Here is a 72,089-nt window from a genome sequence, read left to right as displayed (position 1 = left end):
TTCTAAATCTTCAAACTTCAATTGTGGCTACCAATATTCCCGAGTTCTTAGAATCTGCATCTGCTACTCTTGGTTCATCCGCTGTTGTGTCTAGTTCATAAATTCCTACTGAGCCTCCTTTTATTCCCACCATTCCCATGTAGCCCACCATATCTGATCAGAGATCTGCAGTCTCTTCTCCCCCATCAACCCCTTCAACACCTCAAACATCAAATATTTCTTCATCCCCTTCGACACCTCATACACCCATCACATCGACTGCTATCATTGTTCCTCTCCTCCTACATCCCCAAGGCCAATTTTAAATCCACCTCGAACAATGGCTGCCAGATATGCACCTCTCATTTTTCCACAGAACTTGGATGCTATGCCTGTTGATTACCAAAGTAAAATCCCATTGTTTGATGCTACCCAAGGTATCACAGCACAACAACATGTTGATAGGATGAGTGATTTATTTTATCTCCACGAGATAGATGAAGAGAATGTGACTATGAGATTATTTGTGCAAACTTTTGGAGGCGAAGTGCGAAAGTGGTTCAGAGCATTGCCTACTGGAACTATCAATAAATTGGCGGTTCTTCAAAGACAATTTCTAGATCGTTGGGAGGTAAAGAAAAACCCACTCCAAATCCTTTCCGATTATGAAAACATAAAGAGGAATGTTGGTGAAAGTGTCCAAGATTACTGTGTTAGATTCAATACAGTTTATAATGCTATTCTAGCTAATATCAAGCCACCAATGGGGCTGGCTTTGATAAAATTTCCTGATGGCTTTGATCCCGACATGGCATATCAATTGAGAGAAAGAGACCCTGATACATTGGAGGACATGCAGAAAATCGTAGTGAGTGTGAAGGTGAATCTGCTAGCTAAGAGAGTTAGGACAACGACCGAGAAGAAGGTGACCATAAAGGAAGAAGCTTCTTCCTTAGATCATTTGCTTCGTAAGCTTGAGAAGATGTTCGATAGATTAACCATTGCAGATAAGCCTGAGACTCAAGTCAGAAATCCAAATTTCCGTGGTCAACAGCAACCACAGTTCAGAATTAAGCAACGAGAGCAAAGAGCTCAAGATCCATCAACTCAACAGCAGGTCAAAACACCATTACAACAGAACTATGTCCATGGCACTGAATCAGAGGATGATGAGACTCCAATAGGAGAGGAGAATCACTTTTTTACACTAGATGGTTTGCCAATTTATATCACTGAAGATGAAGAGTATTCAGAAAGCCCAACTGTACAAAAAGATGAAGATTTTATATTGGCAAATGAAATAGTCCTAGAAGAGGAATCAGATGAATATCAGAGGGGATATATGAATGCATTGACAGCGCAACAAAGACAATATTCACTTAGGAGTAGGGATGTATCGATCAATCCAATTCAGAAGCGGAAGGAAGCAACACCACCAAAGAATGATTCTCCAAATGTTCAGAAAAAGGGAAAAGAGTCAACAGATCCTACTTCTAGCAAAGTACAATTAGAAAATGAAAAGTCAAATCAACCAAGTGCAACAAAGGAGAAGACTGAAAAGAAAGATGCTCCAGTAAAAGAGGTAGAGAAAACTATAGCCTCTAGCTTAGAGAATGAGATTGCTAAGTTAAAAGTGTCAATACCTTTGACTGAATTAATGTAAAATAACAGTTATAAAGGTCAAGTGTCAAAGATTTTGAATATAGATCCCCTGTATGATATGGTTAATGTGGAAGATGACTAACCCGAGCTTATCTTTGGTCCGACATTAGAAGGCCAATCTGAGGATAGTGATGTAGCCCCTTTTTACATCAGCCTTAGATTGCATGATTATGTTTTGCACAATGCCATGTTTGATTCAGGAGCATCTCACAACCTGATGCCAAAGGAAATTATGGAAAAATTGGGTTTGGACATCACTCGCAAGTATCATGATCTTTATTCCTTTGATTCTGGTAGGGTCAGATGTATTGGTCTCATTAAATATTTGGTTGTGACTTTAGATCAGATTCCAGCAAAGAATGTTCTTATGGATGTAGTTGTGGCTGACATTCCCCCTAGATTTGGCATGCTTTTATCTAGGTCGTGGGGTGAAAAACTCAAAGGGACATTGCAATTAGATTTCTCCTATGCCACTATTCCCATCTTTGGTCAGTTAAGGAAATTATATAGGGAGAAAAAGATGAAATACATGATCACGAGCAAGGAGAAACCTTTGAATCATCCAATTAATTATGTACATATAGATTTAGAATATTTTGTTCTTTATTCTGACAGTGGTTTCAATGATGTAAATAGTCAATTAGTTGAAGTTGAAGATATACCAGAGATAACAAAAAATTTCAGAGCAGTACTTGATCAAGAGAGACAAAGGCTTGAAAGTACTGTTGAACAGTCAACATTCCGCCAGCAGCAGAAAATTGATGGACAACAGCCAAAGGTAGAAGAGCAGGCAGAATTCCAGCACTTGGAGGAAGAAGTCGGTTTGTGGAGTATGGACTTTGATGGAGCAGTAGGTAAGGATGGTGCCGGAATTGGTATTTGGATACGCAACCCTATTTTCCTACCGAATAAAGTCTTGAGTAATGTAAGAGTTTGTTCATATAAATTGGCTTTTGATTGTTCCAATAATGAAGCCGAATATGAGGCACTAATTGCAGGCTTGAAAATCCTCAAGAAGTTGAATGCAAAGAGAATTTTAGTTTATGGAGACTCTGAATTAGTATTCAGACAAGTCAAGGGTGAATACCAAGCCAAACATCCTCGAATGAGGGCTTACCATAATGCGGTTTTAGATATTTTGAGGTTGTTTCCAGATTATACTTTGACATGTGTCCCTCGTGTACAAAATGTTATTGCAGATTCCCTTGCTACAGCTGCAAGTAACTTAAAGATCCCGATGAATTCAAACAATAAGTTTGAAATTCATGTGAAGCATTGCCTAACTGTCCCTAATAATCTAAGATATTGGCAGGTGTTTCAGGATGACAAAGAGATTGAAGAATTTCTGCAAAATGAAGGCAAATATAAAGACACTTCTATAGATGGTGAGCAAGATGATGGTGAACCAGACATAGAGGTAAATTAGATGGAAGTTTTGCAGCTGAAGGACAATGTCATCCCTAAAGGCCTTATACCTTTAGAGGAATTATTTGACCAAGATGATGTAGCCCGGAAGCCAAGCTTAGTGCCGACCAAAAAGGGAGTTGAAGATGTGAATATCGAAATAGCAGAAAATCCAAAGATGGTGAAGTTGTCAAAGGCATTACCTCCCCAGGTAAAGGCAAAATACATTAGTTTATTGTCTTCATTTACTGATGTATTTGCATGGGACTATACAGATTTGAAGGAGTACAATAAAAGTATAATTCAACACATCATTCCAATCAAGCCAAACCAGAAGCCATTTCACCAGAAGTTGAGAAGGATAAATCCGAAGTTGCTTCCATCAATAGAGAAAGAGGTGAATCGATTGTAAAATGTTGGTATAATCCTTCCAATAAGATTTTCATATTGGATCTCCAATTTGGTGCTCGTGTGGAAGAAGACAGGTGAGATTAGATTGTGCATTGATTTCAGAAATTTGAATAAGGTGTCTTTGAAAGATAATTATCCGTTGCCAAAAATGGACCACATACTCCAAAGAGTAGTTGGGGCATCTCGTATGTCGCTGCTCAATGGGTATTCTGGCTACAATCAAATTTTGGTCCATGAGGATGACAGGGACAAAACAACATTCACCACTCTGTGGGGAACATTCCATTATGCCAAGATGCCATTCGGTTTAAAGAATGCTGGTGCAACATTTCAGCGGGCTATGGACATCACCTTTGCAAATGAAAAAGATGTATTTTTAGTAGTGTATCTTGATGATTTGACTGTCTTTTCCAATTCAGATGAGGAGCATCTTTACCATCTGAAAATTGTTTTTCAGCGTTGTAGAAAATATGGCATATCACTCAATCCCAAAAAGAGCTTGTTTGCCATGGATGAGGGGAAGCTTCTCGGTCACATAATATCCAAGGAGGGCATCCGCATCGATCCTGCTTGAGTGGAAGCCATTCAGAAAATTGATTTTCCTCGTAGTAAAAAGGAGATCCAAGCATTTAATGGTAAGATGAACTTCTTACGTCGTTTTGTGCCAAATCTAGCTGAACACTTGAGGGAAATTACAAATATGTTGAAGAAAGATAGTGTGGTAAAGTGGACCGAAGAAGCCATCAAGTCTTTCAACCTGGTAAAGTTGGCTCTTTCTTCAGCTCCAATTTTAATCAGCCCAGATTATTCCCAAGATTTCATATTATTTTCATTCGCTTCTGAGCATACTATGGCAGCAGTTCTAATGTAGAAAAGAGACCAGCTTGAAAAGCCAATTGCCTTTTTCAGCAGGACAATAAGAGATGCAGCCTTAAAATATAAAATTATTGAGAAGCAAGCCCTTGCCTTGGTGAAAGCTTTGAAAGATTCTGGGTATATATTCTACACTCGCATATTCTTGCTTATGTCCCTAACACAACTGTTAAATATGTTTTGGTACAAACAGATCCGGAAGGGAGGCGAGGCAAATGGATCGCAACTTTGTTACAATATGACTTGGAGATAAAGCCAACAAAGCTCATCAAGGGGCAAGGACTAGAAAAACTGATGGCGGAGTCTAATTTGCATGCCTTGGACATAAACCTGATTGCTGCTATGTTCGAAGAAGATGAAGATAGTTCACTCATTCAGGTATCTGAAATTTTTCTCCATTCTCCTTGGTATTCAGATATTGTATATGTGCTCCAGCACCTTTCACCGCCATTGGGGATGGCTAAAAATAAAAGTAGAACTCTGAAACTAAAGGCTGCTAAATTTTGTATTATGAATAATGCACTTTATTGGAAAGATCCCGGAGGTATTTTGCTGAATTGTTTGGTTGAGGAGGAAGCAAAACAGGTCATGGATGATTTTCACAAGGGAGACTGTGGAGGTCACCTATTTTGGAAGATGACGGAAAATAAAATTTTGAGAGCAGGGTACTATTGGCCTACCCTCTTTGCTGATGTTTATAAAATTGTTACAAGTTGTCATGAATGCCAGATTTTTTAGGGAAGGAGAAAATTGCAGCCTCTACCTCTCAAGCCAGTTGAAGTAAGTGCTTCATTTCAGTAGTGGGGCCTAGATTTTATTGGAGAGATTCATCCTACATATTCAGCTCAACACAAGTGGATCTTAACAGCGACGGATTATTTTACAAAATGGATTGAGGCGATCCCCACTCGGCAGGCCACAGATGTGGTAATAATTCAGTTTCTTGAAAATAATATTTTGTCACATTTTGGTTGTCCTAACAAGCTGATTACAGATAACGCAGTAGCTTTCAAGTCCAAAAATATGATTGATTTTTGTAGCAAATATCAAATTACCTTGGGGCATTCTACCACATACTATTCGCAAGGTAACAGATTGGCTGAATCTTCAAACAAATCATTGGTCAAAATCATAAAGTATCTACTGGAAACAAACAAAAAGAGCTTGTTATAGACATTTTTGTGCCTCACAGCATGGAGCATGAAATGTCAATAATCTGAGGGATCCAAAGTCCCCAAACATGTTGTTCTTACCCTTAGAGGAACAAGGTCAGCAAACCACAGCTCTGCAAATCAGTCTTCCACTGAAAAAACACTCAAAATAGGTCAATTTTGGATCAAAGCAGCTGCTCCAAAGGGTACCTGCGTTGCATAGCAGGTGCAACAAAGGCTACCTGCGTTGCAAAGCAGGTAGGACAAAGGATACCTGCGTTGGGCGTAACTGGACATGTGGAGGAATCTTTTTCTCAAAGTGCCAGTGCTCAGGAAGCTTCTAGAAAGGCATGTGATCAAAAGATTCGCCTAATAATGAGTTAAGAGCTTCTAGAACTCCAAGTGGAAGGTAGAAACTCCAAGTGAAGGACTGAAGAACAACTGGAGTTGAAGAGCACAGCAAGTCACACATCAACATGACTTGCCTTCACTCCAAAACTCTATATAAGGATCTCATCCCATGGGATCTGAGAGGGCGGAATTCAGTGCAAAGAATCGCTGTTGGTTTGCAGTTGAGAGTATTGGGTGATTGCTTGAGGGAGGTGAAGAAGAGATTTCTCTCCGTCGGGAAGGTGATGCTGGATTGGACCTCGCATGGTTGTATCACCGCCTGAACCTTACTTCCATATATTAATAAAGCATTTGAGGTTCTTCTATTCGCATGTATTTCAATGATGTATTGTCTTACTTGCGTTTTTGATTTATGCTAATCCTTGAATCATTTATGCATGCATGCTTCTTGTAGTTTCCTTTTCTTGTCTTATTTGCAGGATCTCGTGTAGCTGGGCCCGTAGAAAGACTTGGAGCTGGGAGCAAGCGGCAAACAAAGGAGATAGGATCGACCATTTGCGCAAGACATCGGTAAGTGGATCTATCCCTTTTATCTCTTGCATGTCATAAAGAAGAAACTTTAGATAGCTTTGCTTTCAGCTGTTGCTAAGGAACTGTCACCCTTAGAGTGGGTTAGGGTCATTCCGAGTTGGATACTTTCCCCCCACAACAGACTGGTGACTCCGCTGGGGAAGCGTGTCTTGTTGGTAGCTTGTGTATTCTTGCTATTCATCTCTTGAACAAAGGGAGTACCGAATCGAACTGCATGCGAGTCCTTCGAATGCAAAGTAGAGGGCAGCTACTCTAGCCCAGTGCTGGGCATGTTCGTGATTTGAAGAGCTGATCCACAAGGACTCTTTTTTTCTCTTTGTGATAGTGTTCATCTTCCTTAATCATCCTCTAGAGTATACTTGACTGATAGCCTCTGATTTGGCCAAAAACCGTTGATTTTTGAGCAAACTGTGACCCGGAATCTGGGAAGGACGAGAGTTGTCTCGTTCAGTGCAGCTGCAACAAAGGCTACCTGCACTGCAACGCAGGTCCCGAAGGGGCTACCTGCGCTGCATCCCTGTTTGACAGTGCAGTACCTGCGCTGATCCAGTTTTGCCTTGTGCAACTGGGGTTCCCCACTGTCTGTTGCCCAGTTTTCACTATTGTTTTTGCAGCCTGCTGTCAACCTGTATACCCAGCTGAGACCACTTTTCTTTGCCCTCATTCCGCCTCAGTTGTATGTTGAAACCGTGATTTTTCTTATTGTATTTCTTGCTTTCATTCATAGTTTCTCGTAGCGAAAGTGAGCCAGTCTTGCTGTGACCTCTTAGATCTAGACCTTTGAAAAAGTGTCGTTGTGATCCTAAGAGCTAGTTTATTGCTGTTCATAGCTGCTTGAGCATTTGCTTTCGCTTTCTGGTTCGAATTTCAGTATTTCTTGTGTAGAAAACGAGTAAATCTTAAGGTGTTCTTTTGATTGTTGGACAATACTCGTGTGCTTTCGCTTGAAATTGAATTCGAAATCGTACAACAACTTTCTTTTTGTCATACACAACATTAAGGAAGAAGAAAAGAAATACTTGCATTGTGCATGTGCATTTTGACAGTTTGCATGTCGATTTAGGGAAAGTGCATTAGTGTGTGCCCCATGATCTGTTTGAAAAGATGATGTCTTTCTTTTCCTTCAGTAGTTAAGGTTTTCATAAGTTGAAAGAATTGAAAAAAGCTTGCTTATCATTCTTAGACTGCATTTAGGAGTTGTATATACATCACGTGGTGATCCATAAAGGCAAACTGCTAAACAAGATCAACCTAAAAAGAACTGAATTTATCTAACAACGCTTTGAAACATAACGAAACACAATAGAGGTCTAGGTAGAGACGTGAACCGACGTCGTTAAACATAGTGACTGTCGATCTCTACGAAGGTGGGTGATTCCTCCTGAGGGACGATAGCACTAATACGGACTTGTGCCCCCGCGTACCGTCGCGTATATTGGGGGACCCCTATAGGAACAAAGCCTTTATCCATAGGAAGCCGTGTCGGCCGCCCTACTGATTGCGATGCAGTGAACACAGCATTCACGAAGATCGACCACTCGTACCGTAAAACGTATTCTGTGGTTTCACGAAAGGTTTGGCACACCCTTGCCTAGAACTCCAGAGTAGTTTCTTTTGGACTTTTTCAAACTCTATAACTGAAAAAGTCCATCCGAGCATTTGTCACTTCGGGCTCGTTAATACATCGAAGGAGACTAGAGTCATCTTTAGCTTTTTCTCGACTCTTAAAACATGAAAAAGCAAGTTGTGTCTTAAAAGCGTCTAAAATTAATTCATTTCGAAAACACATTACCCTGTGCATTGTTGGTTGATCAAGTAATCCGCAACTGTGGAAGAAAGTCAATTGATGAACCGTCGTTCGCGGAGGAACACGAGGCAACCGTCTTTGTCCCCGGAATCGAAAACAACCCGGGCAAAGCGACCTCGTTCAACTGGTTCCAAATCACCTGTCAAAGTTAGAACAAGTGTTCCAACGACATCTGAGGTTCCAGTTACTCCAAACATTTCTGGAAACCCTGCCCCTATTGAAGAAGTTCAACAGCCCCAGAAGGACAGTAACACTGATCCTAGTCTGAAAGCAAATACTTGTGTTACTGAATCAGGTCCATCAGTGATCGGTTCAGAGAGTCTTGCTCCTCAGACAACTGTCGCTGTCGAAACAACCCCTTCTTCGGCACCAGAAATCTTCTACGGACCTGACGGTCTTCCTCTTCCACCCAGTCTGATCGCAATAGAAGAGATTGTAGAAGATCCGCAAGCAACTACTCCAACACATTTTGGAGCAGGGATCACTCTACTTCCTACTGCATCAGAAGCTAGCCTATCACCCAGAGAAGTTCCTGAAGAATCACTAGGCAATCTACTGGATATACTCAAAATTTCAGAACAACCGTCAACATCTAGGACTGTGCCAAATGACACAGCGACAGCAGAACTCCCTGCAGTCATTCCAACAATGTTCGCCGGCATACCATCTGTCCCTAACTCTCAACAGATGGAGGGGGTCCCTTCGGGGGCCATGACGACAGTGTGGTCCATTCCTGTTTGTTCTCCCGGGATAATACCCGGTAACTCCTATGTTGGAACTCAACAAATCGATCCTTTCGGGAATCCATTTGGGCAATCCGGTCCTCGAGGTGTAATAAATCCTCTCGGTTCCGGACCACCACCGTATGGGGGGCAATATGCTTTCTCACTACCCCCTCCGGGAGGTTACCCATACGGGAGTTCACAACCATACCCAAGTTATACTGGAATAACTACCAGTGGTTGGATACCTATGCCATCCCAGCAACCAAGAGTTGTGTATTCTATGCAACAACAGATGCCTGTGACGAACATCCCGACGACACCAACAATTGTGACTGTGTTGCAAGTTCAAACGATACCTGTTACATGTCAACCTCAGTTTTCTCAGGTTGTAATGCAACAACCCATTGACCCGGCAACCCAACCATAATCGCCGGCTAGCGAGGCGTCACAAACACAAACGGGTACCCTTACCCCTCATCTTGGCCCAGTGGTAAGCATCGCACAACAACCGATGGTATCACAACCATGGTTGGTGCAGTATCAGCAACCGCAGTTCCAGCAAGTGTACCAAGGTACCGAGCAGCAAATTTTTGCGAACAATGGACAACCATACCTACAATACGGTCAAAACCAACCACTCTATGGTGGAGTAGTCCATCAACCGTATCAATCATATCAGCATCAATTACATTATGCTGGTATGCAAAGACCAACTGCTCAGGCGATTCCATCGTATCCTGGGTACGCTCCACCTAACTTGAGTCAACAGCTACCATTCGTGGCAACTCTGGAGTTACCCGATCTACATCGGTTGACAAATGATCCTATCGCCTACGCCCCTTGGTGGCCCATGATTCCTCACAAACTTCCATCCGACATTCCTAAATTCAATGGAAACCCGGGTGAAGACCCGTCGAATCACGTCATGACCTTTCATCTGTGGTGTTCATCAAACACTCTGAACGATGATTCGATAAGACTTCGCCTCTTCCAGAGGACATTGACAGGTCCGGCGGCTAAATGGTATATAGAATTGCCAAGAGCCTCCTTCGACAATTTCAGCTCCTTAGCCACGACTTTCTTAACACATTTTCAATTACCTATCAGGTATGAAACAGGAACCGAAATACTGACCAACTTCAAACAGACGACAGCTACTCACATATCGGATCATATACATGAGTGGCGTCGTCGACGTAGGATGGTGAAGACATACGTTCCTGATCAGCTATTAGCTGAGTGGTTTATAAAGTCATTACTTCCGGCTATAACGGAAGATGTGGCCAAGGGGGGGGTCGTAACAGAGGAGCAAGTCATCGCTCGTGCTCAATATTTAGACTTAGTATATACTTAGTCTGGCACGCTCTACGACAAAATACCTGATGCCCCGAGACCTGAATTTTCAATTCCTCCCCCTCCTAAATCGAATATTGACTCTCATGCCGGAGATGGCGTGATTGGCACTGCGAGCGCGACGTCGAGAAAGGCTTCACCTCAGAAAGCCCGTAAGACTTCAGATCGAAATGCCCATGACGAGATTCTTGCTTCGGAAGTAAATGCCATATCGACAGATAAAGGCAAAGAAACCAATCAACCAGGAAGCAAGAAGAAACAAAACAAAGGGAAGAAGAAGCAACAGGATGATCCGTCGCCTGAAAAAGCTTCTTCAAGCTCTCCTAGGAAAGGGAAACAGAAAGGGAAGCCACCTCGTCCATGTTTTATATGTGACGAGAATCATTGGACAGAAGATTTTCCGTACAAAGCTGAGCTCAAGAGATTCTTTAAAAGTCCAAAGAACCCAGCTGTGTTGACTGACCCATTTCCCAACCCAGGTAAAAATATGGTTGATAATGGAAATGCTTCCCCGTCGCAAGTGCTGATGTTATCGATCTTTAAGCACCAAAATGATGCTTTGATTTCGACGAGGAGCACAGATTATGGGAATCCGCAACTGTCAAACGAAAAAGGTAAAGATCAACCTAGTAGTTCGACAACAACTTCGACAGAAGTTGTCCCACCCATAATGCCAGAATTAACAATAAAGCCACCTAAGGGTGTAGTACACAAGTTGACTTTTAATCCTCGTGCCAGAGCGGCGCAGCATTACAACATAGTAGAAGATTTGGCTCAATCGCCATCAGCTATGTCGACCCTAGAAGTACTACAAAATTGTCCATCCCAAAGGCAGGCATTGTTATCGGCAATAGGGGGGGTTGATCCTAAGGATTCCAATCTTGTGTCCTTTGATCACAAAGGGTATGACCCTCAGTTACCAGCTCAATTAACTTTCCTTATTCAGGTAAAAACCCTCAACAAGACTGTTCACAGAACAATTATTGACGAGGGGGCATCGACATGTATTATGTCAATGAGCTGCTGGAAAACACTAGGGTCACCAACCTTGTCGAGATCTTCGACAACACTAAAAGCTTTCGACGGTAGGACATATACCCCTTATGGTATCCTAAGTAACTTGAAAGTTGAGCTAGGTGGAAAAACAGTAGAGATTGATGTTGAAGTCATAGATGGAAATCTAGATTACAACATCCTACTAGGAAGACCGTGGATATATGCCATGGCAGCTGTCGTGTCGACTTATTTTAGGAAGATCGCATTCCCGTTTGAAGGAGGGATTACGGTCGTCGACCAACAGAACTTCCTCCTTAATGGTTCGCAAGTTACGGGAAGCATTCCCATGATCCATGAAAGCGACCATTCAATTCAAGATATAGGAGTAGGCCTGTTGAAAGACCCCACGATGATGGGAACTTTCTCGCTACCAAATCATACGTACATAGGAAATGTACCATTGGTAGCTACCTGCAACATGATATCTTCCACGAAGGTCGCAAAAGACAAAGTCATCATGGATCGGGCAATGGTTTTGCACCCAAGCCCGATTGAAATATTGTAGCAATCAATATTTCAGGCATGGGAGGCGAGCCCCAATCAACGCTCGTCAAGCGTTTGGGTAGATAGGTCAGGAGAATGTGGAACCCCTTTGGATCCTTGGTCACGAGTGCATGCAAGTGACGAAGGAATCCTGCAATCCATGATGATTGGGGGGGCACCATGGGATGATAACCACCATCGTTCCCTTCCTCAGGAAGATACTCAAGGCGACCTGTATCACCCTTCAGTATTTGAATTCCTAACAAATACTGTAAATACGGTGGACTCCGAGAGAAACCTATCCAATATAGAAGAGACTATAGCCATAGATATCTCGACAAAAACAGACGTTGTAGAGAATATTTATGTCGGCAAAGGTTGTTCCCCTTCAGAACAAGAAATATATAAAGCTCTTTTCCGCGAATTTAGGGATGTCTTTGCCTGGTCATATGATGAAATGCCAGGCATTGACTCGAGCATCGTTGAACATGAAATTAAGATGTATCCTGATGTCAAACCAGTAAGACAACGGCTTCGACAGGTACACCCCAAGAAAGCCGTTGCTATCAAGGCGGAAGTTGAAAAGCTCCTCCATGCTGGTTTCATCTACCCGGTTCCTCTAACCGATTGGGTATCGAATATTGTCCCTGTTATGAAAAAACAAGGAACAATACGAGTGTGCGTCGATTATAGGGATGTGAATCAAGCTTGTCCAAAGGACAACTACCCTACACCCTTCATCGACCAGATAATTGATGAATGCGCCGGATGTGAAATCTTTTCGTTTATGGACGGATTCTCCGGGTATAATCAAATTAATATCCGCCCACAGGACCAGTCAAAGACTGCATTTATTTGTCCGTGGGGCACATTCGCTTATCGAAAATTACCCTTTGGTTTAAAGAACGCAGGGGCGACGTTTCAGAGAGCAATGAATTATGCTTTCCATGACATCAAGAACATCGTTCAACCTTATCTCGACGATCTTCCGGCTCATTCGCGAAAGCGGACTGATCATCCGCATCATTTAAGAGCGATATTTCTACGTTGCCGACACTACAAGATAAGACTCAATCCACACAAATGTGTGTTTTGCGTCGGTTCTGGTCGTTTACTTGGCTTTATAGTCTCCAAGGATGGGATTCGTCTCGACCCTTGTAAGGTACAGGCAATCATTAATTTGCCTCCACCTTCGAACTTGCTTCAGATTCAGAAACTCCAAGGGAAAGCAAACTTTCTGAGGAGGTTCATTCCAAATTACGCAGAACTTGCTAAAGGTTATACCCGTCTCCTAAAAAAGGATGTACCGTTTGTCTGGGACCAGGTTGCGCAAGCTTCCTTTGATGCTTTGAAAGAAGCGCTAATCAAAGCATCATTAATGTACGCCCCAGACTACCTAAGGGATTTTAACCTGTATCTGGCTGCAGCAGATACGACCATTGCGATGGTTTTAGTTCAAGAAGTCGATGGAAATGAACACCCTATCTATTATTTAAGTAAAAACTTAAATGATACAGAAAGTAGATATTCTCATGTTGAAAAGCTGGCATTGGCAGCTGTTCAAGCGATTCAAAGATTTCGGCACTATGTCCTCTTTAGGAAGACCACTGTATTGTCAGATTGCAACCCCATGACATATATACTGTCGCGACAGTTGCTTGGGGGCAAATATTCAAAGTGGATAGCTATCCTTCAAGAGTTTGATCTGGAATTTGTTAAATCCAAATCAAAGAAAGCTTTAGTTTTCGCAGAATTATTATGCGATCTCCCATCATCGTACAACGATGAAACGTCCAAAGAATCAATCGTGGACGAGAGCTTGTTTCTGATATCAGCAAGTGACGAGTGGTATGGAGATATAATAATTTATCTCCAAACCCAAAAATTTCGGCCAGACACCTCACGCTCAGAACAAAAATGCATTCGATACCAAGCAAAAGACTACATGATCGTCGGTGATACACTTTACCGTCGTGGTGTCGATACGGTCCTGAGAAGGTGTCTAACCCATGAGGAAGCCGAAAAAGCCCTGAATGAATGTCATTCAGGCACCTGTGGGGGGCATCAATCTGGATATGCTACAACACAAAGGATCTTACGAGCAGGATACTTCTGGCCAACCATGTTCAAAGATTGCATAACCGCAGTCAGAAGTTGCCATGCATGTCAGATTTTTGATAGCAAAACCAGAAGACCCCCCGCTCCTTTACAGCCAATAATAGCTGTGGGGCCGTTCGCCAAGTGGGGCATCGATTTCATGCAATGTAACCCCACCTCGACCGAGGGGCATGGGTATATTATAGTCGCAGTTGACTATTTTACCAAATGGGCCGAGGCGATGCCTACATTGGATAACACTGGTGAAACAACAACCCTATTCTTTTTTAATCATGTAGTCGCCAGATTCGGCGTACCACAGGCCATAGTAACAGATCATGGGTCGCATTTTCGCAATCACATGATGGTTGAATTAACTGCCAAACTAGGATTGTCTCACGACAGCTCTACCCCGTACTATCCGCAAGCTAACGGACAAGTTGAAGCAATCAACAAGGTCCTGAAGCGCATGCTGCAAAGGATGGTTGGGGTTCACAAAAGAAGATGGCATTTGATCCTATACTCGGCTTTGTGGGCCTACCGAACGTCGGTAAGGAATGCCACTGGGTTCACACCGTTTCAACTGGTGTATGGCCTAGAAGCAATCCTACCAATCCAGTGTGAAATTTCGTCCCTTAAACTCGCAATTGATCTCCTCCCCGGAACCTCAGAAGAAGAAGCTCGTTTCTTGGAGTTAATCCAGTTGGATGAAACTCGTCGTGATGCCACCTTGGCCAACGAAGCACATAAGAAACGAGTTAAAGCGCAGTTCGACAAGAATGTCAAACCCCGTGTCTTCTCGGAAGGTGATTTGGTCTTGCTTTATGACCAAGAATCCGATAAATTGGGAACTGGGAAATTCAAGTCCTTATGGATGGGCCCTTATATTGTTAAAAGTGTGTTAGCAAAAGGTGCCTACGAGTTGGTAGATTATGACGGAATTCCACTGGCGCAACCCCGCAACGGGTTGTACCTTAAGCGTTACTATGCCTAATAGTAACCTATATGCTTTTGTTACATTTTTGTTTTCGCTAAAGCGTTTGTTCTGGTTTAAGTAATCCGCTTTTCACATTTATTGCAGATGTCAAATCCATTGGAACCGTGGGTTGGATATGCTGACGGAGCAAGTCGTAGTACGAGGAACCTATCCTCAGCAGCATGGGCCATTTTTAACCCAAGCGGCGAGTTAGTGAGTTTCAGGGGGGTATGTATTGGTCAATCAACAAATAATATCGCTGAGTATAGCGCGTTGATAGAACTCCTCTCTGATGCCATCACACGTGGCATACGCCGGCTAGTCGTCAGGCTAGACTCACAGCTCGTGGTACTACAGCTCAATGGTACCTACTCTGTCCGAAATCCAGCTATTTATCGCAAGTTCCTAAGAGTTAAAATCTTGGAAAGACAGTTTGATTTTATCCAATATCAACACATTTCCAGAAACTTAAACACATTAACCGACTCATTAGCAAACTATGTGTTAGATAGACATTTGCAAAATTGATAAAAAGAGAAGCATAATCAATGTTTCATACATGGATCACATAAAAACTGGAATGAACCCCGAAAATCAAAAATATATATAACTGTTTACGGTTTACATGCAATGTTCTGTAACCAAGACAAAATCGGTCAAATGACCCCAAAACTCAAAAATGGCTGGGGGGCACCCTAGCCTAGTGATGCTCATGATAACATGCCACGGCCTGTGCAATCATGCGCAGAAGACGAGACCATCGTCTAGGAACACCAGCAGTATGTCGCTGCAATCGCAGAGGCAGCTCATCGATCGGTACATCCGGAATCCCGAAGGTAAGACCCTCGACCTGTTCCTGCACAGCTGTAAGAGTCTCGGCCAAGTCAAGGTCACGGAGAATAGCTCTCCCAGTAGCCTCCCCTGTAGGGACAGCGGCCGGAACTCTCGGACGAACTGCTGGACGGATGGGACCAACATCTGCATGCACACATGAGTTTGATTAGCGTCTTGATAGAGTAAAGCACAAGAACATTACAAATAAAAATAGTAAAACAGTGATAAGGTCAAGATTTTACCGAGATCACCCCACTGCTCGCCATCCGGTAATAACAAATCCGGATCACCTCGGAAATCCATGCCAATATATGGATACTCGGAAAAAGCCATATCCTGCCGCTCGAACCACCTAAAGAAGGCATCAGTAAAAGTAATCTGAGATTGACCTGCATGTCTAGCCATGTGGTCAACCCACCTCTGCATGCGTGGCTCAGTAGGGGATGGCAAGTCGAGAATGATATATTGAGGTTGCATCAAGGGTATCTTCTCCCAAGCGAAGGCAGTCAAAACTGAACCGAAGCCAAAATTCTTCAGTTTCCCGTCCTTTACTTTGGTCAACTGGTTTTTCATCTGAACCAGTACTGCATCACACCAGTTGAAATTTTTCGGCTGGAGACACTCAAGAGCGTGCTGCACATAAGACCTGTTGGCAACATGAGGGGATGCGCTACCGGCCATCCTACAAATCGTGTACAGAATGGACCTGAGGGACCTGTCAGTGACATCACGGATAGAAACCTTGCCGTCTCTGCTCGGCTGGGATCCCTCCCTGCAATACTGATGGACATAATCTTTCACGGAATCACTCCCTCGGGCCGAACCAGATAAGGAAATGGGGGCACCCCGCCTTGACAACCCAGTCAAGAAGTAAATGTCCACTATGGTCAAAGGGATGGACTTGCCCCTAATCTGGAACACTTGGTTAACAGGATCCCAAGCATCAAGCAGGTACTGCAGTAAACGTATCTGTGCCCTCATGCTAGATATACGAAAGAATTTTAGCAAGCCACAGTTCCGCAACGCACTCACGGTAACAGGATCATGGAGGGCAATCATGTCCTCCTCTTCATGCTCTCGTTCTCGCCACGTAAGAGTCATTCTGCTCCAATAAACTCTGCAAAACAAACAAGAGGAGGAGTAAGATCCCTGACTCAGTGAAGAAAATGGCAAAAATCTCATGAAAAACAATGCAACCAACAAGTTTTCTGCGCCCAACGCAAGTGGAGAAGGGTCTACCAGCGTTGGGGCATAAAATGCCCTTGAAAATGCAGCCCCCAACGCAGGTTTCGATATGGGGCACCTGCGTTGATGGCAGAGCGCCCTAGAGAAACCCCAGGGGCTCATGGGGGCAGGAAAACAAGCATGAAACTGAGAAATAAGACCATGAAATGATAGAGCTAGGGTTTAGCTCCTACCTGGTGGAAACGGCGCTGAAAATCGTCCGCAGAATCTCCCGGAATCAGCTGGTGAAAATCAAGGGTAAAAGGCACCTCCAAAGCTCCAACAAACCAAATGCACATGAAATGGTAAAATGAGAGGTAAAAACATCTTTTAAATTGCTTTTTACATAGTTCAAGATAAAATATTAGTATTTTTACTTCATGGTATCCATTTCTAACAAGTTTGTTGCAGCAATTGATGAAAACAGTACTATCTCTGAAAAGGAAAAGCTAGTCATGGTAAAATATGAATTAGACCTTATCAATCGAGCAGTTTTAGCATAAAGTTCATGCTCGTTAAAAATAAATGCAAGATCCGAGCAGTTTTAGTACATAGTTCATGCTCGTTAAAAAATAAACATAAGATTGAGCAGTGTTTTGGCGCATTCAAGCTCGTTAAAAAATGAACCCATCTCGGTAAATAACCATTAAGTATGTAACCTGATCAACCATAAAAGCCTTGGTCGTGTTTTGCACCTGCCACCTCCACTTTCATTTGGCCGATCGTTCACCTCCATATGATTGTTTACCCATTTTGAGGAACAACTGCGAAGAGTGATTTCACCTAGCCATCCTTGTGACACTGCAGTGATTGGAAAATTCCAACCTGTACCTGGAATCAGCTGCTATCCCTGTTCATCACTCGTTCCTCAAAAGACGAGTCTTCTTTAAGCTCTTTTCAACTGACTCGTAAAAGATGAAAAGATTGCCGAGTTTTGGCCTTCCAGCTCGTTAAACGACCGGAAGAGCTATCCCTCCTCTAGATTTTAATCTTTTTGGACCTGAGGGATTATTGCACAAAAAGATTGAGCGCTTGTCTAGTTCGGCTCGATAAAGATATCGAACATTCATCCCTTCTGTATTGTTTTATACTTTTTCGGACTTAAGGGATTAGATGACGAAAAAGGACCCCTGGAGTCCACTTTATGTACCCTTTTCAGACTCTCTAAAAATGAAAAGGACCGAGCTGTCTTTGTCGCTGGGCTCGTTAAAAGGGGTGAAAAGCGACAAACTTGTCTGTAGACGAGAACGAGTTTCCCTATCGCTAGGCTCATTAAAAACATAGCGATGGGCTTGCCCGAAGGGCAGGTTATAGAACAAGCATATGTTATCCTCCTCAAGCTTGACAAAAACAAAGAGGTACTGGTCAGAAATGACTGGGGAAAAATTGGGAGAACCTCAAAGCTTAATGGTAGCAGGTCGCTCTTGAACATGACACTTTTGCCTCCGTAAATATCGGGTTGGGTTATTATCATTCACCGATCCCTTCACCATGGTCTCGCCATACCATCCATACATGGGGTAATGCTACCGATCCATCACATCAGTGTCGTTATATGTTCAAGAGATGTCATTCAGAAAATGTCAACCGGGTCCCATCCACTACCATACATCATCCTTCATCCTTCCATGACCGCCACCCTGAATCATATTTCACAGATCGTTTTCACCATCATCACTAGCTCCGTTCCGTGTCACTGATGTGGGATTCATTAAGGCCCTCCTTTGACGGATCGCTTCTTGTCGACATCAGCTCACTATCCAAGAAGTTGATCTAGGAACACCCCCTCAGTACTTTGAAGCTTGCATGCCTCAATGGCAAGTTTCTCACTTCCGGCGATAGGTATACATTAATGACCTTCGACCGGGGGACTTTGCGTGGTGTTCGACGTCAGATCCTATATTCACGCCACGTGAATTGTGCTGCAGTACCTTGAGGGTCATCATCATTATCGGTGATTCCTCTCGCGCTTGTTAACAGTTTACATTATTGACTGGTAATCAAGCGATGTCTTTCCATGTTCGACTTCAAGAAATTCTCACATGGATCGACTTGTACTTAGTGTGAAGATCGGAAGTTTGAAGACCCCGGATCTAGTTTCATCCATCCGGGCTGCGATATATATTCAGGAGATAAAAACATGGACATGTGCAGCAGATGATCATCCTACTAAAAGGATGATAATTAAAAAAGCAGAGAATTATCAGTCTACTATTAGACGATCGTCTGTTTATGTACAACAAATGTATTTATAAAGCTGAGCATGGGAAATGCCCGCCTCAGCTAGATCATGAAAAGAAAGTATGAAAAATGATGTATTGTATTGTATTTTATTACAGGTCACCTCCCGACGATTGAATGAACTTCGGATCCTCCTAATAAAGCATTTCACCCGATAAACGACCTCATACTTTAGGGGGCAACTGTTATAGACATTTTTGTGCCTCACAGCATGGAGCATGAAATGTCAATAATCTGAGGGATCCAAAGTCCCCAAACATGTTGTTCTTACCCTTAGAGGAACAAGGTCAACAAACCACAGCTCTGCAAATCAGTCTTCCACTGAAAAAACACTCAAAACAGGTCAATTTTGGATCAAAGTAGCTGCTCCAAAGGGTACCTGCGTTGCATAGCAGGTGCAACAAAGGCTACCTGCGTTGCAAAGTAGGTAGGACAAAGGCTACCTGCGTTGGGCGTAACTGGACATGTGGAGGAATCTTTTTCTCAAAGTGCCAGTGCCCAGGAAGCTTCCAGAAAGGCATGTGATCAAAAGATTCGCCTAATAATGAGTTAAGAGCTTCTAGAACTCCAAGTGGAAGGTAGAAACTCCAAGTGAAGGACTGAAGAACAACTGGAGTTGAAGAGCACAGCAAGTCACACATCAACATGACTTGCCTTCACTCCAAAACTCTATATAAGGATCTCATCCCATGGGATCTGGGAGGGCGAAATTCAGTGCAAAGAATCGCTGTTGGTTTGCAGTTGAGAGTATTGGGTGATTGCTTGAGGGAGGTGAAGAAGAGATTTCTCTCCGTCGGGAAGGTGATGCTGGATTGGACCTCGCATGGTTGTATCACCGCCTGAACCTTACTTCCATATATTAATAAAGCATTTGAGGTTCTTCTATTCGCATGTGTTTCAATGATGTATTGTCTTACTTGCATTTTTGATTTATGCTAATCCTTGAATCATTTATGCATGCATGCTTCTTGTAGTTTCCTTTTCTTGTCTTATTTGCAGGATCTCGTGTAGCTGGGCTCGTAGAAAGACTTGGAGCTGGGAGCAAGCGGCAAACAAAGGAGATAGGATCGACCATTTGCGCAAGACATCGGTAAGTGGATCTATCCCTTTTATCTCTTGCATGTCATAAAGAAGAAACTTTAGATAGCTTTGCTTTCAGCTGTTGCTAAGGAACTGTCACCCTTAGAGTGGGTTAGGGTCATTCCGAGTTGGATACTTTCCCCCCACAACAGAGCTGGCATAAGAAATTGGTTAATGCACTATGGGTGGATAGAGTAAGTCAGAAGAAGTCAATCAGCATGTCTCCGTTCGAAATAGTATATGGTATTGACACGGTGTTCCCGAAATCTCTCGCAATCCCGGTTGTAAAACTTCTGTAGGAAGATGGCAGCGAGGAGGATCATTTTTAGCAAAGAATAAGCCAAATGATCCATTTACAGCAGAAAAGAGAGGAGGTTTTTCAGAATACCTTCAGGTTGTAAGAGAGAACTAAGAAAATCTATGATCGGAAGGCAAAGGCAGATAAGTTTCAGATTGAAGACATAGTGCTAAAGTGGGATGCTAGAAACGAGGACAAAGGCAAGCACGGAAAGTTCAAGAATCTATGGAAGGGACCATATAGAATTTCTACATATCGAGGTCAAAATGATTTTCTCCTCAAAGAAATGAATGGGGAAGATTGTCCAGGAGGGCCGGTCAATGGTCGGCTGCTGAAACAGTATTATCTTTGAGAAGTTTTCTACTGTCATAATTTGTCATTGTACATACCATTTTATTTCCTTCATTGCAAAGTGTGTACTATCGTCATTCATTTAGTTTGGGGCCCGAAGTGAAGGCTATAAAGCTGAAGGTCTGACTTCAGTTTTCAGTTATTTAGTGTGGGTTGTTTGAGTCAATTTTGAGTTAGTTTTCAGTCTTGTAATTGAGTCAGTTTTGAGTCAAGATATTGGTTTTAGTTTGCTGAAGTTATTGACTCCATTTTTCCCAATGGAAAAGGCATTGGTCTACTTTCCAGAGATCTGTAGTTCTTGGCACCTCCCAGGAGCTACCATCCCCATTGGAGCCAATGTTAGTGTCGGTATCTTCATCCCTCCATCAGTGATCAAATTTCTCTTTTTGCATGCATTTTAGGTGTCCCATTCGATCAGCTGCATTCCATTAGGTCATGGATCAACTGATGGTAGTGGTTTATTGTCAATTTCCCTCATGTCATTTACCTGCTGGCCTATTTTCACATGTTCAAGTCATTTACAGTCATTTTTTGTCATTACATTTGCAAAAATCATTTTTAGGGCTTTAGGTCTCATTAGGTCTAGGATTTGCCACCATTGTCATCAGAAACTTAATAGACGGTCAGTAGGCACATGAGGAGGTCTAATAAGTTCACAAAATCAAAATTTCAATGATGATATGCTCAATAAGTGGTTTTTACCTCAAAACTCTGTTTTGAGGTAAAACAAAGTTTTTATTTTCTATGTACAAAATTTAATGTAATTTCAATATTTTCTATATGTAATAAGTTCAAAGCTACTGCCCTTGCTCACCTTACCAACTCTAGCCACTGTAAACAAAAACACAAGCATCAATGCGTCAGTTTACCAAATGATTAAGAAAAGTAAATTTCAATGGAAAACAGAGCTCAAGACCAAAAGTGACTTTGACATTAGAAAAGTGGGTTTGAGATAAGTGAAAATTAAAGGTAATCCATATTTAAAGTGAAAGGGGTCCTATTTATCATTTCATTGAGCAAAAATCCTTTGGAGAGTCAAAAATCATGATTTGGAGCCAAGGAGACAAAAAACCCTGTTTTTCAAAGCAACTTGGCCTGGCGTTGCACATCAGAGGCAGTGCGCTGCGCATCAGGATAGCGCTGTGCATCAGAGGCATTCTTGCAGTGTTATTTTACACAGGCATTGCGCATTAGGAGGGCGCTGCGCACTGGCCCCTGTGCGTTGTGCATCAACCCAGAACTTGCTAAATTACTCCAAATCGTTCAAAAACCCTAAAAATGTTGCATTTCCATTCTACAAGTAAGTAATCATCATCCAAAGGCTGAATTTGATGTCATACTTGAGTTCTTCATGAATCTTGCATGTTGAAAGTGAAACCCTAGCTTGTCTTCACTATTTTCCATTTCATTGTGAAATTTTCGCTCCACCATCACTAAAAGCATCATTAAACCCTTTTGACTCTTTTATTACCCTAAATCACTCCATTTATCCCATTTTCCCATATCCCACTCCCCTAAAACAACTAATTCCCTCACCAAACCCTAAATCCCTCACTAAACCCTAGCTTCTCAAAACTAATCACTTTATTCCCCAATTCCACTTCCCAAGAGTAAAATCTCTTCATACTCATCACCCTTGTCCTCTTACATTAGCATTTTTCACCATATCTTCATCTCATCATTTTCCTAAGACAAACACCAAGCACCATGGCAAGAAACAGTGACTCAAGCTATGAAGAGGAAACACAAAGTGACAGTTCAAGAGAAAGGAATGTATAGCCTAGGAGACCTCACAAGGGTGGGAAAATAATCAGAGAGGAGCCTATTATCATTGTTGAACTTCTTTCTTGTCCCCTTGCCACCACTTGTTTCAGATACCAATCTTGCTTTGAGTTTTGTGAGATAGTTGAGAGGGTTAAGTATCATCATGAATTAGCTAGGCAATTTGTCATCAACATGGAGGACAATATGGTATAGCTTGCTGGCATCAATTTCACTCTTTCACCATCCATTATTGTAGAAGAAACTACGATGCCAGATGTGGGGGAAAGATGGAACAAAAGACAAAATATCAGCAAACAGAACTATGAACCCTACATTAAAGCCAAATATCATAGTAAATTGGGCAGGGTGTTTCCTTTTAAGTTTTTGGAGGACCGGTATGTTCCACTAATGAAACTCATCATTAAATACTTCACATGTGAGGGAAGGTTCTCCAGACTCTATGCCTATCATATCAGATTGCTTATGCATTTTACCAGGGTTAGAATGATGAGTATTCCATACTTCATTTGCAAAAACATAGAGAGGATGACTGTGCTTGCAAAGAGAAAACCATACTCACAGTATCTTAATAGCATTTATCACTTTTCTGTCATCAAGATTATTGTTAGATAAAGATTATTGTTGTGCATCAGCTCACTCAGTTGGGAGTGCCATGGGAAACCTTCATTGCCCATGAGATTTTCAAGGGGCCTCAAATTTTTGTAGAACCTCAAGAGGAAGGTGGACCTTCTGGGCAACAAAGAGAGCATGAAAGAAGAACTGAAGAGGCTCACATTCCTGTGTTTATAACTTATGAAAAGGGCACAAGAAGACTTTTTGCAACTTCCAGACAAGTATTATCTCCACCAGGGGTGGAAGGGGTATCGTTCTCTTCACCGGACATAGGCAAATGCTATCTTCACCTGGGGTGAAAGGGGCTTTTCCTTCTTCTTCAGCAGAACAGGTATAGGATAGAGGAAAGAAACCATTGCATGATGAAGGGCCTTTTGAAGGCCAAGATAGGGATTTTATTTTGGTTGAGGAAGAGGACACTGATTTGGGCTCCCAAAGCTCAAGACTCAAGGATGTGATCATCAAGGAGAAAGAAGCTGAGATCCAAGCCTTATCACTTGACCTTGAGAGGGCTAAATGGATCATTAATTACCTTGAGCAACAGAACAAGCAATTGGAGGACAAACAAACAATTATGGAGCTGCAAACCATAAGGGAAAACCGGCAAGTGGCAAAAAGAAGGAAAATCAAGCTGACTTCACTAGAGAAAGAAATAGAGGTTGACCGAGAATCATGGTTGGAAAGAGTGAATATCCACCTTGAGAAGCTTCTTGATAAGGCTAATAAGGAGAATAACATGTTGCAGCACATGGCCTATCACTATTTGGCCCGGAACAAAATTTGCGAGACAAGGATATGAAGCCTAAAAGCCAAGTTAGGGAGAGCCTTAAAAGCCAAAAAGGAGCCTTAATGTGTCTGACTCAGTTTGAGTTCCCACAATAAAGGTAACAAGAAAGTCTTGAAATTCAGTTTGAGTTTCATTATCCTAGACTTCCTTCTCCTTAACATTTCTCTTCTCATGATGCATTTGGGCGTTACTGTCCCGCAACCATTTCTTTAGTTTTCGTACCTTCCTTTGTAGCTTCATCTTCTATTTTCTCGACAACTTCATTTCTTTATTGGTCTTGTTTTTCCTTTTATTCTTCAGTTCTCTGTTAGTCTTTTTTGTAAAATTTTTGGCTAGAGCAATTGGAGAAGAGGAAGGGGAAATGATAGTTGTGGCCTCATGTCTTTCAATCATCATTTCCATGGTGGACTCAACCGTGGCATTGATTATAGGTTCTAAAAGGTCTCTGTCAACTTTAGGTTCAATTGGAAAGTCAATATTGACTTCTTGTCCCATGTTTTCCAAAGGAGATTTTAAAACTACTTCTTTAAGGGAGGAGGGTTCCAAGGCAGTTGCAACAAAATCTGCAGAATGTTCTTGAAGAAAAGTATTATCAAGTTATTCTGAGGGTTCTAAAATTATAGTGGTTGTGGAATTATGAGGAGAGGTTGGAGAATTAGGCAACGTCTTTTGGTCAGAAGGATTTCTTGAGCAACCTGAAGCTTCTTCAAAATTCACAGAATTTAGAAAATTTTCCAATCCTTCCAGAACTTGGGCTGCCTCCATTTCCTGCTCTTGAGGAGAATCCTCATGATGAGTTTCATGTGTCAAGAAATTCTTTAAGTCCACTTTCCTCAAAATACTATTAAGAGGAGTCTATAGAATTTCATGACTTAGCCAACCTAGTCGATATTCTCCTTTTTTTAGGTAGGGAGGCCAAGAGGGAAGCCATTCTTTTCTCTACCCTAGTTAATTGTTGGGGGGCTAGAGTTTGTTCTTTTACCCGTGACATAACTTCTGCAATAATGTTTTCATTTTGATTGGCCTCCTCATTCTCTTCTGGCTCCTCATTATTAGGTAGGATGTTTCTAGAATATTCAATGGGTTCTTCGATTTCTGGTGGAGCCTCAGGATTTACTAAGAACTCTTCCAAGCTCAATTGTGCTCGATTCAAACCTCTCACAACTGTCAATTTTATGAGCCCATGGTGACTCACCACTAAGGCTTTGTCCTTGGATCTTTTGAGTCTTAAATCAGTTTCATGCAATAATGAATTCAGAAAATAAGGAAGGTTTAGGATTACCTTCCATCTCAATGCTACCATTAACTTCAAATGTCATCCTCTTACCATGTCGTACCGACCATCGCACATAATGTACCTTTGGACAACGCCTACTAATTCCTTCCATGACTTTGATAATGAGGCATGATTGTATCATTTTCCCTTTCTGACCAGTTCCTCTCTAGGGTTCGTAAACAGGGATGTTGTGCTCTGTAGCGGAGTATGTATTTCGAACCACTTCTCACCTTTTATGGAAAGGCCTATCACTTCTACCAAAAATTCTTCATTTACCTGTATTTTTCTTCCCTTTACCATTATTATTCCATTTCTCAAATTCCTTGTAAATTCCAAGGCGACTTCATTATCAAAGCCTTGCAGTTATAGGAAATAGTCTGACCACCCTACTTGGTCCAGAATACTGCATGCTTGCTCAGAGATCCACAACTGGGTAGGTTCACTGTGCACCAAATGGCCGCCCATTTCAGCTGTGCCACATGGAGAAATTTGGAGCTATAAATAACAAAGTTCAACAGATACAGGGACATAAACGCTGCATAGAGTGGAAAATTCAAACAACCATAACATGCAATGATGTTAACGAGTTTTTAAGTGTCTAATTATGTGTTTAGCCTTTCACCCCCCCGATGAAATTAGAGGTCGCCCACGACCTTCCATCATGCATTTTATTTGTTAAGACAATTGACATGACTAATCAAATAAGAATGTATTAATTAGACATAATGGAGCAACCGTAAAAAAAATAGAAATAGTGAGTGAGGCGTGCGACATAATGATTGGATGCATTAATCATAAAACATGATGACGGGACTAGACATTTACAACACCCAAAGCATTAAAGTAGGGTAAAAGCATGTGGAGATATTTTGAACTTTGAACATGGATAAGACAAATTTCGCCGAAAGATTACCCTTAGAGAAAAAGAAAAGAAATTTAGAATAAACTTAGTAGCTCTTCAAAAAAAAGATTATATCCCCGATATGTAAAATTAAAATTGTTTTTCATATATACTCATTATTACCAATTTCCAATGAAAAATTTAATAAGTTTCCATAGTAATTCAATGATTTTACTTTATTATTGCTAAGGGAGAGAAAAATAACTAATTTTAGATGGTAATTTCAAATGTACTTCAATACCACAGGCATGTCCTCTGTTGGAAGCAAGCGTCCATAGCCTCAACAGGGTTTGCTTTTAACCCAATGATATGTTAGTATCCCATTCTACTAGAAAAGATTCATAACTTTATTTTTTGATTATCAACAAAAGGCCATTGTTCTGGCATGGTGACCAATTGATAACAATGCCATTCACCAGAGCTGATGAGACAAGCAAGCCATCTCATGATGATACCTCTTGTCATTTGACCTAAAGATCGAAGGCCATTACCCGGGCTTGGTGAACAAAGTGGTAATATCGCCTCATTAAGTTCTATGATCATGGTAGGCCGACTCATGATAAGACCTCCTATCCTTCATCAGATTCTTTTTTTATGTTTTTATTTATTATTAATTTTTTGTTCTTGTTTTGTTATGAAAAAATATTAGTGAATGGGGTGGCTCATCAACTCCTTAAGAGTTAGGGATGGTGTAAAATGTATTGAAATAATTACCTTTTTAGCTTGCCATTTTGCTTCCCAAAATTTATTTTTCAATGAGATTGAAGAATTATAAGAAACCAAAAGGAAAGAAAAACTCCTCTAGTGGTGATTAAAGAAATGCATTATAAATATCTTTATGTATTTACAATATCAAGGTTAAAGTTTTAGGAGGTTTATAATTCTATTAAAAATTTCTTATAAAACATTCTCTTATGGTAATCATTTGGGTGAATGATATCAAAGATGAGCTTCAAATTCAAACTAAAAGAATAACTATTTAAAAAAAACAACTATGGCTAGAAAACAACAACCATGAGTAAGGGAACAACAACTGTGGCTAAGGGAACAACAACTGTGGCTAAGGAAACAACAACCACGACCAAGGCAACAATAGCTATGACTAAGGGAACCAAAAATATGACTAAGGAAGCAACAACCACGACCAAGGAAACAATAGCCGCGACTAAGGGAAAAAAAACTACGACTAAGGAAAAAACAACCGTGACCAAGGGAACAACAACTGTGACTAAGGGAACAACGACCGTGACCAAGGGAACAACCTGCGATTAAGGGAACAATGACTTTGTCTAAGGGAACAATAGCCGTGACTAAGGGAGAAATAACTGCGACCAGGGGAACATCAACACCCCCCCCCTTTATTTATTAAAAAAAAAAAACATAACTTCAGCTAAAAACTTTCACAAAAAGTATGTACATTATGTAAAAAATGAAATAAATTTCAAAAAAACGGTTCAGTTGAATGTAGCTGCAGGGTTACCTTCCTGATCAACTATAACCTTAAGGTTGGAATCATTACTTACCTCGTGAAGAAAAGACTCTCGTGTGAGTGGCTAGTGATATAGGCAGAGTCAATGTCCATTGGCAAGGAAGGAGATGCCAAAACCATCAATCATAGTAAATCTCACCATACCGTTGTCATAAAATTTGGTGACCTCGTATGGTCCCAACCATCTTGTTTGGAGCTTCCCTGGGAAATCTTGAAATCTGGAATCATATAATAGCGCCCAATCTCCCTTCTGAAATTTTTTCTTCTTGATGAGATGATCATGCTATTTGGCCCTTTGCTGTTGAATAACAACTATACACTGCAAGGCTAATATACACATTTTGTCTAGTTCATTAAGTTGTTGCGGACATTGTTTTTGCACTTTTATAAATTCAAATCTAACTTCCCTTGTGGTTTTGAAAGTCTTAATTTCGAATTCTATTGATAAAATGGGCCCCTTACCAAAAAAAAGCTGGTACAATGAATAGCCAGTAGTGTTGCACCAAGTTGTTGGATAGGCCCATAAGGCCTCAGGGAGTTTGATAATGCAGTTTCGGAGGTTCGTAGATACTATTTTAGTTAAAATTTCTTATAGAAGTATATTGGTTATTTACACCTATCCATTTACTTGAAGGTGGTAAGGGGAAGTAATTTTGCGTTTAATGTGAGATTTTTGCAAGGTAACATAATTTCTTTGGGCAGTGAACTGTGATCCCCCATCTGTTACGATCTCTCTAGGAAATCCATACTGCACAAATAGTTCAAACAAAAGTTTAATAATTGCATCTTTTGTAGCCTTTGAGAGAGTTACTGCCTTTGTCCATTTAGTTACATATTCTGTTCAAACAAGAATACACACCTTCTCATTTGACGATGGGTTGAAGGGGCCCACAAAATTCAATGCCCATCATTCAAAGGGTTCAAGTACAATTTGCGGCTGCAGGGAATTTCATCAGCTTGAATGGGGTGACCAATCCTCTGACATCTATCACAGCTCTAGAAATATTCCCTTTCATCCTTGAATATTGTGGGCTAGCAATAACCCATCTGTAACATTTTATGCCCAATTCTTCGATCAACGAAGAGCCCACTGCAAGGTTTGTCATGGTAAGCTTTAAGAATATCATAAACTTCATCTTCCATGATGCATTTGCAGATTTGAAAATCAGACCCTGTATAAAAAGTAATCGTCAATCCAGGAGAACCATGCACTGTGATGAACAATAAGATTCTTTTCCCGGGACGGTAAATACGCTGGCAATTTTCCTGTTGCCAAGTAATTGGCTACATTAGCATACCAAGGTGTTTTAACTATCATGACAAAGATTTTTTCATCCGGAAGCTGATCTTCTACAGGTAAATAATCAGCCACTATCGAAACTCTGTACATAAAATCCGCAACAAGATTCTCATTCTCCTGTTGTTCCTTTATGGTAATATCGAATTCCTGTAATAACAACAACTAGCAAATTATTCGGCCATTAGTAACAAGTTTATTAGCTAAACACCTAATCGTAGAATGATCAGTATATAAAAAGGCTGGGTATCCTGTTATGTAGTGATGAAATTTATTAATGGAATAAACAACCACTAAGAATTCTTTTTCTGTCACTATATAATTTAGCTTTGTCAGTGTAATATTATTGCTAATATAATAGATGGAATAAGGCTTTTTGTCTTCTTCCTTTCCAAGTACAACTCCTATTGTTGTTTCTGATGCATTAGATGAAATGTGGAATGGTAAATTCCAGTTTGGCCCTCGTAACACAGGGGTTGTTGAGACATTCTTTTTAATATTTGCAAAAGCAACATCACACCTGTCAGCCCATTCAAATTCCATATTCCCTATTAATACATACAATGGTGATGCTATTTTTGAAAAATTTGCTATAAAACGAAGATAATAACCAACATAGCCAAGGAAACTATGCACCTCAGTTGGTGTATGAGGAGTAGGTGGTGTAAGAATTACCACAATATTTGCTGGTTCTACCTGGATGCATGCAACAAAGATATAATGCCCTAGAACTATGCCTTATGTCATCATCATATGACATTTTTCATTACTAAGGCAAAATTAGGTAGTGATGCACCGTTCAAGAATTTTTTCTAGATTCTGTAAGGCTTGGTCAAATTCATTGCCATAGGGAGTGAAATTATTCATGTATAGTTCAAGTCCTTCACTGATTAAGTCAAAAAAAAAAAACTCAGGATTTCCCTCTAGAAAGTGGTCGATGCATTGCACAATCCAACTGGTAAAACCCTGTATGCAAATGTTCCCAATGGACAAGCGAATGTGGTTTTGTCATGGTATTCAATAGCAATTTGGATTTTATTATATCCACTAAAACCATCAAGGAAAGAGAAAAAATTCTTTCCAACAAGAGTTCCTAGGACCTGATCTACAAATGGAAGAGAAATGTGATCTTTTTGTATAGATTTTTCCAATTATCTGTAAGCCACACAAATTCTCCATTTGCCATTTTTCTTAGGGACCACAACCAACAGTGAATTTTCATTAGCTATCAAAGATAGGATATATAAAATTAACATCAAGAAGCTTTTGCAACTCTTGCTTTACTATATCTCTAAAGTGTGGATTTAGTCTTCTTTGAGGATGGAGAATGTTACAGACATATTTTTCTATAAATGTGATGTGTACACAATTGAGGATCAATGCCTCTCATATCAAAATATTACCAAGTGAAAGCCTGTTTATATTTCTAGAGGATTTGAATTAATTTTTTACATTGCAGGTCATCCAGATTAACATTAATGTTCAAAGTCTTACCAGGTTCAATTTCGATGGGAACACTATTATGAATTGCAGTTGTGGGTATATAATCATTATTCAAAACCTCCGGTGGATCTCTCTAGGCCTCATTGTCAAGCATAGCTTTTAACATTTGACATGTTGGATTCCAAACAGTAGAAGGTTTGTTAATAAAGCCATTAATTACATCATCCTCAGTTTTCCTTTTAAAAATAAGAACTTCATCCAGAGTAAGAGGAGAATGAAAATTTTCTTCCTAATATTTGGGAGGGAATGATTGATAATTTCCGACTGATAGGATGGGTCTAGCAGGCAGATATAAGATGTGTTTTGTAACACTAGTCCATTTTGCAATCTTCATATTACTTGTCCGACATCCTATATATGCATCTCCAGTTTCCAACCATGGTATCCCTAATATCAAAGGGTGTCCATCCACCCTATAGTATTGATAACTAGAAAGTCCAATGGGTACTCTTAGGAATCTACAAAAACTATAATATCATCCAAAGTGCCTTATGGTTTTACTACCAATCTGTCAACTAATTCCAACATAATGGACGTCAGTTTCAATGTTGTTATCCCAAGGAACCCACAATTTTCTACGATCAAAATGTTTATTGCGGACCCTAAGTCAACTAAGGTATTTGGGAAGTTAAGACCCTAAATTTGAATAGTAACTATTGGGTTTCCAGGGTCATCATATTTAATAGTTATTTGCTTTCCTAAAATAAGATCAGAAAGTGTCCCCAGAACATGGACTGTAGGAGAGTCTTTTGGTTTTCTCACAAGATTTTTGACACATAGTTATTTGATGGTTTTAGCATAGATTGGGACATCCTGAATAGCCCGGAGAAGAGGGATTTTAATACTTATTTTTTTAGATCCCCTATTAGATCAAAATTAGAATATATCGGTGGTTTGATCACAGTAAGTCTCTTGGGGAATGGATGAGAAATGTCCATAGTTTTAGTAGGCTCTTGTTGTTTGGTTGACTTGTTAGGTGCCTCTATTTCGGTGAAAACTATGGTGGGAGAAGGGTGTTCTGCTAAAGGAAGACATTCAATAGGATTTTCAATGTCTGCCTACTCTTGGTTTCCTTTACTATCTTTTGGAAAGATAGTTCGTCCATATCTCACCCGCAACTCATTACATTTAAAGGAAGTAGAACCACAATTCAAGTTTTCAAAAATATCCAAATATTAGATAGTCCCATTATTCAGATTAGGATCCGATTGAGAAGTTAATTGAGGATGCATTGGAGGTGGAACATTTGGGGGCAATTGAAGTGGAACTTGTAATGGTGGTTGTGACTAAGGCAACATTCTGAGAGATGGATTAATTGGTCTTACGGGACACTGGCAATTCTGAGACCACATTGGTCCTTGTGTAGATGAGTTTTCCCAATGTGAAGGGTATGAGTTATTTGATGGGTTTTTCCATGAAGATGTAGGATACTGTTGATTTGGCCACAAGGGTCCAATGAACGGATGATTTATCTAGGGTGGTGAGGAGTATGGATGCAATTTCTAAGTGGTATTAAATGGTTTTTGGCCCTGCCATGTTGATCCAGGAATATGTTGCTGAGCATATTGTCCATAATAAAACAGAGAAGGATGATGCATCATACCTGGAGGACGAGTCTGCCACTATCGTCACTGTGCCATGAGATACATTGGCTCTGGATCTTCCTTAACTTCCTTGAATACAACCTTCAATCTGGGGAGTGAGGGACAATGTTCCGTCGGGTGATCTTTAGTGTATATAGCACATATTTCAACTGTGTCTAGTAATCACTCTTTGTAGTTGTGCTTCTTTCGAAAACGAGGATAGAAAATAGCTAGAGCCTACTCTGCATCAACCTACTTTTGCTTTACCTGTAGGACATCCAAATGTGTAGTTAATGTACTCAAAATATTAGTTTTAAAATCTTGTAAGAGATTACCAATTTCTTCTCGAGTTACTCCTCTGCTTACAATTATGCTAGTTCTGTTGAGAGGATCCCGAATTCTAGATTTTGTTTGTGTACTTCCTCGCAAGAACCTAGTACAGATTTTTATGATATCATCAATGATATTCTTCTTTGGAAATATCACCTTGTCCCATTAGATTAAGTGTTTCTATCCATTCATTTTTCATGCCCCTTATCAAAGCAATTTTCAAGAATTCTCTAGGTGGGGTAGTGTAAGGTGATGTTTGAAAATTATATTGAAACCTTTCAACATTTTCTTCCAAAGTTTCATCTTCTTTTGACATCATTTTAAATATTTCTTCTCTTAAATCCCTGGATCGACAATAGTCTTGATATTTGGTAAGGAAGGCTTCATCCCATGAGGTTATGGTACTGCCACCTAGTCCCATGAACAAGCATAAGGCTTCTCCCTTTAAGGTAGAAGGAAACCGTTTCAATTCTTTAGGGTCAGTGGTATAGTCGTAACCTTAGCATAAAACATCAAACTCAAACATAAATTCGTTAGGATCCTCATAATCCATTCCATGGAAGTTTGGAATATTATGTAATGGGATAGCCTTCATTGGTGCATTGACCTATGGATCGACAATAGGATATTCTATGGTCGAAATTTGTGTTCTTGGTGTTGCGTTTGCCATTTGGTTAAAAAAACTACCAGTAATCCTCAGGAATTTCGTGATCATGAGGTACTGTTCATAAAGTAATATGTTGGTTGGGTTTTAGACCTTGAGTAAGTCTCACAAAACTATTCAGATCAAGAACTTCAAGTTATTTCCTTACAAAAGGTGTTGCAAGAAATTATGGCTTAGAAAGTCATGGGTATGGCTCACTTGTTTCACCTTCCCCCTCTTTTAAATTGAAAGAATGTCCCTCACTTTTACTAGAAGGACTAAGATTCCTAATAGATGTATCTTGAAATATTTCCTCAGATCCTACAGTTTTGGCGTGAATCTCAACGTGATTTGCAGTGGATGACCTTGCTACTTGAGGGCCAACAGTATAACCCTTCCTAGATATTGTTTGGGAACCTACCGATGCTTGAGACTCTGATTTGCGAATGATCTCATCTATAAAGGTCATTCTTCCAAGGCCAGGATGACCTTGGGTTTTGGTGGTTTTTGAGGTAAATTTTTGATCTATAACTATCTTATTTGTAGTCCTATGTTTTTTCTTAGTCATGCAAACTAAGCGATCTAAATGTATCGGTTGAGGGTAGGCACTAGAAAAATATTTTTACTTAGTGCATGCACAGGTTCTTACCTTCATTCTTTAATACCCAACCCTTCAGAGATACGACTATCACTTCTTTGACAACCTCCCCGACAATAACACCAAAATGTTGGGGCACTTAGTTGTTCCTAAAGGACCAACTGATATCTACACATTAAATCATCAAATTGGATTTTTTTCTGTTTATTTCAAGGCTGTCCACACGGTTTGTGCAAGAGGTAATGCTAATATTATCTAATCTGCATGATCCTAATGAAAAGTAAGGACATGTGAATAAAAGGAACAAATCAAACTTACTAAAAGAAACAACTCACTCTCAACTTCTAGACTTCAAGCTTAAATAATCAAGATTGTTAAAAGAATAAAAGTGTCAAGTCTCCTACCAAAAACAATGATGTAATCCAACTAAATACAAAGTTGTTTCCGAGGAAACTGCGTCTACAAGAAAGGAACAACACTATGACTAAAAATGAATATGCCGAAAATAATATCAAATCTTCGGAATTAAAAACTCTACATTAATCATAGGAAACAACAAGGAAATATAACACTCGAAGAATCAATTGCAGTAAATCTAACTCTATGCTATTCCACGGTTGCAGCTACAAAAACTCATACTGTAACAACAAATCTCATAATCGACAGTTAGATATAGAAAAAAATTGAATAATTGTAGAACAAGGACTGAAACCAAAATAAAAATTTAATAATACAAGAAAGGACAATAGTAGTTCGAGGACTGGGCCCAAGATCGTTGGAATTCAACTGCCTTGTAGCTAACTCAACACAATAAGTTAAGGTCGAACTGCAAAAGTCTCCATTAAATTATAATGAGTAAATTACAAGGAATGTCTGTAAAAAATTATAACATAGATCAAAATGACTATAGCTAGAAATCTACTACTGAGGTTCAATTCCTCATTTTTATATTAGAAGCGAGTCTATTTTCAAATAAAAAAGCGATCCTGATAATCTGAAGATTCTCAAGATGATTTATTCAAATTACAAAATCTCTAATGTTTCCCCAGAATAACAGGGCCAAGTTCTCTTCTCCAAATGATCCATCCACGATAGAAGTCGATCTCGTTCAACTGGTTATAATTAACCCAACCAAATCCTCATAGTCCATTCTTCCTTGACTATTCTAGGGAACAACATCTGATATCAAATATCCCTGTTCAATTAACGGTTCAAATCGTAGGTAAAAAACACCTTTCATGTTTTAGATCGATTCATTAAAGAGATAAAGTAATGAAAAACCATTGACTCCTTTCTAGAATCTATATCACACTAATTATCGTATTCTACACACAAAAAAATTAGAAAGCTAATATAAAGATAAGAAAATAAGGTAAGAAAATGTATCAATTCTGAAGCCCAACAAACATGCATGTGGTTTCTTGGTTATGATTTTTCATTGGCCTGGATGATTTCTTGGATTGATAGTGGTTTTTCCTAGCCTTTCCATTTCCTGGATATCCATGGTGACATGGGTTTTATCTTTGTTTTCTAGTTGGTGCTCATGTTCATTTAGTTGTGGGTTGAGTTATTAGTTCCTAGTGCCTTGGTTGGATAAATGATTTAGAATCCCTGTATGGATTTTTTTGAGTTACTAGTCCTGGAAGCCTTGGTTGGACAAACGCTCTAGAAGCCCTGTAACAACTTGGGTTGAGTTACTAGTCCAGGAGCCTTGGTTGAAAAAATTCTTTGGATCCCTTGGTGGGTTGAGTTACTTGTCGTAGAGCTCAATAATAGTTGTGGGTTGATCTAAAAGTCCTAGATCCTTGGTTGTAAAAACACTCTAGAGCCCGACAATAGTTGTGGGTTGAGTTACTAGTCCTGGAAGACCTAGTTGGAACAAACGCTCTAGAACCTTGTACAACTTGGGTAGAGACCAATATGGTGATGGCTAGTGATATCCGACCATGAAGTGGAATCACTGGTTGAGGGTTGAGGTGGTTTGGCCTCCGAAAGCCCTGCTTTGGTTTTGTTGGATGTGTTCCATGAGATCCCAAATTCATTCATGCTTGGAATATGGCACGAGGGTGACCAAATGAAAGAAATATTTGATTTAGCCTAGTCTATGGTCGGGTGGTATGTGGAAATTCCTGACCTGGTTGCATTTTGCATATGTTAATAAGAGCTTCTTTCGTCTTGTATCTGATGGGTAAATATACTTCTTTATATGTGGTTTTTATGGTTGATATACCCTTGTTATTTTTGTTGGTTATATGCTCGTTACGAACACGTTTTATGGTAATGATGATGTATGGCTCTCATCATGTTTTTATTTGTAAATGAATGAACAATGAATATGTGACCTAATAGATCATAACACAACTAATGTGATAAGGCATCAATGCTTCTTAGATATTCTCAGATAAGTACGAGACCCCTATGCTGATAGCTGTTGTTCTGACCTATAGATTACATCTTCATGATCTATTTGGTGAAATTCCTGTCATGGTTGAGCTTAGTTAGGTCAAGACCTTGATCAAATTTTGTTTTAGAGGCTTTGTCTTGGTTTCAATTTGTCTTGGAAAGTCTCATCAAGTTTCATGCAGTGGTTTGGAGACTAGTCCTAAAAAAGTGGCTTAAATCTCACAATCTCTAGCACCAAACTGGCTGAAAAAGATTGCAGTTTGTCCCTTCCAGGCATTGTTGGAGTGACTAAAGGGTCCCAGTCACGTGCATGCCCATGGAATGGGAGAAACTAGGGGTTTAATTCATTGAAAGGCTAGGTTAACTCAAGGGTTGGGCACCCAGAGTGGTGGATTAGCTCTTGGGGGTCCTGTAGCAACCAAGGGAGGTTTGTAAAGTGTTGGTTTGTCAGTTCCACGTCCTTAACTACAATTTGGGGATTGAATCATATCATAGTAACTCTTCACAACATATTTACCCCAGTGGATTGATAATTTTGGGTAATTGTGGGAGGAGGGTGTTACAAAGGAGAAAGGAAAACAAAAAATAGTGTTTTATTTTACTTTAAATCAAAGGAAAGTGACTCAAATGTGTCAATCGAGTTAGATTAAGAGGTGGCAGGACAAAATCTAGTTCTAAGGAGGTCTAGTCTAGTAAGGAAAGAACATAGAAGGTATACCCCACTTGATTTTTGGTTTGCTTTTGTTTTATCTACCTTTGACGATGAACCCATGTTAATAAGGGACTACTTTTGTGCTATCTACCATTTATTATGAGCCTAGGTTAGTTTGGGAGGTAGTTGACAAGCCATGATGTAATAAATGGATTCTTGACACAGGAATGATACATGAGATTTGGTCAAATTATCTAATGGAAGGAAGCTTGTTGTTTTCAAGTGGGTGTTCAAGAAAAAGTTCAACATATCAAGTCAAGTCAAGAAATACAAGGCTTGACTAGTGGAGTTGGCTTAGTGGGTCCTAACCCAGGTTCATAGTTAGTTGCACCAAAAAAATCCCTACACTACTGGCCCTTTCGGCATAAATGCACGGAGCGAGTCTCACCTGAAGCAGTATGGGGGGATGCTAGAACCATGTTTCTGCAACCAGAGATGAGCGTGATGTCATTTTATGCCCTAAATCTACCTTCGTGTAGATCAATATGCCTTTAAGGCTTATCAATATAACTTCCTTTAATCAATCTCTAGATCTACACGAAGGTCTATGACTATCTTTTGCGGACCTTGAATTGGTGGATCCACTACTTATGTGCATCAAAGATTACTTATAGCCTAGTAATTACCCAGATCAGCTTAAGTGTTTGATAACTTCAACATAAAACAAGATAACCTTTACGTAAACAGTTAACAATATTGCGTTCATATAACAATATAAGTCATGTAAAGTCGCGCATCAATACATCATTATTTCATAAACCCATTATATCATAAGGCACATTCATATAAATATAAGTAAAGAGATAAACACAAGTATTTCTGCAACAATCTTGTTTATTAATACTCAGTTATGCTTACAGACTCAAGACTTCCCTGCGCACTCAGCTACAGGGGTCCGCGCACTCAGCTGCAGACTCTACTCTATGCCTCTGCGCACACAACAGCAGAGCCTTTCTTCCTACTCTTATTCGCTAACTCTTTAGACTTATCCCATAGACCAAACTTCATTACTTGCCGTAGACATCCTAAGACACACCTATTTATACCATCCCATGGTTCGTGGACCATGGGTAGATCTTCAAAAGTTGACTCAACTTACATAAAAGAAGGGTAAAACCCTTTATGACTCTTTAATTATCTACGTGCTCTGCGACCACAACTTGTAGAGACTTTAAATCTTTATACAACAAAACTTGGGCTTTTGCCCCAAAACTTGGGATTTTGCCCCAAAATTGACCCTAGGGGACCCCATCCCAACAGGCTCCCATCGCAAAGCTCGTGACTCGCCCTTGAGTCACTCTGCTGGTGCAGATATCTAACTACGAAGATACCCAGCTCCACTCGTGCCACTACTACCTTAGCTGCGCTCTACGTGGCTGGATACTTGATTTGCTCCACCAGCTACTCTATTGCCAGTCCTGCACTGTCCTCCTTGATTTTCTGCTCTGTACTCGGTAAATTTTCCAATTTCTCCTGAACGTTGGTGGAGACAATGTAGGCCTTATCCAACTAAGGCCCCAATTTGGCCTTGAGGATTGCCTCTTTCTTTTGCGCTGCTTCCACTTGTGTAAACAGCTGCCTCGCCTCCTGCAGCTTATTAAGGCGTTGTACGACAACAACGGTGCACGTCGTCGCCCTTACTTCATCATACTATTGTTGGAGTTTGCGCGCTGCTGTATTCAAGGTCTGCAAGGTGGGATCTTCCTGCAGAGTCGTGACTACATCCATTTCTTGCTAAAAAATCATGGTGCAGTCTACCATCGCAACAACCATTATCACGACTCCATCCTTCACAGTGGCTTCATGCTATTCCCTTACCTCTGGCGGAGTTGAAGGCTGTGACTTCAATTCCAACTCTGTTATCTTTAGGTTCAACTCGAACTGAACGCAGGCGACTTCCATCTTGGCATCACGCACACCTGTAGCCAGCTTTCTAATCTTCGCCTCCAACATCGCTTCCTCTGGTATATGCAGTTCAGGTACTGTTATGCAGGATTTTGCTACTGTGGCTACAAGTTGGGCGTTTTGCACCTCAATTTTCTTCTGTGCCTCTAGCGCCTCTGATTTCTCAGTGAACATCTGTTCATTGTTTAATCTGTATTCACTTATAAGGCTTAGTGTGCGCTTCTCACGTGCCCAGAACTCTACTAGCATACCTGCCTGTAGCGTGTGCAAGTACTCATTCGGGAGCGCGGCCAGGTTGAGGCCGATGTTCTTCGAAGAACTCACTATGGCCTTGTCATCGACCGCCTCCACGCTCAAAGATCTGTCTGGCAGTGCAACTGCCCGAAGGTCTAGTGATCGAACCATCTCAGCTGCCTGAGTGGTCCCCAGTGCCAAACTTGTTGATGCAGTGCTGCTCTGCCCTGCGCCTACCTAGATTCTAGTCGTCTGAATCTGCAGCTCGTGTAGATCCTTTTGGATGGTGCTTAGTTTCTGCTGTTGCTGTTGCTGCTGCTCCACCTACTGTAGTAGTTTTGCTGTGGTATCACGCACCTTGTCTCCAATCTCATCAAGGTTGCCATCTATCAAAGTAATTGGGTCCAGCGACAGCTTGGTCACTTTCGATTTCTTCCGCAGCCCTTCCTTTCCTTGTTCCCTATACTGTTTGACTTAGAAGGGAGTGCTCTCCTGCTCCTCCTGACCACCGCTGCCCTGTTATGTCTGCTCCTTCTCCTCTGTTTGGGGTGAAGGAAACTTACCATAGCGCCCTGAGTTGCGCTCCTCTTGTTTGGCCTACTGCTTTGCGACGTGCTCTGCTTCCACCCGGGCGTTCTCCTCGACCTCTTTTTTCCGCTTCTCATTCAACTGTTGAACCTTCTGCTTGGCAACTTCCTTCTTTTTCTTCTTCGCGGACTTTCTAGTCCCTGCGGCTAGATCGGATGGAGAATGCCAATCTATCAGCCAACGCTTGACGACGTCCTCTATAACGTCATATTTAGTAAGGTAGGGTAGGTTGAACCATTTTTGCCGCGGATCCTTCCGCACCTGGATGTATACGCGGTGAAAGTCAACTTTGAACTCCATGTACCCTGAAAGCTGTTCAAACATAGTTGGTGACAAATGTGGCTTCTAGTTGATGGCCATGCAAATGCTCACCCCCATAAGCACCCAAAAGGATTTGGTCTCTGTGATTTGCGCAACATCTTTTGTGGCCCAGAGAGATGCAAAATTTATATCCTCCGACAAATCCTTATCCATAGGAGGAAACTGACTGTCCTCCGGTAGATACCAAGAAACGAGCATAGTGGAGAGAAACAACCACGAATAGTGGAATGTTTTACTCTTGTCCTATGCCTCTCGACAGTTTGCAAAGAACTCGCTACAAAGGCAGCGTGCCCAGTTGAATTGTACACCCTCCGTGCACTAGGTAGCCAAAGAAATCACTAGTGCCAGAACCTCGTTTGTGTGGCATTTTCTCATAATGTTTCCCGCATGGATCTGTGTGGAAACCTTCACCATGGGGTCGATGATTGAGGTTATAGAGTACCCATGTGGCTTCTTCTCGAGATTGAATTTATCCTTCATTTTCGCTGCGAGGTCGCACTCGCTCGTCTTTCTGCCAAACTCCTTGGTCAAATTCAACCTTGAGTGCGGCAACAGCTGTGCTCAGCCACAAACAACTGTCATGCACCAGAGTTAACAACTCCTTGATCAAAATTAGATTCATGTTAGAGAGGTGGTAGTGGGGCACCCATAACAGGTTCAATAACCTCGATTGTTTCACTCCGTGAATCCACTCCACTAGCTCCAGCACGGTGACACATGATTCTTTGTAGAACACCCTCTTCATGTAATTTTCTATTGCCAAGTGGGGGAAACTCTCATGGTTTTCCAAATCACAATCTTCTAGCTTGAGATGGGGAATCCACGCCAAGCACGGACCTTCAAAAGTGATGTTCTCCGGTAGCAAGGGTGCATTAAGGAGGAATTTTCCTGCATCTGGGTCCTTAGGGACCTTCACTTTTCCCTTGCGTGGAGAGATGTAATCCAAAAACTTGGATATTGGATCCACCCCCTCTATGTCATTGTCCTCCATGCCCTCTTCAGCCTCCAAGTCCACCACTTTTCCCTTCTCTTTCGTGCTCGATTTGTCTCTCTTCTGAGCCTAGGTGGCTGCATGCTTTCTCGGTGACTCACACACTGGCATGGGCTTCTTCTGCTTTTCCTTCTTAGGTTTGGGGACTTCCTTTACTGGCATCATCTTCGACCTAGGCGACCTCAGCACCGTAGGAACTACAGCTGGAGTCTCCATGCTCATCACTTCTGGAGCAACGCTTTTAGAGGTGAAATCCCTTCTAGTACTAGAAGTCTCTCCTAGTCCAGAAATCTTGCTGAGAATAAACCACTGGGTTTCCTCGGGTAAATTGTCAAATACAGAATTAACGACCAAATTAGCGTAAACCTGAGGATTCATAAACAATCAACAACTGAACACTGAAATTCTAAGAATGCAAAGTTTTTTTCGTTGGATGACCACGCGTAATTTATAGGTGAATTTTCCCCCCAAAATGGGTCCATAAATAATGAATTGGTGGAATATTTCCAAAGATTTCACTCTTAAATTTAGCCTTAAATGCCTTAAATGCTGCCCCCCACTCCTCTTAACCATATCTTGGCAGTCAAATCATGCACAGTGACTATAATGGTTACTTTCTAGCTGCACTGTGTGGTCTCTCCCCCTATAACACAACTCCCTTCACGCTTCTTCTAGTATTGTGACAACATTTGTTTTTGGCAAGACCCCCTGCCGCACAACTCTACCAACCAGGTAGTGTTGTTTACAATCCCGCGCCTCCTTGCAACTACCTGGAGCACTAAGATTGTGCTACCATCATGTAGTCATTGGGCTAGATCCCTGGTGTATGGCTTCAATCGGCTTCCATTTACCCTTCCCGAAAATGGATCTCCATTCAACTTCGCGAGCTGAAATGCTCCACCATCTATAATCTCTTTGATAACATATGGCCCTAGCTAGTGCATCTGAAATTTTCCTGGAAACTTATCAAACTTACTGTCATATAATAAAACTAAATCATTTACCTTGAAGGTGTGTAGTTTGATGTGTCGATCGTGCCAAGCTTTTTCACGTCCCTTCTGAACCTATTAATGGAATCCAACCAAAAACCTATCTTCCTCAAGCTCTATTAGCTGCACGAGCCTTTATTCTAAGGCTCCATGGTCCACCATTCCTATGAAAGCCGCTATGCATAGACTAGGCACAATGTATTCCATAGGCATTACAACTTCTACACCATAGACCAACCTAAAAGGTGTCTGACCCGTAAGCTTCTTACAAGTAGTTCTATATGCCCATAACATTGCTGGTATGCGCACATCCCAATCATTCTGCTGCATGTTGCAAACCTTCATCAGCGCATTCTACAATATCTTATTAAAAGCCTCAACCATTTCATTGGCCTGAGGATGGTATGGCGTACTCTTATGATGGTAAACTGGGAACTCCTCTGTCAGCGCGCTGATGGTTTCACTGAGAAAATGTGTACTGCGGCCACTCATCAAAACCTTCGAGCAACCAAACCTAGTCAACACATATTTGAATAGAAATTTTTCTGTTGTTGCGTGTATAGAGTCTTTCACAGGCTGTTCCTTCGCCCATCTGGTTAAATATTCGGTCGCGGTGATGATATATCGCACGCCCATCTTCTTGCTAGGAGGCTGAATCAGTCCTACAAAATCAATTACCCATTTCTCAAATGGTTGCAATGACACCTATGGATTCAAAGGCAACTCATCCCTGCAATATGCTTTAGAATCCTTATGCAGTGTCGACCACCAAAACCCAGTGCACAACATCTTCTACGCTGTTGCTTTTCCTGCATAATGTCCTCTCGCAGCTCCTCCATGAGCTACAACGAGGATACTGTTTCTTTCAAAGTCGGGCACATAGCGTTAAAGTATTTCATCTGATCCCATTTTATATAAATGGCTTGCAATTATAGAAAAGTCTACCGCGAGTACCACCAATTATTTCTTTAGTTGAATGGTGTATCCCTCTGGAGCCCTCTATGTGGTTAGAAAGTGTATAATGTCCACACAGTGAGTATCCGCTACGCACACCGCAAAGCGCTGCGTGTCAAGCAGTCCTTCCTCCAAATTGGTAGGCTCCTCTCCTATTTCAATGCGCGACAGATGGTCTGGCCCTGCATTCAACCTTCCTGGCTTCACAATCACCTCAAAATCATACTCCTGAAACAATAGGAGCCATCTTCATATTTCCCCCCCAACACAGGCTTATTGACTAGGTATTTCAATGCATAATGGTCTGTGTACATCTTGAAATGTCCGCCTAGCAGGTAATGTCTGAACTTTTGGAGTGCGTACACCATAGCTAAGCCTTCACACTCTGTCGTCAAATAATTCTTTTCATCCTTAGACAACTTCCTGCTCGTAAATGCTATAGGGTGATCCAGTTCTCCCTCGCCAGGCTGTGTTATATTATTTCCACGACTAGCCCCCCTAATTAACCGGGGGGTTAAAAGGGGGGCAAAGCCCCCCCTTCATTGTGCCGATTGCGTAGCAGGGGGATCAAAAGAGGGGTGGAAGCCCCACCTGTACGGGGGTTTTGAAGGGGGCGGTTAGCCCCCTTTACACGGTCCAGGGTAGCATTCCGGGGAAATTTTTTTTTGGACCCTATATTAGGTGGGCGGACCTACCTATGGTTTTGTGCATGGTTTTCGCACATGGTTTTGGATGTGATGGTTTTTGGTCCATGGTATTGGATGCTTCAACATGTATATATATGTATTGTATCATTGAAAGGAACATAATAAATAAAAAATCAAGCAGGTAGTCCCGGTTTTGGGATCCAGGAGAAAATCTATGTGTATATGTGTTATGCTCTTGCATTGTTTATTTTCTGTGTTTTAGAATTTGTATGTAGGTAATTTCTGTATGGGGTTAAAATATACATGTACACCATAGCCAAGTCTTCACGCTCTGTTATTGAATAATTCTTTTTAGCCTTAGATAAATTCTTGCTGGCAAACACTATAGGGTGATCCAGTTTTCCCTCGCTAGCCTGTGTTAGCACTGCCCCTAGCGCAATACATGAGGCATATACATGCACATGGAACTCCTTCTTTTAGTTTAGGAAGACGAAGATTGGCGTGGTGACCATTTTCTCCTTGAGTACATCCAGGCTGTGCTGACAATCTTCATCCCAACAGAATGTAGAATTCTTCTTTAGTAGATTTTCCATAGGCACGGTAATATGAGCATAACTTTTGATGAACTTCCGATAATACCCAGTGTGGCCCAGTGTTGCATGCAACTATTTAACACTTCTTGGCACCTCCAAATTAATTATTATCGTGATCTTAGCAAGGTCCACCATGAGTCCTTGTCTGCATACCACATGACCCAACAAGATCCCAAAAGGGACACAAAACAAGAATTTCTTCAGGTTTAGCGCAATCTGATACCTTCGACATGTATCCAACATTAAGCGCAGACTGTCTACATGGTGCTTAACTAGCCCAAACATTGTCCAGTCATCGAAATAGACCTCCAAGAACTTGTGAATGAACTCCTTGAACGCCGCGATGACCACGCACGAGAATATCACCAACACATTCTTAAGTCTGAATGGCATCACTGTATATTGGAAACATCCCTAATCTGTCGTGAAGGTGGTCTTAATCCTATCTTCTAGCACGATATTTATTTGATGGTATCCAGAGAACCCATCAGTGAATGAATATGCTTCGTGTTATCCAACATTATCCAGTACTTCATCTATGAACGGAGTTGGAAAAGGATGATGAACGCAAGCATCGTTAAGCTTCCTGAGATCTATGCAAATCCTTATTTAATCCTTCTGCTTGTTTTCCTGAACTACCATTGGACTCACCCAATCAGATTCCTCCATTGGTTCAATAATACCCACTGCAAGCATCTTGTCCAACTCCAAGCAGACCTTTTCCTTGTATTTGGGATTAAGGCGATATGGCCTCTGCTTAACAGGCTTCGCGTTCGGTTTCAAAGTTATTTTCATCACTCCCAAATCGCCTATGATGCCTTTCAAGTCCGAAAATTTGGTAGGGAATAAATCCTGATATTCATGGAGCAACTCAATGACTTTGTCCATGGTAGCATCATCCCAATAATCCCCTATCTTCGCAAACTTCGGTTCTTCTTTTGTACCAATGTTTACCTGCTTAGTTTTCAGTGGCGTGGTGATGTCAGGGTTCTCTATCTGCGGCCCCTCTACTTTGCGGTGGCCTTCTGCTTTGGGGATGTTAATATTTCTTGGATCCTCATCCTCTCCTTCAGCAGTCACATTATAGAATTCCAACACATGGCACAACTGGGTGCTCCAATCCGGTTGAATTAATTCCAAGGGATCCTGCGGAATTCTGAAGATTGCTGCCTTAACCTCCTACAGTGCTTCATCAATACTTTCGAATCCATATTCAAAGATGAATATCCTCACAAACCCCTCGCTTAAGATATCCCATTCCGCGGTGTTGTGGCGGAGCTCTATTTCCAAATACCAGTTCATAGGGATGATGTCCGAAGTGTGATAGAATATATGCACCCACTCTGGCTGCAGCTCTGTTCCATAAACCTTACTCCACTTTTCCAAATGATCACGCAGATCATTTCTCCCATCATACTTCTCAGTCAACTATACCTTGGGGTGACCAAATTGCATCCTCATCATCTTCCTATAGTCGCGCCATTCTTCAAAACTGTCTTTATGCATACCCCATCACCGTGCATGCATAACGTGCAACGCCAAATCCAACGCTTGGAAGTGATGCTTCTCAGGCACTTCCCTTTCAAATGCATCCATAAATTTATCTACACCAATTAGACCATCATAATAAGGTAAACTTATTACCTCGGATGATACACAACGCAACAATTTAGTCATCATATTACATCGCAGCGTAGATACTTCGTGTAACCTATTCTACCAGTGCTCCAATTCTTCATCCGAATCTGATGTACATGAGCTTTCGCGGTCCCATGCATTTCATCCATCGGCTATCGGATTAACCCATTCTTGGTCTCTTATTATCTTTTATATCTGGTCCAAATCATCATCACTTTCCTCATAGTTTCAGATCGGTTCAGTATAGCACGGTCCTTCTGCAGGGTCCAATGGTACTACCACACGGAGTGTTTTCCTTTCAAATGACATTGTCCGCTTCTTCAAATTGATGACCCCATTCATGTTGATAGCCCAATCAATTCCAAGGAGCACAGGATATGGATTGTTGTCATCAAAAATATCTATTACTTCAAAGTCAGCCAACGTGCTTGCACCTTCTATATCTATAGTTACTCCATGCAATCTCCCCACAGGGATAATCTTTTGTTGATTTTCCATTCTTAATTGAATCGAAGACCACTGCAGCGCAGGCCTCCCCATTTTTCCCAAGTCTATTTAGGAAAAACATTCGCATTTGACCCCAGATCCAAAATAACTTGATCCATCTCATATTCTCCTATTTGCATGGTGAGCCTCATCTCGTGTCCTATTCTCATCTTATGTCTACTAATCTTTCTAACCGCGTGGTGCCCATCAGAAGCATTATCCCTACCAGCACATTTGTTTATCAACTCCTGTAATCCTTTCACAACCCTGTTGTCACGTAGAAGTTTCATGCAAGTCTCCAAGAAAGTAGTAAGCATGGAGGGGTCAACTTATTCAGATAGCCTATCCTAACTTCCTGAGGTAGAGGCTTCAACGAAGCTTTTCTTTGCTTCCATGAACGTTTCCTTTGTGTGCTCCAAATCAAACCCAACTTCTTTTTCTGGAGCCTTGCAGACCCATCCACCTTCTTCAGTTTTTTCCCTTATCGTCACCAGTCGTCACACCACTTCGAAGCATGATATTGACATTGGGATCCTCTTTGCGAGGATATTCCCTCATCATCTACAAGTTCTGGGTAGGCTACTGAGGCTGCACCTTCTTCTCCTACATTTTGGCTATCAATATAGGGCATTATTCTATCGCGTGGTCAAAATGAGTACAATATCGGCATGACGAGTGTGTTTGGCTCATACACTCCCGCACGTAGTGTCCTGACACTCCACAATTATGGAAAATAACTTGACCTCGACCTCTACTAGGTCCTTCTCCTCCTCGGCCTCGTCTGTGACCCTGATATCCTCTGCGCGCTCCCCCAATGCCTTGATCTAGAGGCCGAGTTTCTGTTTGCATCCGATACGTGGGCATTTTTTCCATCATTAATTCATAGCTACAACCGTTATGCTCATCAAGGCCTACCGATTTACTGAAGTTGCAAAATAACTATTGCGGCGTATGTACAAATTTTTGCAGTAAGTGGAAATTGTCTGTTACATGTTTTACTGCTACTTGATAGATAGCGCACCACAACACGGGCCCTGTACTTGTTCCTGCTGGGGCTTCTTTCCTTAGAGGCATGGGCCCTCCTCCTACCACATAATTCACGAATACAGGGCAATGATCCTTATCATATCCCTGGTTCTTACACTTGAGGCACCAAACTTCTTCGCGCACTTTTCGGCGAGCCTCTTTTTCCTTCTTCAAGCTCTGAAACTCCAAGCAAAGGTTCTACAAGTCCACATAAATTTGTTGAAATCCCAACGTCGCATCCTAGATAGGTGTCTCATGTAATCTCATTGTTATCTCCAGTGCTTCCACCTCTGTTCCTATCTTTTGTTGTGACAGAGCAATCCTTAAGTGAGGCAGGGGCATAGCTATAAACCAGTCGTGATGCTAACTGTATGTGAGATTCATATTGGCTTCACAGATTCCGCAGTTCAGTCTTCGATCTAGCTCCCAAGGTGTTTCACTGATCCTCATTGTGATTTCCTTGAACCCCACTACCGGCTGTGTTTCAAACTTAGGCCTGTCGAATTCCTTGTCCATAGTAGTCTAAGTGTCCACCAGTGACGCCACCGGGTTATCAGTGCAGTACTTAATGTACCACATCAACACATGATCTTCTAGATCAATAACCAATTGCACTTTCTTCATATGATAATCTGTAATATTATGTGCTGTCACACGACCTTCGTAACGAACCAAAAATGGTCCGGGTCCTCATTTCCCAAGCCCTTGAAAACGAGAAATTTCATTGTATTTGACATATTGAGAGGTGGCGGAGCTGGTCGTGGTATGGGAAAAGGTGTATGCCGTGGAGGTGAAGGTGGAGGTGGCATGGACGGATGAGGTATTCGTGGAAACCCTTGCCTTATTAACTAGACAATGCTCTGCGGGGAAGCTTGTGCTGCTCCCTCATCATTACTCAGAGGCTCGATCAACGAGCTATATTCAAGGCCTGTTTTCCCTCTATCCCTAAAGAACTTTCCACTTCATGTAGCTCCAAAAATCAAGGTAATGATATATCCCGCTTTTCACACAAGAGCATATTAATCCAATATTCAAATATCTCAAATACTTACGTCGTGGTCCCTTGCAAAAGCGTCGTTCTGCTTCGCTGTAGCTGACTGAGGTATCGACCATGAATTCTGTCACGAATCCTCCTATGACTCGATCAAGCCAGTGATTGACAATGCTCACGAGCTTATCTTTAGAGGCTTCCAACCTCCGTACTAGCTCTGGGGTCCACACTATTGGACCGTCAAACCTCCACCTTCCTTGGCTGTCTACCAATTTAGTGATCCACTCGTATAGTTCGACCGGGAAGGTGCAAAAGAAAATCTCATGTATTTCTATGTACAGATATCTATCCAACCATTGTTCCTTCATCAGGCGTGAATTTCTATTTTCTTGCACCGCAAATTCATGGATCTTTTTATCCAACCACTCCTCAATTTCTTTCTTGATCGGATTCCAATGATGCGACATCACACATCTCTTTATGCAGATCCTGATCCCAACAACGAAACCATTTGTTGGCTTAGTGGGTCCTGACCCAGGTTCAAAGTTAGTTGTGCCAAACAAATCCCTACACTACTAGCCCTTTCGGCATCAATCCATAGAGTGCGGACTGAAGTCTCACCTGAAGTAGTATGGGGGGATGCTGGAACAAAGTTTTCGCACCCAGAGATGAGCATGATGTTGTTTTACGCCCTAAATGTGCCTTCACGCAGATCAATAATACTTTAAGGCTTATCAATGTAACTTCCTTTAATTAGTCTCTAGACCTTCACGAAGGTTTACGATTGTCTTTCGCGGACCCTAAATCGATGGATCCACTACTTACGCGCATCAAATATTACTTATAACCAAGTAATTACCCATATTAGCTTAAGTGTCCAATAAATTCAATATACAACAAGATAATATTCACGTAAGCATTTAATGTAATTGCATTCATATAACAATATAAGTCATGTAAAGTCACGCATCAATACATCATTATTTCATAAAACCAACATATCATAAGGCACATTCATATAAACAGAAGTAAAGAGATAAACACAAGTATTTTTGCAACAATCTTCTTTATTAATACTCAGTTCTACTTACAAACTCAAGACTTCCCTTCGCACTCAACTACAGGGGCCCATGCACTCAGCTGCGAACACTACTCTGGGCCTCGGTGCACATAGCTGCAAAGCCTTTCTTCCTACTCTTCTTCTCTAACTCTTTAGACTTCTACCATAGACCAAACTTCATTGATTGCCTTAGAGATCCTAAGACATACCTATTTATACAATCTCGCAAACCATGGGTAGATCTTCAAAAGCCAACTCAACTTACATAAAAGAAGGGTAAAACCCTTTATGACTCTTTAATTATCTACACACAATGCGACCATAACTCGTTGAGACTTTACATCTTTATACAACAAAACTTGGGATTTTGCCCGAAAATTGACCCTAGGGGAACCCCTCCCAACAAGTGGTGAAAGGCTATTCCTAAGTCAAAGGAGTTGAATTTGGTGAGACATTTTACCCTATTGGAAAATTAATTTCCATAGAGTATGAATGTATCTAGCTATAACATCTGATATAGAGATAGACCAAATAGATGTAAAGACAACATTTATGCATGGTGATTTAGAAGAAGAAATATACATAAAACATCCTAAAGGTTTTTTAGTAAAGCACAAGGAGAAGTTAGTCTGCAAGTTGAGGAAGTCCCTTTATGTTCTGAAGAAATCACCCAGGATGTGGCATGAGAAGTTCGACACATACATATAGGGGTTGGGATTTGTGAGAAGTCGAGATCATCACTATGCATATTTTAAGTCAAAAGGATAGTGTTTCTTGTAGTTAGTGTTATATGTTGATGACATGTTGTTGGTTGGAAACAAGATGGGTGCAATCAATGAGGTAAAAATGTAGATGTCCTTTGAATTTGACATGAAGCATCTCAATTCTACACATTTCATTCTTAGAATGGAAATAAATAGAAACCATGCAGTTAATAAACTCAGTGTAAATCAAAGGAAGTACGTTGAGACAAATTTGAAGAATTTCAACATGTAGGATTTAAACTAGTGAAGGTATCGATTCCCATTGATGCAAGACTAACACTGAATACTTTTCAATGACACATGAATTAAAAGATATATGTAATGATCCTTCTTTCGGACATTGGGAATGGAGAGCATATCAAAATCCTAAGCTACAAATTATTTGTAGGCTATGAGTTAATTAATTAATTAAAAGTGAACAATAAAATAGAATAGTAAAAAAAGTCACTTTATTTCATAAAGGAAAAGTGACCCATGGTATTCAAATTACCCATAGTATTTCAATAAGCCATCATAATAAAAAGAGAGGCATGAGCTCATTTGGATATATGTGTAGATGATTTGGTGAGTTTTTTTTATGGCGCTCTGAGCCTTTGTGTGAGGGTTTGTAACCTTGAGTGTGGATCGTCTTCAGTTGTGAGACTATCCTCTCTAGGGATCTAATTGTTCTCTAGTTTCGATGGTGAAACATCCACCCTAGCTAGTCTAATAAGGGGAATCATTTCAGATTCTCCATTGGAACTTAATGGAGGAAGGAGGATCCAATTGCAACAATGTATTTAATTTGGGATTTTGTAGTAGCTCTTATTGTATAATTTCCTGTAGATTCACAAGCTCACGCAATTTACTAAAGCACAGGACAAGAATCTACTTCTACTTTCAACCAAAGGAAGCCAATAGATCGATGAAAATAATATGAACAAGATGAAGACAAATCAATGGCACATAACACAATAAGTTTTCCGAGGGAAAGCCACTCCTCAAAACCCCACCTATCTGTATTGCATTAAATTAGAAATATGGGTGAAGATACAAATATTTCTCTCACTAGAACAATTATGCACAAGTATGCTCAACTCTCTACCTCACAAGCCTGCTATTAGCCAACACTTAGCCAATTTCCACTACCTTCCAAGCCCCTAATCTCTTGTGAAATTCCTAGGATGAATAGCCTATATTTAAAGGGAATTCATGCTTGCAAAAATGCGCAATAAAAACATAGGTCCTTCTTTGGTTGAATGCATGATATTTAGAATCATACAGCTAATAGTACATTGAACCTACACTCTAGTCTCAACTGGGTCTTTCTCTGAATTGACATGCATGAGTTTCTCATGAGGGGATCTTCAGTTAACTGGAGTAACACTTATGGATGCACTTGTGCACCAATTGAATATTAGTCCTCTATTAGTTCCACAAACAATTACAACTAATTTAACTGACCATAACTCAATAAACTGAGTTAATCTAATTACAATTGAAATAAACTCATCCTGGACCCCTAAAATTTAGGGAGAACATATACATGACTACAGAAAGACTTCCATCTTGAAATTCCTAAGCAAGTTAAGTTAATTAAATTGATTTAACTATTTACAAGTTTCTATGAGAATATAATTCGATTTTAATTCACAGTTTAATTCAAGGACAAATTAAACTGGAATTTCTTGTTGCCACTTCTCAACACTCCCTCTCAACAAGAAAGAGATTATCTGCTACCCCGATCCTGTCTCTGAGAAACTCGAATTTAAATCTTGAAAATTCCTTTTTCAAAATGTCAGCATCTTTCTCCTCCATGGGAATGTACTCTAAAAACATGATCCACCTCAATACACAATCCCGTAGATGATGATATCAGATATCAATGTTCTTGGACCTATCATGAAAAAATGGATTTTCAGAGAGTTTGATACATCTCTAATTATCGCACTAAATCACTGTCGGATCCATCTGCTAACCAAATAGACCAACTAGGATCTTCCTCATCCAGATGGCCTCACATGATGCCTAACTTACAACCATGTACTCTGCCTCTCCCAAACTGAGTGAAATTGATCTCTGTTTCCTGCTGTACCAAGAAACTACCACTGACCTAATACTGAAAATCCCTCCTGATGTTCTTTTTTGGCCGGATGGACTCCCCGCCCAATATGAATTGTTGAAGCCTTGAAGCTTCACTCCCTCTGCCCATCTGTACCAGAATCCATACTAAGAAGTGCCCCTGAGGTATCCCAATACATGCTTTGCAACCTTCCTGTTGGGAAGGGGTCCCTGGGGCCAGTTAAGTCAAGATTTAAGTCAATTTTGTAATATCTTTTTGTAGCGAATGTAAAGTCTTCGCGAAATGTGGAAGCGAAGTGCAAAGCTAGTAGAAGTCAAAGGGGCTTTAGTCCCTTAGTTGGGTAAGTGATAGAGTTGTTTTGAGACTGCCCATGGTCTACAGACCATGGTATTGTAAAGCAAATGCTATATATAGATGAGCCATAGAGATTCTAAAGGGGTATCTTATAGTGAAGAATCATTGTAAGGGCAAGGTGCTAAGGTAGGAAAGGTATGTTTCCTGTACTTAGGCAAAAGGGGAAGGCTCCTGAAGTTGAGTGCACGGAGACCTTGGTAAGTCCGCATGACTAGTGCGCGGGCCCCTACAGTTGAGTGCGCAAGGAAAATAAGTTTGAATTGAATGATTATACTTAATAAAGAGTGTTTTGAGCTGAATCTGGTGCATCTGTGTCTTGTTATTTACTTTTGCAAAGTTTATGTATCTTTGCTCTATGTTATGGTTTACATGAATTAATGCCTGTTTACTGCGCGAAAGTAGTATATATGTAATCTTTATGCATGATAAGCATAATTAAGAACCTTCACAAAGATATGGGAGATATTTAGATAAATTTGTAGTAGTTATTTGTTCGGATAGGTTAAAGGTGCACGAAGGTATATCTAAGCCATAAGGACTGGAAGAACACATCACACAAGCCTCTGGATGCAGAAACCTGGTTCTAGCATCCCCCAATATTGATTCGGGTGAGACTGGAGCCTGCGCTATGCGGGTTGTTGCTGAAAGGGATAGAATTTAGGATTTTGATGGTTGGTGTAGATAACGTTGAACCTGGGTCAGGCCCCTTCAAGCCAACAAATGGTTTTGTCATTGGAACAAAGATCTATCTAAGGAATGTGTGATGTCGAATAAGTGGTTTTCTACTAAGAAGGAAACCAAGAAGTAGATAGATTGAAAGTTGCACGTGTTTGCAGCTCAGGAGAATAGAAACCAATGATTATCCAAGGAACATTGGCTGAAAAGATACCTGTACACAAACAAGACAGAATCCTTTTTCTATTTCTTTCCTTGCGAATTCCATGAGTGGCTATCTAGATTAGCAGACAGCCAGGGTACATGGAGGCTTGAAAACCCTATTGTGTGGACTCTAGAGTTAGTGAAGTGCCTGGAAGATTCAGAAAATAACATCACGCAGGCTATTGATCACTGGATTGATCGTATCTTAGGAGGATTCGTCACTGAGCTCGCGATTGATATGACCATCAGCTATAGCGAAGTAGAGTGCAGGTTCTTCAAGGGACTGCGAGGTAAGTATTTAAAATCCCTAAAAACTTGGATTAAGATGTTTTTGTGTGAAAAAGGGTTATGCCATTACCTTCATGTTCGGGACTACGCGAAGCAGAAAACCCTTTATAAGGAACGAAGAATCATAATCTGAATAAAGTTCGTTGTTAGGATCCTCCTCTAATGACGATGAAGGAACTATTCTGAGTACACCGCGAAGTGTGCTGCAGATAGTAAGTTAGGGTATCCCGAGGATACCTCACCCACCCACTCCACCTCCACCTCCACCTCTGCCGCATACACCTACGCCTTCATCTCCACCTCCACCTCTGCATCAACCATTCAACATGGCGAGAAAAATGAAGATGTCGATCTTTAAAGGGGTAGGGAGCGAAGACGCCGAACAATTCTGGTTTGTTACAGATTCTGTGTAGACAACACATCAGATTACTGATGATAATATAGCTAAAATGCAGCTGGTCACGACACTGCAAGATAGGGCACTGACTTGGTATATCAAGTTCTGTTAAGTTAGACCTAGCGTGATGATGGTAGAGACTCAGCAGGCATTGAACAATGAGTTTAAGAAGCCTAAGTCTCAGGCGTAGTCTGTAATCGAGTTTAAGGAAATACAACAGAGGATAAATGAGTCCTTGTGGGATTTCAATCAAAGGCTAAAATTCCTGATCCTGTAGGTTAATATGAAGATCACGGATGATCATCACAAAAATTGGTACATTGCTTCATTGTTGCCTCATTTGAGATTACAATTATCACAACAGAAGATAGGAATGCAAGAAGAAGTTGTGGAGATCGCGATGAGGTTGGAAGCCTCACCGATACATGATACGAATGTTGGAGTACAACATCTTCAGTCGCAGTTGGCAAGTCTTCACATGGAGTTGTAGAGTTTGAAGACAGGAAAAGATGCTCAGACTTAGGTGTGCGCTGAAGTATGGTGCATAAAATGTAAGGATAAGGGACATGATAAGAAGCATTGCCTTGTTTATCAGAATTATTTGATCAGAGGAGGTCTTGTGCCTTTGAAGCCTGAAAAAATTGTGGGACCAAGTGCAGGAGTACCATTATGGTGCGTTATCTTCCAGATAGCCGGGAAGCATGCAACTGACAATTGTCACCTCTTACAAAAGTTTGTACAAACTCTGCAACAATTGTTTTTTACTTTCTGTATATCGATTGGGCATGACCAGCGAAACAGCCGAAGCTATGAATTAATGATGGAGTGGCTCCTACATATTGAATGGAAGCAGAAAATTGGCCTCAAGATTAGGTTGCAGGTGTGATGCGTGGAGGATTCCAAGGCCATGGAAGAGGAAGAGGAGGAGGGGTTGGAAGAGGTAGTGGACAAATGATTTGTTATAATTGTGGTGAAGCAGGACATTTTGTGCGTGACTTTCAGAACCCAACATCCATCTTGTCAATATTCTAGACATTTTGATCATGTGATAGAAGATTTCCTAGTGATGATAGCCAAAATTCAGGAGAGAAAGACACAACAACCTACGTAAAACATACATATGATGAGGGTGGATCCTCTCGAAGAGGACCATAAAATTAATATTGTAACATGAAGTGGTATGGCCACAAGAGAAGATAATGGAAAGAAACCAGATACTGAAGGATGGGTGTGTAAGGCTACTGAGAAGGAGGTCAAATTTGATCTCAACAGAGCTAGAGAAAATTTTATGGAGGCCAAGAAGAATTTTGCTGAAGCTTCTACGTCAGGGAGTAAAGAGAAATTGGCTGAAAATAGTGAAGTACAGGACGTGGATCCTTCACTATTGGCTACTTTTCTGAAAACTTGTATGAAGCTATTGCGGGATAAGAAGGCAGTTGAAGGACTCCTGGAGCTAATTGAAAATTGTACGGGAAAAAGTAAGACTCCTTCAAAACAACGCGTTGTAAGGAAACTGGGTAAACATAAGAAGCGAATAGGGCGCGAGATGAGGCTGACCACGTAGATTGGAGAATATGAAATGGATCAAGTCATATTAGATATGGGATCTGATGAAAATGTACTTCCTAAGCATACATGGGAGAGAATGGGGAGACATGTGCTACAATGGTCTCCTATAAAACTGCGCATGGCTAACATGCAAAAAGTCATTCCAATGGGGCGCTTGTATGGGGTAACTATCGATATTGAGGGAGCGAGCACTCTAGCCGATTTCGAAGTAATTGAAATAGTAGATGAAGACAATCCTTACTTGATGCTAATATGAACTTATTGGGCCTTCGACATGGATGCTATGATTAATCTGAAGAAGCGAAGGATGACATTTGAGAAGAAGGCACTTAGGGTTATCATGCCATTGGACCCTGCTGAAGGAGCGTGCTAGATTGAACCGTCTGCGACTATGAGGAGGATGATGATCTAGATCAAATATACAAGATAATTGCACACGATGAAGATTGGGTCGATCCCACTACAGATGGGCGAATTAGATGGGATAAAGATAGCTCCTGTACCTCAGCTTCAAATGAAGAACTCGAGCACTGGAAGAATAGGTTACACGAAGTTTCTACGCTACGTTGCAATAGGATGACGAATTGTTGTGGTGTGTGTCCACGGAGGTAAGAAATCTCCCGAATTATGATGGTTTAAATGATGTTAATTTATTTTTGAATGAGTTTGAAAGGGAGGTGCCCAAAGAACATCGATTCCAGGCACTTGATATGGCACTATGCACTACGCCTGCCTGTTGGTGGGGTATGCACAAGGATAGCTTCACTGACTGGAAAGTGTACAAGCGCATGATGAAGTTAAGGTTCAGGTACACGAATACCTGCCTGAAAGATAAATATTCAGGAAAGGATGATCCACATGAGCATTTGGTGTGATGGGCTAAAGCTTGGGGGAGGAACCTCAACCAGAATGGGTACATATTTTTTGTCACACCCTAAATACTATTCCAATGAACTGGTACTTGGAAATAGAGCTACGCCATGGGACGACCAACTGGGATATCCTGAGGGAAATTTTCTTTCTAGCTTTCAACTTTAAGGATGAGTTTGAGTGTATTGATTAAGAGCTCTCAGAAATCAAGGCTGCAATCAATCTTCAGGATGCCTGAGGAGCCAGTAGAATGGGTTCAACCGGATTGGAACACACAACTGTGCCATGCGCTAGAATGCTACAATGTGACTGCAGAAGAAGAAGAAGAGGATCCATGGAATATCAACATTCCAGAGACCAAGGGGCAGCACGAGGTTGAAGGACCCAAAGCAGTGAACCCTGATATAATAGAACCCCTAAAGACTAGGCAAGTAAACATTGGGTCTGACACGCAGCCTAAGTTTGCAAAGATAGGTGATTATTGGGATGAAGATACAGTTGATAAAGTGGCGGAACTACTGCGCGAATACCAGGACTTGTTTCCTACCAAGTTCTTGGACCTGAAAGGAATAATAGGGGATCTGGGAGTGATGAAGATCACCTTAAAGCCCGATGTGAAGCCTGTGAAACAGAGACCCTACCATCTAAATCCTAAGTATAAGGAGAAGGTGCGCAAAGAGCTAGAAAAAATGATGGAAGCTGGAATCATTGAGCCAATAGAAGAGTCTGATTGGGTAAGCCCTATGGTTGTCCAGGAAAAGAAGTAACAAGGTGAAATTAGGATATGCGTAGATCTAAGAAAGCTTAATGATGCGTGTGTTCATGACCCATTTCCAACCCCATTTATGGATGAAGTTTTGGAGAATTTTGGGGGGTAGGAAGCTCATTCATTCACTGATCAGTTCTCAGGGTACCATCAGATTAAGATTGCACCAGAGGATCGCAACAATACAACCTTCGCGATGGGGTGGGGATGCTTTTAGTACACAATGATTCCATTCGAGCTAAATAATGTGCCATCGATCTTTTCAAGGGTTGTAGTTGCATCATTTAAAGAATTCATCCATAATTTCTTAGAAGTGTATTTTGATGACTAGAATGTGTTTGGATTGGTTAAGCACCATGTTGCAAGTTTGCACCTTATGTTGGATACTTATCGCAGATACCAAATTTCCCTGAATCTGAAGAAATGCATCTTTTGTGTACCTTATGGGATATTGCTAGGCCATGTAGTCTGCAAGTAGGCATTAATGGTAAAACCTGCAAAGATAGTTGTGATTATCAATTTAGAAGCTCTGAAGAATGTAAAGCAAATACGTGCAATGCTGGGGCACACAAGATACTATAGGAAGTTTATCAAAGCTATGCACAGATAACTGCACCGATGGAGAAATTACTGAAGAAGGACGTGAATTTTTGCTGGGATGAGGAGTGTCAGCGCAGTCTGGATGTGTTAAAGGAAAATATGGTGACTGCGTGCATTTTTGTGTTTCCCGACTGGAAGAAATAGTTTCATGTACATGTATATGCCTCTTGTATTGCGATGGGTGCGGTATTGGCCCAACCAGGAGAATGTGAAATTGATCATGCTATCGCCATTGAAAGAAGGAAATTGTCAAAGGCCAAGAATAATGATTCAACTATAGAGCGCGAAGGACTGACGATGGTCTACGCGCTGCAGAAATTCCGACATTACCCGTTAGGCACACATTTCAAGTACTTGGTCAACAAGATCATGTTGGGGGGAAGATCTGTGGGTGGTTATTTCTTTTTTAGGAATATGATTTTGAGGTAATTGTGAAGCCTGAACGATTAAACGCAGGACTAGATCATCTATCTAGGATCGAGACAGGCGAAGAACCTACTAGTCTAGAAGAAGGCTTGTCCGATGTGAAACTCTTTGCAGTGTGTCTCACAGATGATCGCTTCACTAATATAATCCATTTTTTGACTACTGGCATGGCCCCAAAGGGATATTCTGCTCAACAAAAAAAGGAATTGGTGGTCCGCGCTGCTGATTTTTTGGTGATCGCAGGGCACTTGTATAAGATGGGCACTGATGAAATACTACGTCGATATGTTCCAGAGTTTGAACGTGCTAGCATCCTCGCTAAAGCACATGGAGGCGTAGTGGGAGGACACTATGCGAGCAGAGCAACCCCGCAGAAGATTTTGCATGCAGGGTTATGGTGGCCAATGGTGTATAAGGATTCTAAGGTGTTTTGTAGGGCATGTGATGCATTTCAACGGACGGGAAAGCCATCGCAGAGGGATGCACTACCCTTAAATCCTCAGATTTCATTACAAGTCTTTGATAAATGGGCAATTGACTTTGTGGGTCCAATACAACCACCCGGGAAAAAGGCAGGCACACGGTATATTATGACGGCGACCGAATACTTGACAAGATGGGTAGAAGCACAATTGGTGAAAGATTGTAGTGTTGCTACCACTGCGAAGTTCCTATTTGAATATGTCTTGACAAGGTTTGGGTGTCCTAAGATACTGATGAGTGATAGGGGTACGCATTTTCTAATGAAACTATTACCGCAATGCTCAAAGAATTTCAGGTCTATCATCAAAAGAATACGCCCTATCATCCTTAGGTAAATGGTACTGTTGAAGCATTCAATAAAATCCCGTAGAATGCATTGACCAAGGTCTGCAACGCATAGAGGAACAATTGGGATGTGCACATACCTACGGTCCTATGGGCATATAGGACGACATGTAAAAAGTTGACAGGACAAAATCCATTCAGATTGGTCTATGGGATAGAGGCTGTAATGCCTATGGAGTATATTGTGCCGAGTCTTCGTATTGTAGCATTAACTGATATGGAAGATCACGAGACTATGGAGAAATGTCTCACACAGTTATTGGAATTAGAATAAGACCTATTTATAGTAGGATTTCACCAACAGGTGCAAAAGGAGCATGAGAAGGCCTGACACGATCGACATATTAAGCTACGCACCTTCAAGGTAAATGATTTAGTCCTACTTTATGATAGCAAATTCACGAAGTTTCATGGAAAGTTCCAAATGCATTGGCTAGGTCCCTATGTCATCAAGGAAATTACAGATGGTGGCATAGTTCAGATGGCAAAGCTAAATGGGGAAATATTTCCAGATAAAGTCAATGGAAGTTAATTGAAGTTGTATAAAGGGGATCTTGCCCCTGCACAATGAATATATGATGGCAGGATAGTCTTAGTACTCCAAGCAACTACAAGGAAGTGTGGGACTATAAACTACACTACCCAAAAAGTAGAAGATTGAAGTGAGGGGGATGCATGATGAAAGCAAGATAAGCACTAGAAGGAGTTGCACCAGGAGGGTTGTGCCATGGAGAATGGTTCTGTGCAATAAGGTTGAAAAATAGACGTTGGGTGCATTGTAGCTGTTTGGATGGCGAAAATCCCTTTAGAAAGAGTGGGTAGGCTGCATTTATGGTGCAAATATTTTGAAATCGATTGCCAAATATGCATTTATGATCAGAAATTGGAGCGAACTGTCAGATTTGAATTTGAAATCGCCTATAAATCTGGAATGCTAGCCTGCATTACAATACTTTTCTCTCAGAGAGTATGTTTCCAGAAAGATTACTATATGTCTATGAACCGAGAATATTGGGAAGATATTTTTAATCGTCTAGGGCTAGCTAACATATCTGAAACCTTCCAAAAGGCCTTTGTAGACAACATGATAGCCACTAACCCCGCAGAAGCCAGGAGTTCTGAAGCCACTATCTCTGAAGTTGCTGTCTCTCAAACCGCAACCCCTAAAATAACGTCAGCAATGGAAGCCACACTGTCTGTGCCTATGATGCTGAGGTCGCCTAGGCCTAAATCATCTGCTGCTAAGGAAAAATAGAAAAAACCATAGTCTGTTTCGGTGAGGCAGTCACCGAGGAAGAACCCTACGGAGATTTGGCAGAAAGGGAAGATGGACAAATCCAAACAACCACATGAACCCCTAGATCTTGATGAAGAGGAGCTTCGCGAAGGGGTTGAAGAGTTGGATGCTGAGGAGGAGGGTGAGCCTATCACTAGGCTCCCGAAGTATATCCCTCCGCAGAAAGGCAAAGCGAAGGTCCCGAAAGATCCCGATTCTGGTAAGTTTATGGTCTCTACACCACTGTTTCTGGAAAAGGTGGTATTTGAAGGCATGCTCTTAGGGCGCATTCTTGCACTTAAAATGGAAGATTGGGATCTAGTTGATCACGAAAAATTTCCGCAGTTGGCACCAAACAAGTATTTGGCCAAGATCTATTATGAAGAGACAAGAGTCATGTGACTGGAGCCTATGAAGTGGGTTGCGGGGGTTGAGAAGGCCAGATTGCTGAATATGCTATGGGTATCACATTTCAGCAGAACCACTATCAACATGGTGTGCGTATGCCAATTACTCATATTGGTTCATGATGGGTGTCTCTGGCTGGGAGATCCCATCCCCATCACAGATATGTTGATCCACCACATCACAAGGTTACCCTACCAAGGGGTGGATCCAAATAAGGAGTTTGGAGACAAGGGTAAGGAAAAACAACACACAAAAAGAATGAAGAGTGAGTTTGGCTTAGTGAAGAAGTCGCGAGGATACTCCATCCGCTCCATCACAGACAAGGTGGTGAAATTTTCTGCTCATATTTTTGCTTGAAAGGTCATGAGAACGTGCCGCGTGGATGAGGTGCTGATGCCAGTATTTCATTGGCTGCACAATGTGCGAAGAGGGTGCAATACAAATGGGCACAATATTTGTGTAAGGAGTTTTTGTTGAATTGTCGCGAAGCACAGGATGGCGATAAGACATTTCACTATGCTTGGATACTATTGTTAATTTCCCTAGTTTCGTGGAGACTGCCAGAAGACAATCAGTTCCCTCCACAGGATGCCAATTTACTAGAGGATGTGAAGTTCACTTCGCTGTGGGAAACAAAGGATCCAAAGAGGGTCATGGAGACAAAGATATTCTGGGTACTGGTCGAGATGGACCTTCACATGGTGATCAACCAGAGGTTGAGGCTGTCACCAACCCTGTTTGAGCAGTTGGAGGCAAACACAGAGTTCAAGGCAGATTTTCACAATGTGTCTATCTGCGCGCAACGAGATCCGAAAAAGGTCTGGTACAAGTTACCTTACCTAGTCAATGATGCTGATGTGTAGGAAATTGTGGGGATATGACTCGGGGAGTGGCTGCACCCCACAAATCTCAGCGTGGGAACAAGAAAAGGCGAAGAGAGTTCCTCCACGCAAAATACGACAGCGCAGAAAAAGAAAGAGGCTGAGTAGGCATCTACCCGAGAAAAAGCCACTCAAAAAATAAGTTAGCTGCTACTAAGGCAACTGCTGAAAAGGAGCGCGCCACGAAGGAGACCTAATGGAAGTTGAGGAGTCTGCTTCTCAACATACTACGGATAAGGAAGGGTTTGAGGAGGAAGGAGGTGGTGGTGAGGAGCAGAGCACTCCTTTCAGAATCACAAAGCGCAAGAAGGAGATGACTTCTGGACCTAGGAAGAAGCAGAAATCAGACAAGAACATACATGTAGATCCAATGGTCCTCACTAAGGGGGACTTGGATGAGATTGGAGATAAGGTCCGCGATAAAACGACCAAAATATGGCAACTATTCGAACAACAATACCTGGAAACGTTGGGGAACGTGTAGAAGGATCTGCGCGAGTTACAGATTCAAACAAGATGGATACAAGCAAGAGTAGGATAGGCGAGCGAGATTCAAGCGAGCCTGCAGTAAGAGAGTGAAACTGTGCTCGAGACATATAGGACTTTGGACCTTAGAGTCATACCATTACTCGAGGGATCACTACACGCACATGTAGATGAAGAAAACACCCAGTTAGAACAGATCAAGGATGTGGGTGTCAACCTAGCAGTGCTACCGATTCAGACCCTCCACACACTCCATCAGGGGGTATCAGATGAGCTTCGGGCCAGGGAGAAACGTGCTTTGCTAGTCATCATTGAGGTAAAGACAAACAATAAATAGATCTGTGTAGAAAAGGCACACGCCCTCAAAGAGAAGGAAGAACTCGCCACGTGTAGCCAAACTTTGGAGGCATCCATTACGCAAGTATGTAATGAGCTTCTAGAGATCAACATTCTTGAAAATGCAACATCGACAGAAAGGATTGTAAAATTGGCTACCGTAGTTAGAGAATCAAAGGAGGAAGTCGGTCGAGTCCGATTTAACTTACAAATGAAGATCTCAGAGCTGTAGTTGAAATTACAGCCAACCACTCCGCCAGAAGTCTGGGAGTAGCGCAAAGCAACCATTAAAGAAGGAATGGACACATTAGATGCATCGGTTAAAGGATGCACAGAGCTCTTCGAGCAAGCAATGTAATTATGGACAACTTTGCATGAAGACCCCACTCTGTAGAAAATTGGAACAAATATTTGGGAGAAGCAACAACAATTTGATGAACTCAGGGTGACTGCATGCACTCTGGCACCAGTCCAACACTTTGCTCGCTTAACTAACGAGAAACAACTGCAAGTAAAAATTGAGGATCTGCAGAGGAAAGAGTCCATCTTAAAGGCTAGGATGCAGCTGTAGGCAGAGGAAGCAAGCCAACTTACTCTATCAATATAGGAAAAACTGAAGAAAATCTAGAAAACACAACAGACAATGGGCCTCGTGGTGGAAGGTCCTACAACAAAGAAGCTGGTCGAGGAAGTGCAACAGGTTGCGGTGCAGGGTACTGCTGACTTGCAAGTGTTGAAGGTGGAGTTCAATGAACTCCAAGCTAATACTTTTGCGCCATCTGAGTGACTCGAGGACGAGTCACCCTATTTGTGTTGGGGGCCTGTTAGGAAGGGGTCCCTAGGGTCAGTTAAGTCAAGGTTTGAGTCAATTTTTAGCAAATTTTGTAATATATTTTTGTAGCGAATGTAAAGTCTCCGAGAAATGTGGAAGCGAAGAGCGAAGCTACTATAAGTCAAAGGGGCTTTAGTCCCTTAGCTGGGTAGGTGATAGAGTTGTTTTGATGCCCACCCATGGTCCATGGACCATGGTATTGTAAAGAAAATTCTATATATAGATGAGTCATAACGAGTCTTAAAGGGGTATCTAATAGTGAAGAATCATTGCAATGGCAAGGTGTTAAGGCAAGAAACGTCTGTGTCCTGTACTTAGGCGAAAGGGGAAGGCTCCTACAGCTGAGTGTGCAAAGACCTTGGTAAGTCCACAGGCTAAGTGCTTGGGCCCCTGCAACTGAATACGCAGGGAAAATAAGTCTGAATTGAACGATTATACTTAATAAAGTCTGTTTTGAGCTGAATCTAGTGCATCTATGTATTGTTATTTACTTGTGCAAAGTTTATGTATCTTTGCTCTGTGTTATGATTTACATGGAGTAATGCTTGTTTACTGTGCAAAATTAGTAGATCTGTAATATTTATGCATGATAAGTATAATTAGGAACCTTCGTGAAGATCTTGGAGTTGTTTAGATAGATTTGTAGTAGTTATCTGTTCGAAAAGGGAAAAGGTGCGCGAAGGTAGATCTAAGCCATATGGACTGCAAGAACACATCACACAAGCCTATGGATGCAGAAACCTGGTTCTAGCATCCCCTAATACTGCTTCAGGTGAGGTTGTAGCCTGCGCTATGTGGGTTGTTTTCGAAAGGGCCAACAGTTAGGGTTTTGTTGGTTGGCACAGATAACAATGAACCTGGGTCAGGCCCCTTCAATTCAACACTTCCAATATAGCTTGGTAGGCCTAACCATCGCTTGGCTAAGCTGGTTAACAACATAGCATAAATATGGTCATGTGTTCACCAAGTATATGAGTGAACACACAAGTTGAATGTAAACAATAGCTTCCACTACCTCTCTCGAAGTAGCATCCTCCTTCCTCTAGTTACCAGCTAGAGGAGTCTCCATAGGCTTGCAACTTTCCATGTGGAACCTCCTGAGTATCTCATTGGCATACTTTCCCTGAGACACAAACAACTCCCCATCACCCTGCCATAATTCCATGCCCATAAAGTAATGCATGAGTCCCGAGTCCTTCATCTCAAACTCTCTTGCAAGGTCCTCCTTGCAATATTTGATCAGCTGATCATCACCTCTCAGTATGAGATCATCAACATAAAGTACAATGATCAAAAATTTAGCTTCCACCACTATGTGGTATAGGTTCACATCTGCTTCACTCTTCGTGAAGCCCAACCCAATGAAGTAGCTATCTATCTTGGTGTACCAAGCACTAGGTGCTTGCTTCAGCCCATACAATGCTCTTTTGAGCCAACACACATACGACTCATGGTCAAAGGTTTCAAAACCTTCAGGTTGCTCTATGTACACCTCTTCCTCAATTGTGCCATTAAGGAAGGTTGTATTTACATCCATCTGATGTATCTTCCAACCCATCTATGTTGATAGTGCCAATATAGATATGATCAATGAGTACCTTGCAACAAGAGAAAATGTCTCATCATAGGCAATCCCCTCTACTTGTGAAAAGCCACGGGCCACAAATCTAGCCTTATGCTTCTCCAAACTACCGTCTGTAGCTTGTTTTACCTTGTAAAGTCAATAGGAGCTAACCACGAACTTATCCTCCGGTTTCAGTATGACATCCCAAACACTGTTATGAACTATGGAGTCATACTCCACCATGGAATCAACCCAAATCAACTGCTGCACTGCTTCCTCAAAGGAAGATGGCTCTGTCACAACACATCCACTCATAAGAGCCATGTATCCAGTGTTCCTGTCAGGTGACCTCCTCTATCTGCGCTGTGATGTGGGTGCTCCCACATTCTCTCTAGCATCTGACAACAATCTAACCACCTCTCTGGTGCGCTTTCTCCCATCTCTGGAAGACTCTACCTAATTGTATGTCTCCATTCATGGATCCTCTACATGTGGCTACTCCACATCAATATAAGGCTCCTCAACCACATGTAGCTGAAGCTCCCTCCCAAGGGAAACTCACATGGCCTTCTCCTCATTGAATTTGACATCCCTGTGAACCAATGTCATCTTGCTAGTTGGAAAGTAAACTCAATAGTTGTGAGGTGTATCCGTGTAACCCACAAATATCCCCAACTCTGCTGTCAGCTCAAGATTCTTCCATGCATCTTTGGTCACATGGAAATATACTAATGACCCAAAAATCCTAAAGTGACCAACATCTGGCCTCTTACCAGAATAAGCCTCGTCTGGTGTCTTCATCCCAAGGATCCGATGTGGGCTACGATTCTGAACATAAACCACTATGTTTCATGCCTCAGCCCACAAGTGTAGGGGAGACCCTGATCATGAAACATCGCCCTCGCTTCCCCTACTATGATTATATTCTTCCTCTCGACAACCCCATTCTGTTGAGGATTATGGGGTATTGCAAACTCCCGTTTAATCCCTTCCATTGCACAAAAATTCTTAAACTCATTGGAGACATACCCACCACCGTTATCACTCTGTAGAGATTTAACCTTCTTTCACAACTGTTTCTCCACCAATGCTTTAAACTCACAAAACTTTGTGAAGGTTTGATCCTTTTTCTACATGAAAAATATTCCCCATTTTTGAGAAAAACCATCAACAAATATAACATAATTTTTGGGTGTGTGTTATATTCTTTCCATGACTAGCCCCACATGCGGGGAGGTGATAGCTCCTCTTGTTCATTACGTTGGGCATAGTAGGGGGGTCACAACGGGGGCGGTAGCCCTCCTCTACAGGGTCCGGGGCAACGTCCCAAGGAATTTTTTTTGGACCCTATATTAGGTGGGCGGACCTACCTATGGTTTTGTGCGTGGTTTTCACACATGGTTTTGGGCATGATGTTTTTCTGCCCATGGTATTTTGTAGATCTGGTCAAGGGAACTACGATTTTGTTCTAATCCAAGGTTAATGGTTTGGGGTTTATGGATGCTTGGGCATGTATATATATGTATTGTAACATTGAAAGGAATATAATGAAAAAGCAATCTCGTAGCCCTGGTTTTGGGATTGAGGGGAAATTCTTTATGTATATTTGTTTTATGTTTTATGTTTTATGCGCTTGCCATTGTTTATTTTCTGTTTTTAGAATTCATATGTAGGTAATTTTTGTACAAGTTTAAAACCTACATTTCGTATCAGAGTTGTTTTGGCTTCAAGGGGACACCTTTGCTGCTTAGGGGTTTTTCTCGGGCCTGTGGTAGACCCTGTTCAGTGGGAGACCTGCAGGATCGATTCTTGTGGTGAAAGAAGATTGTGGGCAGTGGAAAGATAAATATCGAGAAATTTAATGGTCAAGGTTTTGAGTTGTGGAAACTCAAGATGGAGGATCTTCTAGTGGATAAAGATCAACGGATCGTGGTAGATTCAGGTATTAAACCAACGACAATGTCAACTGAAGACTGGGCAAAGTTGGATTGAAATGAAAAGAGCACAATACGGTTATGTATCTCAGATTCAATATTGTTGAATGTATCAGGGGAAGCTTTAACGAAGGATTTTTGGGACAAGTTAGGGACTTTGTACTAATCTAAGTCTCTGGTGAATAAACTGTTCCCACGGAAAAATTTGTATAACCTAAGGATGAAGGATGGAGACTCGGTGACAGAGCATCTGTACGCCTTTAATACTGTGGTAAGCTAGTTGTTATCTGTTGATATAAAAAAATCAGATGAAGATAAGTGCATCAGTTTGTTGTGTTCTCTACCAGATTCATGGTATAGTATGGTTGCTGCAATAAGTAGCAATGTGATTGCCTTGTAGTTTGATGAAATAGTCTCATCCTTGCTATCGGAGGAGATAAGACAGAAAAATATAGAGGGTCAGAATGGTGATGCCTTGCATGTACGAGGATGGTCCTAGAATATAAACAGAAATAAATTCTTGAGTGGGAGATCTAAATCTCCAAGAAAACCTGTAAAGGTGTGCTGGAAATGCGGAAAGGAATGGCACTTCAAAAGGGACTGTAGATCTAAAGCTCCTAAGAAAGGAAAGGGATCTTATGATGCTCCTTCTGTAAAGGCGTAAACCACTTGAGATAAAGGTGGGGATGTGTACTTGGCTTATTCTTCAAGTACACATGTAGATCATGAGGCATGGTTGATTGACTCAGGGGCATCCTTTCACTTCACTCCCACTTCACTCCCCATAGGGAGTGGTTCTACGGGTATGATAAATATGATGGTGGTGATGTCTTCTTAGGGGATGCTAGGAGGGATAGAATTTATGGTCGTGGAAAAGTAAAGTTAAATTTTCAAGGAGGAAGGATTAGAACACTGCGGGGTGTTCTGCATATTCCTGCATTGGCCAGAAATCGGATTTCTGTAAATAAGCTGCATGATGTAGGTGTAAAAACAATGTTCAAGAAAGATACCTGCAAGATGGTTCGGGGAGCACTAGTGTTGATGTGGGGAGTTCATATTAGAACTTTGTATAAGCTTTAGGGTAGCACTGTTATTGATGGGTGTAACAATTTTTTGGTTCCTGAAATTGGAGCAGAAAATCTAGTGGTCTCTGGAGAAAATACCATGCTATGGAATCAAAGGCTTGGACATATTGGAGAGAAGGGCCTTCGAATACTTCATGGTAATAGTATGATAGAAGGTATGTCTAATTTATCTTTGGATTTTGATTTCTGTGAGAATTGTGTATATAGGAAAAAAAATCGAGTGAGTTTTCCCTCTAGTGTAAGAGGGAGAAACAATATTAGAGCTTGTGAACAGTGACGAGTTTGGACCTGTGTCGGTTCCATCGCTGGGTAAGTCTGTGTACTATGTCTCATTTATAGATGAATTCTCAAGGAATACATGGATATATTTCCTTAGGAAGAAATTTGAAGTCTTTGACAGGTTTAAAGAATTTAAGGCTTTGGTGGAAAACTAGATAGAGAAGAAGATAAAGGTGTTGAGGACAAATAACAATGGAGAGTTTTGCAAGAAGGAATTTGAAGAGTTCTGTAAGAAGTGTGGTATATCATGTGAAAGGACTACTCCATACACACCTCAGTGAAATGGAGTTACAGAAAGAATGAACATGATGTTGACGAAAAAGGCAAGAAGCATGCTCAGTGGTGCCAGGTTAGGATAGGAATTCTGGGAAAAGGTGGTGGAGACTGCAAGCTACCTGGTCAACATATCACCTTCATCAGTGTTGGAGGATAAGATTCCACAAGAGGTACGGAATGGTAAGAAACCCTCTCTTTCACATCTGAGGGTATTTGGATGTGATGCATATGTACATGTTCCAAAGGAGAAAAGAACCAAGTTGAATAGTAAAGCTGAAAGGTGCATATTTATTGGGTATAAGTATGGTTTAAAAGGTTATAAGCTTTGGAACCCAGAAACAAGGAAGGTTGTGTACAGTTGCGATGTGGTGTTTAGAGAGGTGAAATATGTTATTAAACATGAAGTCCTACCAAATGAACCTGAGAAGATAGAGTTTGAGCTAAAGGAGGAGGAATCAAAATCTACAGTAGAAGAGGAATTAGAAAATGAAGATCCACAAACTCTAGCTGTGAGAAGATCAGTTCAAGAATGAAGGTAGCCAGAAAGGTATATTCCAGTTGCTTTTTGTTCAAATTTTGATTTATCTATTATTGATGATGATCCCAAAACTGTTAGGGAAGCAATAGATTCAGAGGATGGAAAACTATGGAAAGAGACCATGGTGGATGAAATGGCATCTTTACACAAAAATGAGGCTTGAGATTTGGTGGAGTTGCTGGATGGAAGAAAACCCATTGGTAGTAAATGGGTGTTTAAGAAGAATATGAATGTAGAAGGCAAGCTGGAGAAATACAAAGCTCGATTAGTAGCAAAAGTTTATTCCCATGTGCCGGGAATTGATTTTGGTGATATTTTTTCTCCTCTTGCAAAGGTAGCTTCTATTAGATTACTTTTATCTGTTGCTATTGTTTTTGATTTTGAGGTAGAACAAATGGATGTGAAGACAACATTTCTTCACGGGGATTTGGAAGAAGAGATCTACATGAAGCAACCTAAAGGCTTTGCGGTGAAGTGTAAGAAAGAATTGGTATGTAGGTTAAAAGAGTCTATGTATGGGTTAAAGTAGTTACCAAGGATGTGATATCAGAAATTTGATACATATATTTTGGGACTTGGCTTCACCAGAAGCAAAGTATATCACTGTGTGTATTTTAAATTAATTGGTGACTGTGTTATTTATTTGGTCTTGTATGTGGATGATATGTTATTGATTGGAAATAACAAAGAAATTATCCAAGAATTGAAGACCCAATTGTCCTCCAAATTCGATATGAAAGATATTGGTGTTGCAAACTATATTTTGGGCATGGAAATTAAATGAGATCAAAGAAAAAGGAAGCTCTAGTTAAACTAGAGGAAGTATGTTGAGACAATATTGAAGAGGTTTAATATGCATGACATTAAACTGATGAAGGTTCTTATTCCTGCCAGTGTAAAGTTATCTACTGAACAATGTTCCAAGACACAAGAAGAGGAAGAGGACATGTCCCGTGTTCCATATGCAAGTGCAGTCGGTAGCCTGATGTATGAAATGGTCTGTACTAGACCAAACATTACACATGCATTGGGAGTATTGAGTATGTTTATGTCAAAACCAGGGAAGGATCATTGGACAACAATAAAGCGAGTTTTCCAGTATTTTTGTGGCACTAGTGATTATGGTATGTGCTATCAAGGAAGACTAGGATTGGATAGAGTTTGGACATCCGTGGCTTTGTTGATGCAAACTGGGGTGGAGATATGGATTATAGAAGATCTACAAGTTGGCACGTGTTTAACCTAATTGGAGGTGCAGTCAATTGGATGCGCAAGAGACAGTTTGTAGCGGCACTTTAAACTACAAAGGAGGAATACATGGCAACCACTCATGCAAGCAAGAAAGCAATTTGGTTGCACATATTTTGTTCAAGTATGGGGTTAGTACAACGAGTTATAAGGATATATTGTGACATTCAAAGTGTATTTTTCTTGGCAAAGAACCCTGCTTATCATTCAAGGACAAAGCAAATTGATAGTCAATATCGCTTTGGAAGGGATATGGTTGAGGACAAAAAGGTGTTGCTGGAAAAGGTGGATACTTTGAAGAATACTGCAGATGCATTAACAAAGTCTATGAGCACTGAGAAGTTCTCTTTGTGTAGAGAAACAATGGGCGTTGGAGGGTTGAACCAATGACTAAGCTATCATGTGGCCCCATGTGGAAAGAAAACAATAAGTGGGAGAATGTTGGGGGTGTGTTATATTATTTCCACAACTAATCCCACGCGCGGGGGGGGCGATAGCCCCCCTTATTCATTGTGTCGGGCACAGTAGGGGGGTGGTAGGCCCCCTCTATGGGGTCCAGGGCAGCGCCCCGAGGAATTTTTTTGGACCCTATATTAGGTGGGTGGATGTACCTACGGTTTTGTGCATGGTTTTAGAACATGGTTTTGGGCATGATGGTTTTCTGCCCATGGTATTTTGTAGATCCGGTCAAGGGAACTATGGTTATGTTATAATCTAGGGTTAATGGAGTGGGGTTTATGGATGCTTCGACATGTATATATATGTATTGTAACATTGAAAGGAATATGTTGAAAAATCAATCTGGTAGTCCTGGTTTTGGGATCCAAGGGAAAATATCTATGTATATCTATTTTAAGTTTTATGCTCTCGCCATTGTTTATTTTTATTTTTTAGAATTCATATGCAAGTAATTTTTGTACGGGGTTAAAACCTACAAAAACACTTGTGTTTGGCTATGGATGCTCTCGAGAATGGTCCACACACATCTAAATGGACTCACTCTAGAATAGCTTCTGCCCAACTGTCTTTGTCGTGAAAGGAATAGTTGGTGTATTTACCAAAAGTACACCCCTTGCATGTGTCAAATTGGTCTAGTGTACCTTTGGGAAAACTGGTGGATATCTGTTGCATGATCATCAAAGCCCCGTGATGCTAGTGATCTAATCGCTTGTGCCACAACTCGCCAACGTCTCGGCTCTGCACCATTTCTGCTTTCGTGCTCAAAGCAACACAATCCTCTACCACTATCTTATAGAGATTCTTCACCTGAATCCCTATCTTATTTACTTGAACTGTGGCTATGTGTCGAAGGAACGCCTTTCATTTCGAGAAGATCACATCATAGCCTCTATCCTCAAGAATGGAAACAAATACCAAGTTCTTCTTCAACCCGGGTACATACATAACATTCTTCAAGGTGAGTGGAGCCCCATGCTCCCTGTGAAAAGAAACTGTGCCTAATCCAGTAGCATGATACCTCTTGTTGTCACCCATCTTGATATGCATCTGGAGATCTTTCTCCTCCAGGTCATTGAATAGCTCCTTGTTGCCAGTAATGTGGAATGAAGCTCCACTGTCTAAGTACCATACACTTCCCATCATTTATGACACCACGCATGCAATGAGGGAAAAGTCCAATCCAAAATGAGAGGTCAAAGCCTCAACCACTGCTCCTCCCGAGGAATTCTTCTTGGGATTATTGAGTGGAAAATTTGTAGAAAAATGGCCCAGCTCATGAAAATGAAAGCATTTCACTTTTGTCAAGTCTTTCTTCTTACATCCATGGCAAGAATCCAATTTGGAATGGGAAGCTTTCCCTTTCCCTTTCTTCACCTTAATCGCTAAGGAACAATT

Source organism: Pinus tabuliformis, chromosome 3_1 (genome assembly GCF_031772625.1).
Source record: "Pinus tabuliformis cultivar Carrire ecotype Pingquan chromosome 3_1, CPIR1, whole genome shotgun sequence".
NCBI lineage: Eukaryota > Viridiplantae > Streptophyta > Pinopsida > Pinales > Pinaceae > Pinus > Pinus tabuliformis.
The sequence above is the reverse complement of the archived record's forward strand: the minus strand, read 5'-3'. Positions refer to the sequence as shown.